The sequence below is a fragment of the Aptenodytes forsteri genome, unplaced genomic scaffold (genome assembly GCF_000699145.1).
Source record: "Aptenodytes forsteri isolate BGI_AS27 unplaced genomic scaffold, ASM69914v1 Scaffold54, whole genome shotgun sequence".
Taxonomy (NCBI): Eukaryota; Metazoa; Chordata; class Aves; order Sphenisciformes; family Spheniscidae; genus Aptenodytes; species Aptenodytes forsteri.
In genome coordinates, this window is record NW_008796044.1 from 5,260,800 (window position 1) to 5,322,257 (window position 61,458).

The 61,458-nt window shown below is 36.5% G+C and overlaps 1 protein-coding gene across 1 annotated transcript; it reads right to left on the reverse strand.

The window, feature by feature from the left end:
- Nucleotides 1–8,186: 8,186 nt before the first annotated feature.
- GABRG2 (gamma-aminobutyric acid type A receptor gamma2 subunit) lies at nt 8,187–54,128 on the reverse strand. Its single transcript, XM_009285985.1, has 10 exons — nt 54,010–54,128; nt 53,711–53,859; nt 51,991–52,058; nt 50,783–51,003; nt 46,283–46,365; nt 45,442–45,579; nt 13,416–13,568; nt 11,936–12,141; nt 9,944–9,967; nt 8,187–8,462 (listed from the first exon to the last, which is right to left on the reverse strand). The coding sequence occupies exons 1-10, from the start codon at nt 54,126–54,128 to the stop codon at nt 8,187–8,189; spliced, it is 1,437 nt and encodes a 478-aa protein (XP_009284260.1).
- Between the last annotated feature and the right edge of the window lie 7,330 nt (nt 54,129–61,458).

Here is a 61,458-nt window from a genome sequence, read left to right on the forward strand (position 1 = left end):
TAACTATTACTAGATAATAATACTGAATCATTAATAAATTCTCCTGTTTATCATTGATGCTGTACCATTCTAATCATATTACTTTTTCCACATTATGTTTTTACATGCTGCCCAGAACTTGTGTTACTGCATTGGTTTAGGAACACTGGATCAACAATCATGAATGAGAAGGCACCAGTAGCACTTGAGTAATAATTCAATCAGGCAATAGACAGGATATGCCAATGGAACACACAGCTGCTTACACAAGCTGCAGCACACTTAATGAGAATCATTTTTCCACGATCTAAATTCCTTCACGGGCAGGTGGGAAGACTCTTTAGAGGATTTTGGAAGAAAGCTATGATTTTGCTTAAAAGAATCTCACAATTTTTTTGAGAGTTCTGTTCAGTCCTACTCTCAGATATATTTGGGACTTGGGTTTGTTTCTTTGCACACAAGTGATAGGGTATGAAGTCAATAACAGCTGGAAGGAGGAACTGCCCTACCTTTTCTTTAAAATGAATACTCCAAAGGATAGAAGAGGCTTCCAATGCCTAAAAATGTTATTTTATTAAAACACAAACTAATGTACTAGAACAAGATGTCTTCAAATAGAGAAAGTTCTGATCAGCTATGGCAGATCATACAGAGCAATTTGAAACAAATCTCTCCATGCATATTAGGAGTTTGCAAGGTGGTTTCTTTGATAGAGTTTTGCTTTCTACTGTACAGATTTTAGATAGATCTGTGATTTGAGCTAATGTGTTTCCCCACATAGCATTCTCTTAGGGAAACCACATGTTTTTGGTGGTTTGGACCTGTCGTCCAAATGCTCCATCAGATGTAGAGGGGAGCAGAACAAATAGAGAGTCTCACTTCCTGTTGCTCACTCACCTTTGTAACAAAGTCTAACTTAGGATGTTTCTACAGTAAATTTAAAAGTAAACAAATTATTCTGACAAATCAAAATTAGAGGTGTACTTGATATTCTTTGTAGTTTGTTTTAATACAGATCTTTTTTCTTTTTGCTGTGGTATTTCTGCAAAATAATCTATAGAAATAAAAGGAGAAAAACACTTCTAATACAGATCTTTTCTTTTTTCTTTTTGCTGTGGTATTTCTGCAAAATAATCTATAGAAATAAAAGGAGAAAAACACTTTTATAACTAAATGACTGTTTCTTAAGCTGCTCTTGCAGTATCATTTTGTTGAGTGTTTTTATTCTTTAGACTTGATATTTCTTCTATATCCCAAGTGTTTGAGCTGAAGAACAAATGTTTTGTTTTGATTCAAACATTATAACATTTAGTAAATTACCTTCTCTCATCCCTGTATAGCCTGTACCTGTGATTCTCTGACATTGAGTCTCTCCTAAGGGCCATCCAGGCAGGGTATGCTCAGCTAGTGTATATCTTTCCAAAAGAGCTGCTGAAGACTGCTAAGAAACTGGCAAAGCTACTGGAACCAGGGAGGGCAGTCAAAAAATGCTCATGAAGTCTTACTTGGGCTTTGAAGGAATTAATGACAGCTGTTTTGGTGTGACCATTCTCTTGCTTTCCAGAAATATTCGAGGAGCTTCAGCATCTGTAGACAGCATCCTCAGATGCTTGACATCAGCAGGAGTGCTGCTATATGGGGAGGGTATGGCTTTGGTGAGATTTATGCCACACCTAGATGTTGTCAGGGTTTGCAGATTGTGCGAATACAGGTACTCTCTGGGCTCTTACAATTCAGTGTAGAGAGACTGGGCCTTAATGAGAACTGGCATCAGCTCCCCTGAAAACAAATAAAATAAAGGCAAGCTTGAAGTTAGCAATAGGTCTGTCTTATCTCTTTTTAGCTTCCTGCTATTGAGTCCATTAACTTTACAACTTCACCTGCAGTTTTTTAAAAAGTGATAGTTTTCAAATCACAGTAATTTTTCAGAGTTGAAATGGAATCACAAATTTGGGTGAAGCTGTGAGGATGGTGATTTATGGGACAGAAGCATTATACATGCAAGAAAGATCCAGCGCTGCTAGATCAGCAGGAAAGCTATCAAATTCAGGTGAATGTTCAGCAAGGGCAAAGGAGTTGGAAAGAGCAAAAGGAAAATGCCTTTTTCTACAAGAAATCTCACTGTGGCAGCAGATTAAAGAGCACTGATATAAGTAGAACAAGAATGAGAAGCAGAAAAACCTGTGAAATCTGAATAGATTTGTGAGATTATAGAATTGCTGAAATTGTCAGTCTAGTCTTTCACTTCTAGTCTTAAGGGAAACACTGAAATGAATTCTGAGAATTTATGAATATGCATTGTTTTGTCAATACAAATATGCAGACAATTTTTTTTAGTAAAAGCATGGTAAATTAACATTTTTTTTTTTCTTCTTTAATACAACAAAATATCCAGCTATGCTAAATCCTCTCTAGCAGGTCTATCTGACTTTCAAGCAGTTTATAGCCTCGTCTACTATTTTTATAGATGTCTTGTAAATATATTAGCTGGATAGATGTCTCTATGTGCTTGTTGTTCATTTTAGGAATGAAATGAGAGGTCTTGGTTTGGAGGTTTTTTTGCGGGAGGGGTTTTTTGTTTGGGGTTGGGTTTTTTTTCCCCTTTCTGTTGGTAAATTAAGGTTAGGCTTCTCACAGCAAAATGACTGAATCTATAGTTAGGCTTATAGCATATATCTGAAAATTCTAAAGAGAGTGATGGCTGATTAAACCTCATCAGATATAGATTTCAATATGCCAGTATCAAAAAGCACGTCTTGTGGAAAGATCAGTATTTGTAATGTTTTTCATACTTGTTGAATTAAAGCTATATTAATCTTTTCTCATGTCTTATTTTCCCTTTTCTTGTTTTGATAATCAATATGAATTTTATGTGAGTCCAAATGAGAAAATCTTATCCAGTCTTATCATACTGTACTTTTTTTTCCCCTACAAGAAAGGAAACCTTTTTTTATATGTTTTTCTGAACTAATTCAACGTTCCGGAATGAATTATTCAAATGGTTTTGCTCACTTGTAAGCAAAGCTTTTAGCTCATGTCTGTTATTCAAGACCTTCTAAAGGTCATGAACTTTCTTTTACATTTTCAACAAATATATTTTTCATTGTAAATCTTGACTTTAAAAAGAAAAACACAGTGATGTGTAAATAGGAAGTCTAAATCTTTTCATCTACAGGACCCTTCTAACTAAGGAGAGAAAGTGTTTTGGCTTTTAATTTTTATAAATGGAATAATAGATCTCTCATGGGTATAATAAACTGATTTACCTGTGAAGCTTTTCATAAGATTTAGATATATTTTTCATTGTAAATCTTGACTTTAAAAAGAAAAACACAGTGATGTGTAAATAGGAAGTCTAAATCTTTTCATCTACAGGACCCTTCTAACTAAGGAGAGAAAGTGTTTTGGCTTTTAATTTTTATAAATGGAATAATAGATCTCTCATGGGTATAATAAACTGATTTACCTGTGAAGCTTTTCATAAGATTTAATTAAATTTCCCTTTCTCTTTGCAAAGCAGCTGAAATTTTGTTTGAAAGACAACACTTGCATTTTAAAATGTCACTTTTTCCCCTGGGTTGTAATTAAGTTTCATTTAGATGGCTCCTTTATATTTTCACTTTTCTTCTTGTGTTCATACTTACTGTTGGATTCTGCCTTGGATCCCTTAGCTTAAAATAACAAGTTTTATTCTTCCAGCTGCAGAAGCCCATGAATGGACTTTATTTTTCACTAAGTCCTTATCTTGGACCTAGCTATTCATTTCCAGACAACATTAACTTTCTGCCACAGCATCACCAAAGTCTAGGTCTTCATTCATGTAGATAAAGCCTGAACCCTAAATGTTCTCTATTCAGTTCAGAGAACTGCAACCTTCAATATTCTGGCCTTGAGAATTGTTATATTTTCTATGGATCATATTGCCTCTGAATTCCTCTTCTTAGCTTGTTGCTTTGGGCTGCCTCTTTAGTTCATTAATGTACATAATTCTGAAATAATTCAGCAAATTCTTTTGTTTGCTTCTCCAATTCAGTTCTCAGCTGCAGGCTGGATAGAGCAGATCAGCTCAATATTGACTTCAACCTGTGTGTCATAGTCATGCCTTGGTTTCATTCCTCAACTATCAGCTTCTCCCACAAAGACTTTCTTACTTAGTCCCGCCTTTCCTCTGTAGCATGAGAAACACTTCAGCAACCTGAAAAAATCCTTGTTTATCCTCTTTCAAATCCCAATTTACAGCTCATCTCTACCATGATCCTTCAAAACCCAGATTTTATGGTAAGGCAGATAATCTAAAACTATATTTTCCCACTTTTTTTTGTTCCATGTAAAGTAATGCAATCTACTAAAATTTGTGCAGCTAACAAAGCTTTCTTGTTCCATATCTCACATTATTCATTTGCTTGAGTATTTTATAACTGTTATTTTTCCTTTTTCTACCTGTGTTTTTAGACTGAAGTGCTTTGGGGGCACAGGAGGAAGGAGGTCCAAATATTTGGACCTCCAATATATGCCAATATTTGCTGCTATAGCTATGTCATTGAAACTGATACACATAGTATATTTGACCAGTCCATTCATGTTAGATAGATTTATGTGACTGTGAGGAAAATGAGGTAGAAATGAGTGGATTAAAAAAAGACCACTTGCTTCCCCCCCCCCCCCCTGTGTGTGTGTGTATATAATCTGTGCTGGGAACTGCACCTTTAGGAGGTTTAGCATTTTGTATTGTACAGAGGCTAAAATTATTCAATACTGGCTAGTTAAAATATAGTCTTCTGTGGTTGCCTAACATTGAAAATAGGAGAACTATTGTTGAGTCACATTATCTCTCTGAATACCAGCTCTTTATTTACACACTGGGATTTGTAAATGTTATAAATGTATGAAGGTTTATAAATGCTTTGAGGGTGTTCTCTTTTGATGTGTATATATGACATAATCCTTGGGACAACAATGCCTTGTCTCAGTCAGGACATCGACATACTCTTGGAATATAAATAGCAAGTAAATAATTGTGCCACTAGTGTATGCTTGACAAAACTCTTAATGACCATCTGAACATCCTCAGACATATCCCAGAGCAGTAATAAATATCTGAAATGTGATGAGCTTGAAAACATTTTAGCAAGTCTGTTGCATCAGGAGTGAGTTTCTTCCCTAGAATGCAACTTGGAGAGTTAATATACATAATGTATATATTAATATAATATTTTATATAATATGTATGTGTGTGTATATCTATATAGATAGGTTTCTGAGCAGTTTTGTTCTGAATAATAACCCTCATTATACCCAAATGTTATTTTGCTTGCTATTTTGTTTGCTGTGGTGGCCGTCTGGCTTTACAATACAAAGGTCATCTTTTGATTCTGTGCTGAATAGCTAATATAATCTCTATTCAGAGGAACGCTATACTTTTTGTTTAGTTAGCACCAGATTGTGCTTTGGTGCCATTTTCTCACTGGGAATTACATGTTTCTCCATCAACTGTCCTTTTGAATCTCATCCATTTTCCCCAAGAGGAAATGACACATCACCTAAATAAGTGTGGCAGGAGTGAGGTGTTGGGTAATGCCTGATTAAGGTCTGATTTCCTTTACTTTGTGTAGTGACATATGGTGAGAAAAGTTCACTCAACTCCTTAACTGCAGGTGTGGTGCGCTCTTCCATTCTGTGTGGTTTGCATTATTGAGATGGGGGTATATCAGTCTTTAACTAAACTCCTCCCTTGCTGGAAGAAGGCCAACTTGCACAAGTGAGGAATCTGATCTTTTATTCCTCATTATTGCATCTGATTCTTCAGTGTCACAGGCTTTCTATAGGTACATGTAAATCTGATGGCTGAACTAGGGTAAAGTACTTAGTGTCACCAAATCCTTAATTTCACAGAGCTTGACAAAAAAAATCTAAATATTTTAACGGACATGCACTTGGACTGAGAGAATTAAAGGGCTGGTTTAGGCTGAGATTCATAATGATCTGTATAAAACCTATTTGGTAGCAGGGAAAAGATCCAGGTAAAAATTGAAACCTTAAATGTATATCATCAGCCACTCTTATTAACCGTAAGAAACTAACAGAAAGCTGTTAAATCACTGACCACTGGAAAAAAAAAAAAAAAATTAGTGATCTGTCTGGCACCAGCTGAAACACATTTCTGTGTGAAAGGTGATTGACACCCATTCAGGGAGCGGAGACACTCTCTACTTTAAGTAGATAAAGAAAGGTTATCTCTCTTCATCAGGATACTTCCAATTCAGTGATTTTTTTTTTTTTTTTAAGATAAGATAATCTTCAAAATGGTTTTAAAGATTTAGCCTCCATCCTTGAAAATTATGTGGGTGAGCCATTTGACTACAAAATGAGACAATGCAGAGGGAAATGAAGATTATAATCACTTATATTTAGGCAGCTGATGAATCAAACTAGTCAAGCAGTCTAGTCCTTGAAGCATGCTTTTAACAAACTAATCACAAGGAAACTGGAATTGAGTGCAGCAGTTTTATTGAAAAAGTCCACAGCTGTGTGCAATTCCTTTATTAAAATGTTTTCAAATACATTGGACAAGGAGCAATTGATGATCTGGAGTTATTCCTTTTTTATACATTTTTATTTCCAAAACTATACAAACATTGGAAAACTTTCCTTTTCCTCCATTTTAGCTATTAATAATTCTGTAATGATAAGTTATATATCTCCCTTTTCAATCTGCAAGCCCACTTTTCTGGAGGTGACATTTTACATCTTTGACAATTAAAAAAAAGGTCAGTCATATTTACATGTGCTTAAGGTTGCATAATTGAGCATCATACAGGTTCTGAAAACCAGCAGATAAATGGTTTTCAAGATTCACCCAGGTGGGTTGAAGGTTTTAAATACACGTAAACTGCATACATGTGATTTAGTAGCCAAGACACCCTTTGTTCCCTTTTATTTTCAAGGCTATCTATAAACTGTGTGCTAGCCAAGGTAAAGGCTTATTTTAGTAAAGGTACTCACCGAGTGACAAGCAGCACTGACAACAACTATTGCTGATCAAAGACATGAATGGGCAGAGAATTGTGTGTGTATATATAATACAAAATCTAATGTTTCAAAATGAACTTGAAGCTTTTATGTAAAAATTATGTCTAGAATAAAAGCTATTTCCTGGACTTCATTAAAGAATTAAAAAAAACCCCACAAACACTTATGTAAGGAAAAAAGTAGAGCTCAACATGGGAAAAGAACAATAGAAGCACATGGATTAAATTCGGAAGCTGATCTTGCAATGTATAATTACTGGAAATTCAGTTGAAATATAGCAACATTATGAATGGAAAATGAAGGCTACAACTGCAGCAGACACATACAGTATACTTTATGAGCTATTATATTGTCCATACAGATTTGTCTACATGTTATTTATTTGAATCCTTAAGGCTTCTCTAACGTCTTACATGAAAGTGCTGTCTGCTTGGATCTTCCATGCATGAGGGAAAGGGGTAATTTTTCAAGGAAAAAAAAATTTGTCCACATTTCAATTACAATAGCACATCCAGAGACATAAAATAAAAGACAAAACTTTATGGTACCTTTGTTTCATTTATTTTGGCCCCCAAAAGATGCATGCACTAGACTTTATGTACTACAAGGTATTGAAATATTTACAGCATTATACATGTGCTCTTAAAGGGATGGCAAAGGGAAAGGTCTATTTTTATCTTGGTGGGAGTAGAAGTTACTTTCCTAGCTTAATAATACCTTTTCAAAGTGAGAGATGACTCTTCCAAAAAGAAAAGCCCACAGAGAATAAAGCTATAGCATAATTATAGCCAATGTTAACAAACTGTACACCGCTTTACCTGGGAATTCTCCTGTCTCTCACTCTTGTTTGAAATAGCAGTAATCAACTATTAAGTGATGTTGCCATGTTCCCCTTGTCCTGTCTGCTCTGTTTCTCTCTATTCCAGCAGGTATAGCTGTATATTACCTGTTTATGTGATTTTTATTTCAAATTATTTTGGCATGTTGAACAGACATTTAATTCACAATAACCTGATGGTGATTTTTGGACAAATGATATGATTGATCTTTACCGGGTTATGGCACTAAAGAATTCAGACCACTATAAAGCGTGTCATAAATACTTCAAGTGGACTTACGAAACCATCTCTCTAAGAAATTCAGTGAGTAAGGCTCATATCACTGATTTCCTTCTGCTTTTAAAGGTAAAGATATGATACCCAATACACCAGGTTAAACAAACAGAAGGCAGTTGGGAAGAAGATGCGGGCATAGGAGTCCATTTTGGCAATGCGGATATGTATTCTTCCATGCCTCCATGCTCCCGTTCGACAATCCTCAAAGCAGCAAAAAAAACTGGCACAGTCCTTGCCATCAAGACACTCATACCCATATTCTTCATCCCTTTCTTGGAGGTGTGTAGCATTGTTCATTTGAATAGTAGCTGATCGAGGCCGGATGTCAATTGTAGGTGCCTAAGGTGGAGTGGCAAAAAAAGAAAAAGATGGCAGGAGGGAGAGACTCTGTTATTATCACCAGACCAACAGGGAGATAGAGACTAACGGTCAACATGTGAATGATGGTTCTGCATGGGGCACATGGGAAATTGCTGAGGAGTTCTAATGGTAATATAACCTTGAACTTATTAAAATCAATTGCATCATACACTTTAACTTTACAGGAAAGCAGCACAAATCAATATTAAGTTAACGGCTGTGGACAATTAGCTTTAAAGCCAAACTAAGTAAACATTAGAGGTTAAAGGAAACATTCAGGAATGTATTTGATGGTATTTTGAATTTCTTTTGTGTTTTATGTTTTACATAGCTGCTTAATATCTGAAGGTAATTTGTGTATTGCACATGGAAGGAACTGAAATAATCAATTGGAAATGCAGGATTTTAATATAGGGCTGGTTCGTGTTGAGACAGGAGCAAATATATGCAGGAAAAAAGGCAAACCCTGGGTCTTTCGAATAAGGTTAGGAGAGTCTCTATAAGACTCTCAAATTGTTTGAATATATGCAGTTCACTATCTACTAATGTTCACCAGCTAGAAGGTTCAACAGGTTCCAAATTTTAGATAGTAGCTGTACATACATATACACATATATATTTGGAATGAATTGGGCAAATTAAGTATTTAAAACGCATTTGAGCACTTGGCGAACACTAAGATGACAGGCGTTGAAATTTCCTGCTGATAGTTATTAGGGTAATTTAACAACAATTCCATTCCATAAGTATGTAAATTTCTTGGCCTTTCTTTTATGTGGTTTCTTTTTTTCTTTATGTGGTTTGGTTTTTTGATGAAATCTCTGCATTTCTGAATGAAGATAAGGTTTAGATGTAAAACACAGATATATTTGCTAATTTGCTAAGAGTGTGTTGATCCAGTGACAGGACTAAATATATATATATATATACATCTTAAACCCTTTCAAAACTCTGACTTTTTTTTGCATAAGGAACAGCATTTGAGTAATTGATGACATTGAATTTTGTTCAGGTCAACATCAGAACAGATTTGGTTTTATAATTTGGAGCGAAATCACAAAGGTTAAAAAGGGCGGGTCAGAGTTGAGTTCTGAAAGGGTGTATTGCAGGTTTCTGGTGTAGCTGGTGCTATTGGATCCCATGGCAAATTGAGACAGAGAGGAGCAGAAATGTTTTAACATTAAACTCTCTTAATTCATGCGATCCAATAATGTTGGTCGCTCTTGAACTTACATAAGTTCAGAACCATAGTGAATCATTATTTGGGCTGCTGAATCAACTCTACAAATTGTTTAGAAATATGTAACCATTCTACTTAATTAGGAAGTTACCTTGAGTAGAATGCTTAGATGTCTCATTAAAAAAACCCCAAAACCAACAAAACACCACTCTCATATAAGCTCTAATAGTTAAATTCAGCAGTCGCATGCAGTGAATTTCCATTCCAAAAAACTTTATACCTTGAAGGAAAACATCCGAAGAAGCTTTCATTTTGTAGACAGAAAAGAGAATCAGAGGGTTTTGTTTTAAATTAAAGAAAGAAAAGAAAGAAAGAGACAAAAATAATGTAAATTAAAAATATGTTTCTAAAACATAGTAAGTCAAAAAGAACTAAATTTCTAGAAAGGTTGGGATAATAGCAATTTAAACAAGTATCTGTAATATAACCCCCCCGTATTTCTCATTTGTCACTGTCTTCTAACTACACCTGGGCCAAAGACATAAGATATCAAACTCCATTTAGATCTTTTCATATTCCCAGGGGATTCCAATCTTTTATGTTGAACTGTTTTGAAAGAGAGACCATTCACAGTTTATAAAAACACTTTTTAGAAAAAAAATCTTTTTACCTGCAGACTGGGTCCTGAACACTCTACTTTTAAGTTTTTTAGACTCTGTGATTAGGATCCAGGCAATCATTTATAGTTTTGTTGGTCCCCAAATGCTCACAGACAAGTAATGGAAAGAACAAGTAATCTGCCCTTATATGGACATCTTTGAGTGAGACAACTAAATTTGAGGTGGTTAGTCTGTGCTTCTTTAATTGACTGTGAAAGACACACATGCGCATAGACAGCCTTTTATTTCGGCCTAAGACAGGCCAGGACGACGCATCACCCTCTGGAAGGGCCTCTTTCTTTCTTTTGACCAATGAGGGGCCTATGATCAAATCCCACTTTAGCATACCTAAAGTTAGGTGAGAATTCTTCCTCTATAGTCCTACAGATGTTTTTCTGGCTGTTTATCCGCTACAGAGTACATCTATTTTATTTATTTTTTTTTTTAGAGTCTACTTCTCAAAGTCCTTGAAGATTTTAACAGAGCAAATCCAAGTGACTTCATTTTTTCCTAGATGCCTGAAATGAATTTGAAGATACTCTCTATAAATGTAAAACACTTGTTCTTCACATTTTTCACAGGCATATTTGGTTTTTTTTGTAGACGACTAGGCTACTTTTTCCTCTAGGATTTTACATTAATTCTTTTCACCTCAGAGATTCTAGACAACAGACTTTTCAGTTCAGTTGCAAAAGGCAAGGAGAAATCTGTCCTGGGCAAAATAAGCAACAAACTTTTTCCCTATGTGGGCAAAACCCCAAAGCCCTACTGAGGGTATTTCCAGGATTTTTTTATTGTGGCTATTATATACCTTTTTTTTATTATTGTGTAGCATGCATCCATAAGTAATATTGTAAACTGCTAGCCAAATCACTTTCTAAGGGAGAGAAGTAGATAAAGGAGGTAAGAAATACAAGAAAAGAAGATAAGGAAACAATGAAAAGGAAACAGATGCTTAAGGGGAAATTAGAAAAAGCACACTGTAGTTTGAATATAAAAGTTTAACTGTAGTCCTGATAATACGAAAAACAGTCATATCAATAATACGGACATAAGTTAATGGCAGAGAACGTTGCTAAAACTAAGACAGAGAAACTGACAGTTCTTCCATAAAGGTCACAGCAGGAGCTCTATCTATAACATAAATAATGGTTTTGGTGATAGCTGTGATTTGCAGAACACTGTGGTTAAAAAGATTCTTATTCTAAGAAATTAGTTTCTCTGGCATCCAGACAACCATAATATATGAGCTTTTCATTCTCAAGGTGAATGTTTGCATTCCTATTAATAAAAAGAAAGAGTATATAGGTAATAGCAAAGTCTGAAAAGAAAGTACAAGCATAAAGAGGGATTTAAATGCTCTCTCAGAAAGCCTAATTGAATTTTAGACCCTGCTGGTAAAAAGATACATACTGGATTTTTCTTCTTTTAGACAACCATAATATATGAGCTTTTCATTCTCAAGGTGAATGTTTGCATTCCTATTAATAAAAAGAAAGAGTATATAGGTAATAGCAAAGTCTGAAAAGAAAGTACAAGCATAAAGAGGGATTTAAATGCTCTCTCAGAAAGCCTAATTGAATTTTAGACCCTGCTGGTAAAAAGATACATACTGGATTTTTCTTCTTTTTGTCTTTATCCTTGCTTGGCTTTCTGTTGCTGACAAAGTAGTGCAAAGTTCCGTATTCCACCAGTGCAGAGAAAACAAAAATAAAGCAGACTGAGACAAAAAGATCCATTGCTGTCACATAGGAGACTTTGGGAAGAGATTTACGGGCAATTGTACTTAAGGTGGTCATTGTCAGGACAGTTGTAATACCTGGTAGATAGATAGAAAACAACAGAAATATTATTACTTCAAGTAACAAACTGATTTTGCCAGTTCTCTTTCTATGACTGGTTTTGAAGTATGCCTGGAGTTCAAACATATAGCAAAGATATTAAACAGCACATCCCAGCAGTGAAACGTGGATTCAATGAGAGCTTCTAGGATTAACATGGGGTATGAAACATTCTTGCATGGTCACTGCAAGTGCTGCTCTGCAGAGTACTTTGGTTAGATGGATTCTGATTCTAAGAAATCTAATTTAGTTTTTTAGTTTTGTAGTTTACTTCTAGGGGACCTTTATTTACTTTTAATTGAGAAATTTAGTTTTAGTGTTTGTGTGCTCAAACCCTTAAACAGAGCTAGATAGAAGAGAACTTGTGTCAGAGTGAGAAAATCATGGTGGAGAATAAAAATCACTTTACTCCATTCTTCAAAGTAACCTCAAGGCCAATCTCAAACTTTTTGTGCTGTTGGGGTAAGTTTTGCTTATTTTTAGTTTCAGAGTAACGATACCAGTGTCACTAAGAGACACACTTGCAGCCATTATATAAGGTAGAAATTAATGAAAATTCTTAAGAAAGCACGTAATCCAGCAGGATTACTCCATCTAGTCCACCGCCCCCTACAGTGAGCAGGGACATCTTCAACTAGATCAAGTTGCTCAGAGCCCCGTCCAACCTGACCTTGAAGGTTTCCAGGGATGGGGCATCCACCAACTCTCTGGGCAACCTGTGTTTTACCACCCTCAGCGTAAAAAATTTCTTCCTTATAGCTAGGCTAAATCTTCCCTCTTTTAGTTTATAACTATTACCCCTTGTCCTGTCAGTACAGGCCCTGCTAAAAAGTTTGTCCCCATCTTCCTTCTCAGCCCCCTTTAAGTATTGAAAGGCTGCAATAAGGTCTCCCCGAAGCCTTCTCCTCTCCAGGTTGAATACCCCCAACTCTCTCAGCCTTTCTTCACAGGAGAGGTGTTCCATCCCCCTGATCATTTTCATGGCCCTCTTCTGGAGGGTCTCGCCAGAGCAGAGGGGCAGGATCACCTCCCTCGACCTGCTGGCCACGCTTCTTTTGATGCAGCCCCGGATACGGTTGGTTTATAAATGTGGTTTAGGCTGTGTTATTCCTTGGAAATGACTACATTCCTCTAAATGAGGAGAGCTCATGTGAAATTGTCTCTCCTCTTACATTTACAAACTGGTGATCCGCAGAGATGTCAATTAAACATCATAATGCTTGAATAAAAGCAGGAAGAAAAAAGAACTCACCCAGTGATGTTCTGGCTGGAACTGCATCCTTATTAATCCAGAAAGAGACCCAGGACAACACAACAATAAGTGTGCAGGGAATGTAGGTCTGAATAGTGAAATAACCCATTCTCCTGCTCAGGTTAAAGTAAACAGACATGACTACATAGTCTCCTGTAAAATAAAAGCACACTGAGATAGAATAATATGTTAAAAACCCAACATAGAATTTCTATATAATAGCTAGGGTTTTCCTATTCTGTGTCTGGGGTATATATATTAAACGGATTCACCAGATATACTGATGGCAAATACATGCATACCTCTTCAACACTGGTATAGCTCAAAAACTGGTGGATTTTCCACACTATGAAAGTAAACAGTCTTGCAGGCTCACTTAGGTAATTTGTACTTTAAGATTTCAAGGGTAACATCCCTTACGTAGCACAGCAGGCTTCTTTCTGCCCAAGTCATTCCTCATAACTTGCAAATGCCTGGTACTTACAGCAACTGAGTGTTAGTGGTCCAGCAAACCTCCAGTCACTGTGCTGTCCCTGTTAGCATGCTCTCAGCTCTGCTCTCAAATAATGCATGCTTTCAGATGTACTTTCTAAATTACTCATGTTCTCAACTATTCTTCAGGGCTAGGCTGTGTCAATAATTAATTTTTTATTTGCCTGCGTATCTTCTGTTGTATTATCTCATCTAAAAGGATTTGAACCCACATCTCCTAAGTGCCCAAAAAAGCCAGACTACATGTTACTCTGGTGTGCGTAACACATCATCCCCATTCAATAGTTTTGTGATTCTTTTTCCAGGTTTTTTCCCCTCTCAAACTATTAAGTAGATTCCATCTGGATTCAGGAACACAGCAAAGCTTCAGTTTTTGATGTATTTTTTCTAAACTAAAAGAACCCCTAGTTCTCATCTTTACTTCAGATTACAACACTCCTGGGAAATCTTGATTGCAAAAGAACTACAGAACCCCAGGCTACAAAAGACTTCATTGCAATTCAGTGAAATGCAGTCCAGAGAAGTCTCAAACTGAAACAGAATAGGATTTGCAAATTTAGAATGAGATAGTTTTCTAGCATTATCAAAGAGGCTCTGTGGCTAATGTGTATTCTGCTTAGATCAGTACCTTTAGTTAACACTGAGTTCTCTGTTTTCAGGCATAATTAAAATTTTAATCTCCCCCAGAATAATCCCTTTGAACCTGGTCACAGAAGAAACTTCAGAGATCATTTTTCGGCTGGTGCTTCTTTGTTATATTATTTTTTTCAATGTGAATGTCCATATCCCAGGGATTAACTGGTTTGAATTTAATTATATTATGTTATAATTAAACTAAAAACTTAAAAAACAATTATATATGTGTGGTTTACAAGGAGATACGGCTGAATATGAACAACCAACTTTAATAACTACAGTCTGATTATCCCCTTAATTCACAGACAAGTTTGCATTATATGTGTGTGTCCTTCATATACCAAAAAAACCCCAAACCCAAAAAACCACCACTGATCAGGAAGACTGTAAAACTGAAGCCATAAAATTACGGTATGACTCATTCTTCATCTCTCTGGTTCACGTATTAACTTCCTGAGATGTGATTATTTTGTCAATTTTGGGAATTGACTTTTTTATTCATTCACCTTCATATATGCTATTAATAGCATTGGTATTTCAAAATTGAAATATATACTATGGTAGAGACTACTTTAAGCAGTAGCTCTATTACTTCCATGCAAACAGTTTTAAAGAGAAGGCTGTTTTCATGCTCAGTGTTGTTAATTACTTTAATGAGACAAAAAATTACCAGAAGAGATGAAATATAAACCTGAACATAGATGAGAACATAAAAAGGTACAAAAGATTAACTCAGAAGTGAAATTTCAGATGTTTTTTCTTACTGTTATTGCTTCTTTTTCTGAAGCTGCAACTGCTATAGACTCTTTTGGAGTAGCTGAACAGATATATTAGATCCTAGGTAACTACTTTCTCCATATTTTTTGTCCTGTACTTGGACAGGTCTTTTTGCCCAACTGTTTTGGTAGTTCTAGCACTCTTGCCTTGTAGGATCTTTTATTCAAAAGAACAGAAAATATCAGAAACTAGTACACAAGCCAGCACTTTCTTACAGGTATTGGAGTCAAATCCAAAACTCAACACCTGTGCTGAGAAAACAAAAAGATAAATCCAGATGACCTAGACAAAGGCATACTGCAAAGACTTCATGCATTGTCCTTGTTCAATAACAGTGTATGCAAACCAAGCCAAATGGTGGTGTGGATAACATGAATATACATATATGTGTATATAGGGAGAGCAGCCTCAGTCCTTCCATTTTATAGACCGTTTCCACATATATTGTTTTATTGTGTTTTTTGTAGAAAGCTTGGTGGTGATCATCTGGTCTCCATGGAGACTTTTTTGGACTTTTCTCTTAATGCAAGGAGTGTTTTTTATGCAGAAAACTATTACAGTAATATTTTTACAATATTTTATGCATCATTTAAAAATATAAATATTTTTTGTTCAAAATGTAGTGCATAAGAGCTTTTAAAATGTTAAGTAACATAAGGGCCTCGGTCTGTTCAGCAGCAATGAAACACTACTTTGAATTCTCTGTCACCTCAAAGATACACTTCAGAGGACAACCCATTTCCATAGAGCAACAGCGACGTCCTGTCACAGAGCATTTGCTACACAAACTGGAGACATTCCATGTGGAAGTGTTTTATATCTAATTGAACACAATTCCCTCTGCCTTTTTTTTTTTTTAATACTGGGCTTCATAACCAATTATGTTTAGAAGTAGCATATCTCTGCTAACATGTTCCAAAAAGTTAAAAACTGATGTAATTGCTCTAGATTTTTTCAACCCTCACAAATGTTATTGCACCTTCCTTTATGCAAAGACTTTCTTTCCTAATGGATATATGTGTAAAAAAAATCCAAACCACTCCAGAATTATATCCATAGGAAACAGTGTATCAGCTCCTGATATTTATAGACAAAGTCCACAGAATTATTCTGGCAGACCTTATTTCTCATGCCTTGTAGAATTGGAAACATTTTACTGAAAGCTCAAGGAAATAAGAGACCATATATACTTTATATGGGCTTTAAAGTTTCTACTAATGGAGAAGTTAAACCAGAGGAAGTAAAAACTTCAGTGTCAACTATAACTTGCCAGGCAGTGTGGAGTTGACCAGTCTGAAGAATCATTCCAGGATGCATAAATTCTTTTAAATTACACGTTGCTTTCTAATTTGAAAGCCTGCTGGTGCTGCAGACACTGTTGCATTGTGGAGTAAATTCCACTATTTCAGAGAATCTTACTAAAGGAAGGAATAATGTTAATACCACAGAGAGGGGTCTTGTTTATTTCTTAGCTTGCTTGGTTGGGATTTTTGGGAAGTGGGATGTACTGATGATTTTTTTCAAGATAAGAGTGAGAATAATAACTATAAGTTAGGAAATACCAAGACAAGGCAGGCCAATAATTCCGTAATGTATTGAATATCTCTTCTAGCCTTGAAGTCATATGAACAATGTAAATAAAGCATTAAGGAAAACAGCACTAAGTGGTGGGATGATCCAGAGAAGCATCTTGCTGGTATTGCCTAGTTTACGTAAGTGATGTTGGAATGATATAATAGCAGGCCTTCTGAGATTTTGAATAAAAAAAGTACTCTGAGCATACAAATTCATGCAAGACCAAAGATGTGCAATTTAGGACCTAGTATCAGTTGTCATAACACGTACATCCAAAATGTAAAATGCATTAAGTCCTCTGTGGAACATGGGCTTGACAGTACTTTGCTTTAATCACACCTTTCATGATGGAATCTTGCCCCAGCCCTGGTTTTATCCACGTTTGTTTTTTCTGACTCTATTCATGGACTTCTCTGCTCTTCAGCTGGGACCAGCTTAAATACTCTGTTATTTTCAGATTATCTCTGTGCCTGAGGTGATTTTTCACTCCTGGTGTGATGCCTGCATGAAGCTGTTAAACTAAGACATTATTTTAGTAAAAAATGGCCAGACTCAATCCTTAGCACAGTGTCATTCATTAGCCCTCACTTGGCAAATTGATAATCTTTTCATTATTGCTTCATCCTCTTTCCCTGAGCTCTGGCTCTTGTTTATCCAATATTGTCTACTGCAGCAAGAAAGCCTCTCAGACTGCTGGATTGCTGTTTGGAGGGCTAATATACTTTTGGATTTTTCTAGAAATGAATGATAAAGCAACCTGGCAGTATCTTTGTAAGACAACATACTTAAGTACTTAACATTTGGTACCCTAATTAGAAGATTTTGGATTACTTAGCCTTTCACCAGAGACCTTACAGTCCTGCCGCCCATTCTAAGGTATATATAAGTATTACATATGTCTAGAAAATAATACCTAGAAAATTTTCAATTTTTAAAGAAATACAAAATTTCCCTGGAAAAAAATAATCTTGTTACATTGAAGAGCATAATAAGTCATCCTTAATATATTTAGACCTCATCTCTCTCTCTCTCTGTATGAATATATGTGTTTCTCCTATTCCTCTGTATTCATGTATGTTTGTATATATAGATATATAGGTAGACATAGTCTTCTTCGTCTGAAGATATGATAACCAGTTGATCAGTTTCTTCAGTGACATATATTTAAACCAGAATGCAGTCCCTCGGGAAAATGCTATCCATGTCATGTATATCCTCATGTAAAAATATCATGTTTTCTACTAAATGCATATTCCTGCCAATTATGTTTGGAAGATCATGAGACACAGGGCAGGGTTCTGACTTCAGCCAAAGCATCTTCATGTTGCTACTCTGAATGGGAAGTTGAAGATTTCTCTTTGTGGCAATAATCCCTGCTACACACAGAGAAAGTGCATGGGCCTTATGTCACTTCTAGAGTAGGAGATATTTTGAAAAGGAGATGCAGACCCAAAGGAAAGCTCCTCCTACCATACACTTGTGTGATATAGTAATTTGAATACCAGGATTCAGGCTCTGTTAGACAGTAAGGGAAGTGAATTCCTGATTTGAGGAACCATCTGTGCATATGTCCTGGCCTAAGTCCCAAAGGTTCAATAGAAGGAATTAGTCATGCCAGGGAAGCATAGCCAGGGGAAATGTACACTGCACTTAACTGATTTAATCAGCACAGTGGGTATGATCCTTCATTGCTTCCTGGTTGTGGAATCATTTATACCTGTGCGAAGTGAATACCCATTTGTACTCTCTTTATGCATGTTTAAGTGACTGTGCAAAGTGTAAGGTACTGGGGAAACAAGCCTCTAATTTGTACTCAGAAGTGATTTGGAAGCTAGTACAAATGCTAGAGAAAAGAACAGCTTTCTAACATCACAGGAAATTGGTGTCTTAATTATAGTTCACGTAGCAACATTTATAGCTGAGATTGTCTCACACTTACTATTATAAGATTCTGTTTTCTGTTGTTTAAAAAACTGCTAGATTTAAATTATTAAAAGAACTGCAGAGGAGCTTCAAAAATTATATGTTGGCCACCTGGTCAAGTTATTTGTATGTGTCATTTCAGTTCATTCTCATAGACAGTTTTGGAGTGGAGAAAATTCAGTGTTTCATTTCTGTTAAATATATGCAGTTTTGAACAGGAAAATTCAATTAGGTGGAGGGCTGGCCTTTTTACATGTTGGCATTTCTGTGAAAATCTTTCATGGCTAAGTTAAAAGTTTTGGAAAACAACCAATGTGTGCATAGACATGTGTCCATAAACATAAGAAGTTTTTTGAGAGTTGATAAGATGACTTTATTCTGACTAGCACCATGCTATCTCTTTTTCTTACAAAGCTATGCACCACTCTGAAGGACACAGCAAAAACAGATGAATGGTAGAGGTGGCTCTGTTCTTCTCAAATTTTACGTGTTCCATTATATAGTCCACTACTTAAAAATCTCCAGAATTTCTCTGTGTGCTGAACGTATACAGCATGTGAGCTCCTCACCTTATGCTGACTCCATGGTGTCAGAGCTTCATTGTAGAGCTCTTCTCCCCCAGGAACTGGAGGTGTTCTATCCCAGGGTCTGAACAGGATTTTCCTTGACTAGTTGGTTACCTTAAATATTTTTGCCAGTGTTTAGTAGTATGAAAATCAATGTGTGTTTTAGTAATTCTGATAATGTTTATAATTTAGTGCTTTTTATGCCTAAAATTGAAAAATCTGTGAAGAAAATAAATTATTTAGGAGAATATTGATGATGAATCAATAACTGGCAGAAAAGCGCTACCAAGTATCTTTATTATATCTTTTTAAAACTTGAAGTTTTCCTCTACTAGATGGATTTGTGAAATTGCTGAGGAAAAAAAAAAAAAGACAGGAGAAGAGTAACATATGAGCCAAACTCTCCCAAAATTTCAGGCTGTCATTTGTTCTTTAAGGACTGATGAAATGACTAGCAACTAGGATTAACATAGGTCACTGTTTATATGGTAACTTATAGGCACAATTTTGTTAGGGTGGCCAACAGCAGCCACATGGTTCATACAGTCCCAGACATGCACCAGCTGTCCAGATTTCCAGTGGGTTTTTCTCTCCTAATTTTACACAGAAACCATACAGAAAAGAGCAAGAACTTTTAAAAGATTTGTTTAGAAAACCATATGAAAATATAGATAGAAATGGAACTTTTCTCAAAATTAACTCATATAAAAATGTACATAAATAAATGACTTGTTTATATATGGGAAACCCTATCCAGTTCATCTTTCTGCATGGAGTATATATAGGGCAAAAGCAAATAAAAAAAATTATGCCACAGGAGGGCACTGTCACCTCAGAATAGAAATGAGAAACGATTGCAAGTCTGCCAGTGGAAAACCGAATCTTAAAAATTTCTAATTATTCTTCCTATTGAGTGTTTATACAAACACTCAGATAACATAACTGACTTCTATGGCTCTGTTAATAGAGGAGGACTTGTAAGAACTAAACTGACTTTTGTATGATAGAAATATTACCAAAGTAACATCACTTTTGTGCTACAAGTAATGAGTATAAACTGCATAAATTGTTAATGAACAACTGTGGCAGCAGAATTTATCTTCTTTTCCTCATAAATAACTAATAGAAACATTCTTGTTTTCTTTCTCTTTTACTGTTAACATGGCCAACAGTCTCATTTTCTGTTAGGCAGAGATTACAGCAAGCACTTTTGTTTTGTTTTTTAAAAGAATGAACAGGTAAATAGTAGTTGAGTGGAAAAGATGTTACCTTGGTTTTAGTCATGGTACATGGAAATACTATTAAAACAGTAACATATGATTTCTATAAATACCTCCTTTAAGGTAGGAGCTTTGTTGTAAGTTCATTGTCATCAGTGCTCTAAGTAAACTCTCACTCTGAATTAATTGTATTTAAAAAAAAAAAGACACTCATGATGAATTTAAAAAAAAGTTTTAAAAAATGTTTAAAATATTTTAACAGAACTGAAAGGCTTTAATCATTGACCAGTTTGTTTCATGATGTACCCACACATAAAACAAGATGATCCCAGGCCCAAAGGGTATATTGGCTAAGTCTGCAATATTCAGATTTCTAGAACATGTGAAAAACATGTTATTTTTCTAGAGCTGGCATTATTGCATCTTTCTGTGTATTAGTTCAGTGTCTTACATTTCTGGGCTGGAGCTACATACCCAAATCCTACCAAATCCAGATGAACTTCTAATGCTCTCTAGCTCTTAAAATGCCAACCTACTAGACCAGTACTGACTGTAAAAATAATAGCAAATGGGACCAAAAGGACCCTAAATGCATCCTTCTTCTTTAAAAAAGAGTCAGACTTGGTGCCATTTTTATACAGATATTCTGTAATAATAAATAATAACTAGTTGGTAAGCTTGTGGGGCATTGCCTGTAAAACAACCAATTTCCTTGACATTGTGTGCCCTTCTTCCACCTCTGGCACGCTGGAGGGCAGCAGGGTTACTGAAAAACTGCTGCAAGTGGAGAAATAAAATAAAAAAAAAAAAAAGGAATGGTAAAATATGGACAAAGCCTTTTCTCTTTCATGTCAAAACAGGTGATGGTACCAGAGCTTTGGTGTATGTTCTGCTCAGCAGTGGCTGGATGCAGATTACTGCCCCCAGGAAAAGCAGGAAAAGGGGAGAATGGGAGATGGAGTCAGACCTCTCTCTCCTAAATCAGGCCAGTGTCAGACATTGGACTACGTTGTACAGTGCAGTTCTAATCTAGGATGAAAAAAATCATCAAAATAGTTTGATTGGTGTATTTGTCCTGATGCATCTTCATTTGGCTTTTGTCCCCATCTCTTTTCTTGCCTTGACAGGGTCTGTATTTGGAATTCTGCTGGCATTTACTCTCTTGGTGAGGGTACTGAGTCAGCCTGAAAATGTGATTGTGTGAGATGTCTTGCACTGTTAAAGTGGTATAAGGAAAACATAATATTTTTTCTGAACATACAATTTTCTATAAGGATTCAGATTTAACCTATTCAAATTATTGTCTTATATAAAACCTAAAGTGACCTATTTTTCATGGTTTTTTTCTTCTTCCAACAGATCAGAAAGTTCCTAAGTCTGTCCAGTTCAGTACTAATGAAACAGTACTTCTAAAATTTGTCATTTATCACATGAAGAGATGATATTAGCTCCTCCAATGCAATATGTTTTTTATATATATCACAGGAAAATAATTTCGGCTGAAGTATTTGATCACTGGGCACATGAGTGAATTTTCATAAAGATAGGACAGAAATTTGATCACAGTGCTGATCATAAGCTGATATTTATGAGATTTATTGGTGTCCACAGCCAGAAATGAAAAGTCTGGGGAAAAGGCAAAATCAGAAAGAACACTGTCCCATAGATATCTGACCATGAGACCTTCTCATTATCTCATTCTTTGCCAAATGCCCTTTTCATTGTTTCTGTCCTTCACAGTTTTTTGTTCTTTCATTGACTCATTTTTAGACTGCATAAGGGCCAGACAATTTAAAAAAATAATTAAGTCTCTTCCTTTTCAAAAATGCTCAACTATTTCTTTCCCTCTGAGGTTTAGCAGCAAAATACCACTATTGTGTCATAGGGAAGTCATGATGCGAAATAAAATACAGTGAATGTTTAAACTTTAGGGCAAAGAAAGAAAGACAATCTGCCATAGCATTGTAGATATTTGCTTGCGGCAGACTTGAAGCACTTGGAAGCGGTGCCATTCTCTACCCGACTGTGGGCACTTGCTCTGTCTGGGCATTACATAAAGAATGGGGCGATTCATGGTCATTGCTGATACAGCACAGCAACTGTACTAAGTGATTTCACCCCAATTCTAAATATCCATTTTGAATCCGTGATTATAGCTTGATTATGTAATGAGGTAAAACAATATTAAGACTTTGAAAAAGCTTGCACTGTAGTCCACTTATATAAGATTATGTCTGGGATTCAGATAGCTGCAAACCTGGTTTTCAATCTACATTCCAAAGGATGAATTGTAACCACATTGCACAGCAGGGCGGAGGGCAGGGGATGGGAGGAGATTTTCTCTTTTTTTTTTTTTCTGTTTTTAAAGAGTAACGTGTATGTTTGTGTGTGAAAGTGTCTGACATCAAACGCCTTGATTTCCTGCAGGAGCAGGGAGAAGAGAACAGGAATTAGTTTATGTTTGTGTGAAATGACAACCCCAGCTGATGAAACTCCTGCAAAATGAGATGAATCATTACAACCATCCAAGCAAATGAAATTTCTTTATGTATGACATGACTTTCTGCTTGACAGTTCTGGATTTTATTTGGTCCTTGGCCACTCATTTCACTTGAAGTGCTGTTTTCTCAGTTCATTTGACAGAATGTGTTCCACTTCTCATTAGTTTCTAATTATAGGAGGAAAAATGTAATGACACTACACAGTAATTAAAATCTATTACTGTTGTTCCCACCTTCCCTTTGAATTCACAGAGACAAGATTCACCCTAAGAAATTTTGTTGCTGAAAAATGTCAGTATGTGGAAATGCATTGAGGGATTGAAGGTAAACTTAGGTGTGTGTGTGTTTCTAAGGTTCCATCTGTGAATACTAGAAGTTCAAAGGGAAAATGAAGGTTACTGACCCTAAATATTTACATATGTTTTTTTTCTAGTTTGGGGCATAATTACAAAAAACTGATCTTTTTTGTTTGTTTTTGAAGGCTGCTAAGCTACTACACTGGCATTTGGCAAACACAGGAGGATTTTTAGTGTGCAGGATTAGTGTTCAGATGTGGCAGCAGCACGATGTAACGGTTGCAACTGCTGTGAGTGAACCATTATGCTCCAGTGTGTAAATAATCTGCAAATTATAGAACCTTCTGCTCCCTTTCCCATTCCCCTCCCACCTAGAAAGCATCAACCCAGGATGAAAGCTCAGCATCTCATCTCTGAATGGTTAGGCGTGGTTAGGTTTCTAAATAACCTGTTTGACTTACTGTGATAGAAAATTGGAACAGATAGATGAGAAAATGTGAAGATGACAGAAATCTCAAGTAACGTGAGAAAGTAGAGAGCCACAATTTCCAGGCAACACAACCAGCTGGGGGGCTGTTCTGTCAGAAATCTTGCTGTGCCTGACACAGTCAGGCATCCTGTGTCCTTGGCTCTTTTGGATGTCTGGTTGTTTTCTGAATACCTAAGGAAAAACTGTCTGCTTCAAAAAAAATTACACATCTATAGTTAAGGGCTCCGTGCATGTTTAAAGTAATGACTTGATTAATTTTGAATATTTGACCTATTAAAATTATAATAATAAAGGTTTTGAGATACGGTGAAATCACCAATGTGAGCAAATAAGAAATATGTTTCATTATATTTCATTCATTTCAATGTGTCCAGATGGTATACCCACTTCCTGGCTACATCTAACCCTGCCTGCTCTTACATACAGGAGGAATTGGAAATAACTGGTTTGTTTCCATACTTCAAAGCATGAAGTACACCGCATCCCTGGTACTTTAGATCAAACACACTATCAGGATTATGAAACAGCATGAAATAAGAATTGTCAAAGCTATGTAAATTTTATCCTGCTGAAATTTTCAGCAGTTTGCATCAAGGAAAAAAGCACAAAATGATGGCTGTTTTTGTTTTACAGGGGTGGTAAAGCACAACATTTATACTTTATCATGGGTCTACATATTTAGACTTCCTAGACAACTGTGCAAAGGATTTGAGTGTAAAGGGAGTGTGGGCAACTCCAGGGGTAATAAGATAAATGTAAGATGTAAAAATGTGAATGAAGTTAAAGGTGGCACTTTGAGGCCTAGGTTAAAAACTGCTAACATTAAGTAACCAAAAAAACAAAGTTAAAAGCAAATAGTCAATCAAAAGGGACAGACAGCTCCCAAAGGGAGTCAGATCTTAGGTGGACCAATTCGCTTTATGGTGTCATCTCAGCTAATCTGATATTAGACATCAAGGCTCTGTTTGTCGTCAATGGATGAGTTTGTGGACAGAACTGCTCCCATACTGTCTGAACAACACACATGCCATCTATTGTGAATGAATTAAAGGTGGCACTTTGAGGCCTAGGTTAAAAACTGCTAACATTAAGTAACCAAAAAAAACAAAGTTAAAAGCAAATAGTCAATCAAAAGGGACAGACAGCTCCCAAAGGGAGTCAGATCTTAGGTGGACCAATTCGCTTTATGGTGTCATCTCAGCTAATCTGATATTAGACATCAAGGCTCTGTTTGTCGTCAATGGATGAGTTTGTGGACAGAACTGCTCCCATACTGTCTGAACAACACACATGCCATCTATATATTCTACTGTAGGCTTCCGAAAATTTCAGAAGTGGTTGAAAATTAGATACAGGCCTGTTTGGTGAATGCCACAATAGAAGAAAAGAAAGTATTTAATATTTTTGCTCTAAATAACAACAGACCTACAGACATGTTAGAAAACTCCCTTGAAATTAGTACTGTTTAACGAGCTTTGTGCATGTCCTGGATGCTGAAATGACTGCACAGGACTAATGCAGTTCATAAAACTCCACTTCTCAGATTTGCTTTTACATCTTTATAAATTGTCTTGCATGGCAAAGGTCATTCTGGAATTCCTCTGAAAGCTTTTCATTCTGAGAGAAGAGGAATTTGAGGATACAGTACATTTAATCTTTGATCTTGATGTTTCCAGTTATTTTCAGAGCCAGGAGCCAGTATTACATAACCTGGGGCTGCAATAAAACTTGATGTTTTCTTCTACTTCCTCTCCAGAGGAGAGAAGGCATGACTGCATGGAGGCAATGTTCTGCAGGGGAGCTACAGATTTCACAGATTCATTCTGTCTGAACCCCCCAGCAGAAGAAATATTTAGACAAGAAAGTATCCCTTGAACACCAGCATCTTGCTTCCACTGAATGCACAGGGAGATTGCTGGAAAGACAGTACCATAAACAAAGAGCCTGAGGGATGCTGGGAGGAGTACAACATGCTTTATTGCTCAACTCCCAGCACTATTTTTTTTTTTTCCTTAGGAGTTCAATTCCAATTATTTTTGGCTTCCTTTAAATATTTGAGAAGATTTCATCAGCAAATATTTAGTTTTAAACCCCCAGGAAACCAATCTAAGTAACTAAGAAAAGACTAAAACTCACCCGGGTATGAGATCCTGGAAGGCAAAACATCAAGGAGCAAAAGTAGTACAGATCAAACCCAACTTTCTTCAGAGCTCAGTGTGATCAGCTACCAAATGTCATCAGCTTCAGAGAGCTAGGGCAGCTCAGTAATAAAAGAAGATGACTTTGAGCACAAGAACCCAACAAAGATACATAGTAAAGGGTAAATTGGCTTGTTGGTAAACAACATAGCCCAAAAATGTCTCAAAGAAGCAGCGTGGATTATTGATTAGGACACTGAAGCAGCAGGCAAGATATCTCTGGTCTAGTCCCAGCTCTCTCACTGAACAGCTGTAGAACTGTAGGACAGCTATTTCTCTTCTCTCAACCCATCTTTCCTCCCATGGAGGTTCTTTGGAACATGTGCACACTATGTGCTTCAACAACATCTGGCAGATTCTGCTCTAAACTTACATGGAAGTATTTAATGGGTGTGGTTGAAAAATAAAAAAAATAATATTTTATGTAATTACATTATGTTTATGATTTATATTTATACTTATATAATAATTTTTCTTTGGCTTCTTACACAAAAGAAAACTCAAAAATATTTTATTATTATTGTTCTGTTTCTGTTGATACAAAAAAGTACCAATGTAAGCGTGGTCATGCAAAGAAGCAAAATAAAATAAACTCACAAATATTCATATTTAAAATCAGAGCCCGTAATCAGTGCTATAAGGATTGGTCTGAAACTTTCTGCATTTTTCCAAACATTTTTTCCTTAAAATACAAAGAAAAAAACAAACTTCATTTATTTTTGTCATGTTCATGTCTTGCCATGTTTCTGGGTTGCCAGAAAAAAGCAGGCTGTATGCTTTGAAAAAGTTCTTTATACAACATGGAAACAAGGTGACACCTATAGATGATAAGAAGATTCAGAAAATGGAATTTTGGAAAAGAATAAAAACCCTCATGCACTGGGGCCTAAAAAAAAAAAAGGATATTAAAGGTGACACATGCATGAGTGTTAGATTATTTCATTGTCGTCTAGGATTGGACCCCTGCACCTTCCACTGCAAAACTTGTCTGTATTGAGAATCTGGCTAACCACTAAATGATATGGGTTCTTGAATGATTATGGTAATTCTGAACTTCCTGATACTCCTGATTCTTACAGGATACCCCTATGTAGTTGAAGTTCATTTAGTAGTTAATTAAAATGTAAGTAAGTGCATAAACCAGGTAGTGATTATGCTATTGAGAGAGACAGTCCACAATTTTCTCTTTCTTTTATCAATGACAGACACAGCTGGCAGCAATACATAAGTGCATTTTAAACTTCTGTTATTTGCCTCTGTTGAATATTGACTTAAAATGAAATTACATAGCAAAAGATAATTCTGTTTCTTAAAAATTCATGGTTTTATCATAAAGGCTTTCAATGTTGAAAAGCTTGCAGAATTCTGCAGGGAATCTTCCCAATCAGCATTCCACTTCTACTTGTTGATGTATTAAGTTCTTCAGAAACCTGTTGTTTACCCAGATACACAGGTGGGAAGAGAGGATGTTCACACACCTTGTTAAACTGAGTTCTAATGCTAACTTCTTGTTTAAGATTTACTAGTACTTGTGTAGGAATTCCAGTGCATATCTTAGTATCCATCTGCATTAGCAGATGAACATGTAAATTGGTTGCACCAGGAGGATTTGCTGTTTGAATGAGTCTTGAACATGTTTGTGTATCATACGTAAGGGGAAAGGAAGAAGGGTGAAGAATGATACACTTTTTGTAACTATTTGTGAAGTTTTAGTATTCATTGATTTTTTTAATTCTTTTTTTTAAATAATAATAGTGAATACCATGGTAAACTCACTATCTGTATGTAGCAATGTATGGTCCGTTTGTATACTAGGAAAGTGAGCCCTGTGCTCCTTCTGCTAATGTTGTGTGACACCTTTCTGAACCTGCAGCCAAATGTAGCTGCTGTCAGGGTTCCCAGCATCAGTACTTCTCATTTATGGTCTAGGTAATTTTTCTTTTCTACTTACATCTAATGCCATGTTACTGTTTACGAATGGAATGATCACTTTTTTTGAGACGTGGGCATTGGTAAAATGACCCTTAGAAACAGTTGCCTGACAGAAGTACTGGTTTCTTAGACCATCAAGTACAAGGAAGCTTCCCACCTATGCCTGTAACCTATAAAGCTACTTCAGTTTTGAGTCCCTCCGCCAGATATTTTACAGTGACAATAGTGATAGGTCTATGTAGATTGTGTTAGGGTCTTTTTAAAGGTGGATGAAAATGTACTTGTGGTTTTCCTCTAATTGTTAATATGTGGCTGCCTAGAATTGAAGGTGAGATAGCTGCATTTAACTTCTACAAATAAGTTGAGTTCAGCTGCATTTAACTCTCACAAATAAAATCAGGAATTAAAATAACCCATGGTTAGTCCATGCTCAGAGTTTGGTCATTCTGGAGAGCATATATTTTATTTTGCCAATTTATGCATGTCTGCATATATGTATTTAAGGTTGTTTCATAGGTCCTAACCAGAATTTTGGCTTGTAAAATTCCTCCATAGCAGAGTAAACCCAGTTTGGACTGGTTGGAAGAGCTCCTTTTGACCTAAGAGAATGAGTGCAACTCAAAAGAAATCAGTTTTCTAATCTGAAATATAGGAATCCTGAAAAATGTGCTGTGTTTGGCTATTACAGAGGTCGACATTGCTCAAAAGAACAAAACATTTTTCTTTATCTTGCATGGTCTGTTCAAGGCATGGGAAGAACAGCCTTCTCTGTCTCAGTGAATGTATGTCTGTTGCCTGCCTACTTTCTGAGCAGTACGTGCTGTTTAACACAAGTAGATTCTCTCCCACATGAGCTGTACTTTTCTCCTGCTGTACAAGCAAATGGCTGTATTGGAGCAGGTTACTCCTGTTAATGTACCTGTTTCAGGAAGGTATGCATCTGCCTCAATATAGTTGGTGACTACTAGGATCCAGAGCTCTAGAGTTACAGTTTGCCATGAAATGAGCTTAATAAAGGATCATTTATTTATGTAATATACATGACTTCATGTCATGTATAAGTAAGTATTACATATCAAACTAAGTAATATTTTACATACATGACATATACAGTCATACATACATGACTATTAAAAAGCTTTTAAAATATCATAAATCCTACACACAAAAGCTTAGAATTATTTTCATGAGAAGAACCTGGATCTGTATTTAGCCTCACTTGTTTGAGAGTAACTTTTTTATTGTCAACATTTTGTAAACATCTAAAATTTATTAGAACCCTACTTTAAAACTATAGCATCTAGGCAAGCCATTTACCTCTAAAAAATGTATTTTTACAATGAGAACTGTGAAATAATTTCAGAGACATTTTGTTCCATATTCTTAAGCAGATAAATCTATTATATTGTTGTAAGAGATTGCCAAATTACCTGGAAAAAAGTGCTCCAGAATTCACATCTATGACTATTAAAAATAAGATATTCTGAATCATAGTTGTGGGTTTTTATAACTACTTAGAACAATTTTAAATAAAAATATCACAAATGTATTTGTTTTCCAATTTAAGACATTCCTCTAGAAAAGGCTACTGTGGACTAACGTTTGAGAGGTAAACAGTACCTCATTCTCCTGCTATCCATTTGCCTGAGGATAACGCCTGCTCTGTGTGCAGATTCCAAATTGTTTCTGGTTTCTTAATCATTTTGTCTTGCAGAAGCCAGGTGCAAACCTTCAGCAATGTGCAAATTAATCTTGTTCACAATCACAGCTAACATGTAACAGCAGAAACATCCGCTGGCAAAAGTAGGTGTTGCAAAATAGTCTGAGGTGTGATTGGTGAGGAAATGAAATGGAAAAAACTAGCTCTAATAGAACAGTTATTTATATGCTAAGAAAGGAGATGGCAAATGTTTGGGTGTATTTTTAACCTCTTGAGCTTTCTAGGAGGATATTATTGACATCAGGTAGAAAGTAAAATCATTGGAGGAAAGAAAAAGATTATGTCAAACCCAGAATCTCTTTAGCTATTAGAAGGGGGAAAAATGATTTTTAAAATCAGAGAACAAGAAGAAATAAAGGCACTGAAGCAGAAGGAACTAGGTTATAGTTAAAATAGTAAATAAATGTAGAGTTAAAAAAGTAGATGTCGGAGATAGCGAGAGAGAGAGAAACTATGAAAAATGGCAAACAATGAGATGATGTTCTAAAATTGTACTTAATACCAAGAACAAGAGTAAGACAGGCCACAGGCCTGCATGCAACAGGCCTGAAGGGAAGAACAGAGATGAAGAGGATGCTTAGTTTGAAGATCATGTCTCAGAAGAGACAGCTATGAATCATGAATAATTTATAACCAGTATTGCCATTTGAAGTCAAGCATATCAAGCTTAGGATGTAAAAAAAATTCTTTAAAGACTACAGATACCATCTTGAAGTTTCAGTTACCGGCTTCACAGGAATAAAGGTAGACCTTCTAGATGTATGTATGCATCCTAGTCCAAATCCTACAAGGTATTTAAATGGCTTGCCCTTTTCAAGAGGAGACCTTTGAAGAACTATTTATTTCTCAAATAGACATATTCAGGATAACGTTCACAGCTACTACAAAACAGGTTCCCCTGGGAGTCTCCATTCCACGTCACAGTGTGAATACCATCACATTGTATGTTTTCAGGCCAGGAAGTGCAACCTCTTAATCTTTTCTTGAAAGTGAGGTTATAACACTGTGAATCCCATGGGTTATGTCTTTTTAAGACTTTCCTCTTTTAACATTTGAAAATGTTATGTCCTGGAAAGCTTTTAAAAATGAACTGGCAATTCTGGATCTGAAACACTGTGTGGCATACAGAGAAGGATGCATTTGGAGTCCCACAGGACTGTGGTGAGGGAACTGTGGATTGAGCTTTACCACGTAGGCTGGAGTGTACCCTACGCATTGGTGATGTAATATGAAGTCACTGGAAGCTAGATCTGTGTAAGGTCTCCTACACCGTTTTTTAGAAGTTCAGCTGCTGTGTTTGTAACTCCACAGAGAGATAAGGCTGCAACTGGTGCTAGGCACCAGAAAAGGTTAATATGCTCAAAGGAGTCATGCAATGCTTTTTGCATTTATCTTTCTGTGGAGGTTGCTATCATAAAAGACTTAAGGATTGAGATGATAGGTTGGATGTAGAAATGATGCAATGGTCATTCATATCTTGCAAGTGTAGCTTGTTATAGAGATTCTCTATGAGACAGTCAGTCATGATGTTACCTCAGATGCCATAAGAGAGAAGGATACTCAAAACCCAAGAGGCAAAGAAATAAAATTGCAAGTAATAACTACTTACACCCAACAAATCAATATTTGCTTTGAAGGGGCTCATGAGTTTCCTGAAAGGGATGTGGATATGGAAATGCCATCCAGCTTCCTTCAAGAAACCAACATTCCCACCAGGCAAATGCAGCACTCCTCCTCCACAGCGCTATGCCCAGCAGCAGGCCTCCCTTCTGGTTCAGCTCTGCTGGCCCCATTCCCTAGCAAGCACTTTGCCATTCATATGTACATATGGCAGGTGGGAGAGAAAGAGTAGCCAGAGCCAAGAGAGCATTTAAAATACTTCAGTAGAGTGAAAAAGAGAAGTCAGAGGTTTGTTTTTTTTTTTGTCATGACTTTCAGTTTTCAGCATGGAAATGACAGCAGTGTTCTCAAATTGCATCCCAGCAGTTCCCAGCCAGATGAATTTTAAACATTTTATTATTTCAAGAAGTAGACTAAGTTAAAAAAAGATGACTGATGGTAGGTTTTGAAAAATACATGTTTTACTGATGTAGTTTCCTCCCTGTTTCTTGATCTTAACAACTCTATGTGAACATCTTTTTAAGCAAAGTGAATGTTTGAAAATGTGAACACAGGTGTAAACAAAGTTCTCCAAGCAACTTTCATTATGGAACAATTTATTTGTTTTTTAGTTGTACTACCGCGAGCTAGCAACCTTGATCTTGGATTAAAATTCCACTATGATAGAAATTATATTTAAAAGAAAAAAAGAGTTTGTAACCCCCAAGTTTGTGTTCCCCAAGTAAATGAATTATAGAATTACAGCTTTGCCATATCAAAAATAATGGTCCTCATTGCCCCTATCTGAAAGGCTACTTTTTCCTTTAAATTTATTTTTATATTGTATTTTAAGTTTTGTGCATGGGTAGTACCTGTGGCACTGCATTCAGATAGTCATATTAACAATTATCATACATTTATCTTTGATTTTAGCTAGTACAGGTGGAATAAAGCTCCCTCATTTAACTAACCTAGTCTGAAGTGTAGGCTCTATATATGAAGAACTTTAGCTTGGGCTGAATTTCCTCATTTTCAGAGGTGCTAGAGTCAAATATTACTTTAAGAACATTTCTATGTAAAATTTTTGTTCTCAAGTCAGCTAGAGAATCTTCATACAAAAGTTCAGTATTTATTAGAAAATTATTCTCTCTTTAATTCCACACATCAAATCCAAACTGTTTACCTGAACTGTGCATAAAATAATTGCCATTTTTCAACCTACAAGTATTAGGCTGAACGCTTCTCAGATTATTTCAGTTCTTTCCTGATTTCAGTTTAATTCCCAATATTGTCATTGGGATATTTTGGCTCATAGAGCTTGAGTCCCACCTGGAGGTTGGAATTACAATGGCTTGTGAAATGTAATTAAAAATGAAAGAAATAATGAATAGCCCTTTTTTATAAGCCACAAAACTGGTACTGTTTAAGCTTTTGTTAAAACTTAGAGAAGCGTATTGCTTTTTATCCTGTTCCTCTAAGAGAAATCAAGGTTATATTATCTTAGGCCCTCCTTGTTTATAATTCTGAAAATATTGATCAATTATAACTATTAAGATAGAAGTTGCAAAGTGTCAAAAAGACAGGTAGAGGGATTTGAAGGACTGTCATGTAACATTACCCTATTGCTTTCCACAACATCAGCCACTCCAAACACTCTTCCTCCCAAGAAAGGTTAAGGCATGAATTTAGTTCTTGTTAGACTCCAGAGAAATGACTTGGAGAACACCTGTGAGAAATGCTTCAGCTGCTGAAAAAGCTTAAATTGGCATTTACATGTTCATTAGATAGTAGGGAATTCTGCCATGAGATGCAAATCTATAAGAAATCAGCCCTTCTGCTCACAGAACTATTTGTTTTTCTTACTTAATTCTCCCTGGCGAAAATCTGTTATCACACCAGGAAACAAAAATCCATTTTAAACTTTTAAGGACGTGGCACTAGGAATGAGGTGGGCCAGAGAGAAAGAGATAAGAGGTAGAGACTTTCTTCCTCCCAACTCATCAACCTCATCAGCACAGCATTATGTTTAGGGGTATGGTTAATTGTAAAGCTACCTAACGAAGAAGAGGTGGGCACCAAACCTGGCAAACTCAGCAGGCGAATGTCTGCTTGTGGTTACTTTTATATTGACTTGTTTCAGAACATAACTTGAGCTGTGGTAACTATTGCAAGTATAAAATGATTCATCCTCCTGCACAGAATAGGCATTACCACATCTAATAGCATGCCAGCTGGGTTATCCTAGATCAGCTGGCTGGGAGGAAAGGAAGTTCAACATCAAGTCTTAGTTATTACAAAGCCCTGAAATAATGCTACCACAACCAATGGGACTATGTTCTAACACAAATTGCTATACCCTCTGTGGGAGGATACTGTGGTACCTTTCCTCTCTGGGACACTGGTGGGATTTGCTCTTGGCACATAAAATGAACCAGTTTATGAGTTCAGAAAAATGTCATGTTTCCATATTCCAGTATTCAGAGGGTTGATCTTTTCTTCTTTCACTTTTCTTCTCTGACTTATAGAGCCATAATGGGCTTTTAATATTTGCACTGTTTGCTAGTAATAAATTGTCCCAGTGAAATTCTTTGCTTTTCTTGTCGACGGAGATACAGTGTCTCTCAGAACTAAAGGATATCATAGATTTCCTATACCTATACTTGAAAGTCTACTTCTTTTTTTCTGCAGTACCGCTAAATCTAGTCATACAGTTTTTAACAATTATTATTTTATAAAATAATAATAGGAAAAAGAAAAGTAATTTCTTTTCTTCCTATTCAATAATATTCTTGTTTTCCCAGGATGACAACAAATGGTGAGAGTTATTCAAGGACTCTTATTTCATAGCTCAAATCCTTAGCACTAGAGCAAACATAGCTGGAGTAACAGTATGCTGTCATGAATTGCCCTGGTTATTGCCACTGCACTTGCACAACCAAAGTTAAGATATGCAGTTCCAAGACATTGCTGTTTCACTTTATGATTTTGCAAGTGGAGAAATCTAATAGCTCTGTTCCAGACCAGTAGTTTGCTACAGTGATGTAGGAAAGGAAATTTTGGTGAACTACAAGGGTGGTTGGAAGTAATCAAACTTGTTTTATTTTGTTTTTAAAAAAATGTTACTGGATAACAGCAGAAAATAATCTAAGAAATCACTACCAGTTCTTTATTGACTGTATATTTTTGTATTTTTCATAACTAGAGAAGGGATGTTAAGTACGGTCAAAGAGTTACTGCTTTCTGTAATTTGAATGGACAGGGTGTGAACACATTTTAGGGCTTTTGGAGGGGGGCAAGGGAAGAGTTGGTTGTGGTTTTTTTTTTTTGTTTTTTTTTTTTTTTAACCTATACACTCACAGAACAAAAGCAACTTTGCATGACTGATTGTTACCTACACATTGTGACTCCTTCTTCAAACTCATATTCTCAAGATTAAAAGAGAAGAAATTGAGCTACGATCAACAAGAACACATTATTTGTGATAGTCTAGTTTTTTGATCATTTTCTTTATTCTTAGAAATATATGCAAGAAAGAACAGATAGCAATTTCCTGACTAGTTTAATGATTGTTTCTAGTCACTAGCATTAAGATACACAAAGGGTGTTGTGGTACTTTACGCATTAAATCTTGAAAAATATTTTAAAATACTCTTAGGTAGGGCATGATAAAAGAAAGTATTATTACATAAATTTAATCCTGCAGCTCTTTAGCCTTAATTATGCAGTCTTCTTGAGAGTAGCAAGGAACTCACTTAATAGACTGTATCACTTTTTGAGATAAGTGGCATATTTATAGCTTCTATAATGTACATCAAAATGAGGACGATTATGCCTTGTTTAAAAAGGGCATGCTAAACCACACACAATTTACATTTCAGAATTTGTTTTAACAATAAAAATGAGGGAGTTAATGTTTGTGAAACATAAAATGGTAATGACAAATATTTGAACATTATTACCATGCTTAACATTATGCTACTGTATTCCTCTGTGAGAATGTGTTGTCAACATTATAGGATGGTTTTATGGAATTGTAGATAACGTATCTAAAAATGTAAGTAGAACATTTTATAATCACAAGGTACTGCAGAGAGTTTGTGCATACTGTACACATTTTCATTTAACACCCTAGTCTATTTTCTTTTTGTTTCTCCTATTTTATTTGGTACAAAAAATTAAAAATCAAAGCTCACTGGGAAGGTCTCTTTAAATGTAGTGGCGTTAAATTAGTTTCATTTGCTTTTTACACGGGATATTTGCCTGGATTTGAGTATTATTAGCTCCCATCAATGCCACCTGACTCGGATACTCTTGTTATGCAGACTTGTATGTCTTACTTCCACTCAGCCTTTCAATTATATCTATTCAAATACAGTGACAACCTCCCCCAACAAAACAGCATCGTAGATAAGTAGGTTACTAAAAATGCTATGTAATGACATGAGATTGAGAAGCTAGAAATTGCACTTGCAAACTGAAGGGATTTAACTGTGTAAGAACAGCCTTAGAGGCATATGTTTATTATTTAGGACGTATATGTGCCCCAGGCAAATCCAAACTTATTTCAAAAGAACTGTCTCTACACTATACACATCATGAACATTAAGCTGTCATCACCTTCAAACAACCTTAACGAATTTCTTTTTCTCCACTGAAAGAACAGGAAGGTGATGACTAAGGTAAAAAATTTGAAAGAAATTATCTTAAAATCATTGTACTACAAACATATTTTTTGAACACAAAAAGGGTCTAGAAGTGAAACATCAGTGAGGAAATCGACCATCAGTGCTATGCTGATCAATTTACAGGTTACAGAGATTACCTTGTGACTCTACAGCTGAAAGGCTGAAGTGCTCACGAACCCTCCAATTTATCACAGGATTGCTTGAAGTTTAATTATTTAAACAGCACAATTAAAAAAAAAAAAATTCTTTAAATCAATAATTTAAACATACTTATTCACTATGAAGAAAACATCTAAAAAATGCTTAATATTCAGATTTTTTTAATGCTAAAATAATTGTGAATATACATTGTTCTTTAACTACTAAGCCATTGTGTCTAATCCTTTTGAACCAAAGATTTCTCGCCACAATTCATTATAATTAGATCTATCTCCAGTTGCAAAGAGTGGAATTACAGTGATTTTTCTCGTGATATTGCACCAGGTTCTGTGAAAATCAGTCAGTGGATGGGGTATGATGATTTCATTACCAAACAGGAATTAAAAAAGGGAGCTGGGATGTTAATATACTTTGTGTCTCAAAGAGTCATCAGTAGTTATGAAAATATATTCATAGGGGCTTTGGAAGCATCACAAAAATTTGTATGCTTAGTTATTTGCAGGAAAGCCTTTAAGACATAGAATCACTCTGTTAACTTGCTGATTTTATCATAAAATTAAAAACATTCAAAATTCTCGTTTTTCTTTATTTTTAAATAATTTAAATTTCCTAAAAGTTCTAATTATTTTCTTGCTATTAAATGAACAAATATTATTTCTTAAAGCCACTGTTCTGTAACATCCACAAAACTATATTTATTACAAAACCAAGCTTGCCTTTAACATCTGTGCTTTTGCAATTACCCTGCATTAGGTTCAGTGGAAATGCTTGTAAGATTCCACATTATTCCTTATTCTCTGGTTACTTGTATATTAATCATTTTTATCCTTGCCTGACCTTTCTAAAGCTCAGTTTAAACTGTAGCAAGCCATGCTTTCAGATATGGCAAACATTCAGAAAGACAAACTCAGAAAAATAAACTTGACCCTCAAGAGTCTTTGTTCAATTGGGAAGTCATACTGAAAGATGCTTTAGGCCACAACAACCCTTTTCTTCAGGGACAGTCATGACTTCACTTTGCTGGGGTGCCTCAGCTGACAGTCTAGGAAAAACTGAGAGTAAAAAAGGGCTGAATTACTGTCACTGGAATTTTAAGAACGGCTTTAACCCCTCTCAAAAGATAACTTTATATGATTAGTTAGAAGCAGGTGAACTCGAATGACTAAACCTGAAGCTATACAGACACAAACCTGAACAGAAAAGTCAGATTCTTTCAATCTGTAAGAATTTTAAACATTTCGATTCCACAGGAATAGTGGGGCTTTTTCCTGCCCATTAAACCACAAAGATCTAGCCTGTCACTGTGAAAAAGAGAGCAGTTATGGAGTCTTTGTGCTCTGGATGCTTTTTTGCATTAACACCAAAGCGGCGATGGCCCTTCAATCCTCAGTGACAGCTCTGTCGGTACTGCCGTGGCTTGGCGGGGGTCACTGCTTACCATCAAGCTCTTCCCAAGGAGTCTTCACAGCAGCTAACAACATTATGGAAATGTACTTCACATGGGTGCAACTACATTTGCCACATAAACTGGAAAGATCCTTTTTATTGTGGTCATAACTGAGCATGGAGCAGAAAAACAGGCCAAAACTAGCTGTTAATTATATGTATTACTTGGATCCACGGGCTTTCTTGTTGGATATGTCATTTGTGTTAAATTCCCTGCTCTTCAGCCTATACTGTTAAGGTGGCATGGATTTTCCTGTTGCTCTGCTGTCACACGAATGGGTCCATAGTGATTTCAAAAACAACTACAGACCAGATGATGAACAGAGAGGTGTTTGGATGAATAAAGAAATTGGGAAGGCAACTGTACAGATTTTCTTAAGTCTTTTGGAATGCTGCCAAGGGCTGAAGCAGCCAGTACAGAAGAGACCCAAATGAAGTTGACTTGGGTCCTTCCCAGCCATTCCAGGAGAAGCCTCTGTCCCTTTTGTCTGCGACTGATTGTCCAGTTTCTCAGGAAGCCTTCAGCTTGTCCCTGTCATCTTGTCTGCCTCACAGGGATTCTATAAGGATAAATGGTTCTAAAGTGTTCTGATTTTGCAGTTCTGAAAACATGCATGTACGTAGATCTTGGATGTCTGCATGACAGGGAAGAACCAAAAAGCCTGCTTATTGAATAAGTTCATTATGCAATCATGTGAATTTATCTATAAATACTCATTTGCCACACAACCAACTTGGATGAGAAAATGTGTAATATACAACAGGTATGGGAGGGAAGGAATTGTACTATATCTTTACTCTTTGAAGACATGATCCTGAAACCTAGACTAATTATTTTCAATGAACAAACTTTTCAACAGTTATAACTTTAGTAAACATTCATTAATTGCTATGGTTTGATGAAAGACTGAGCAAATATGAGTATCTGGATTATTTGAGTAAAGTTTGTTATTCATATTTGATAAATGTTTGTTATTCATTATCCTTCAAAAAATATGCAGGAGTAGTTACCTTAGACTGGTTTTATTCCCTGACAGCAATATCAAACTGTTGTAAGCTACCACCGTAACAAAAATCCTCCTCCTGCTCACAGAATTGTCTGTAACCCTCCATAATGGTGGTATACGAAAGTTAAATAACTCAGCTTCTCCTGTATTTTCTTTCAAATAGTGATATGTTGGGTACAGTAATGTTAAACAGTGGTTCATGTGAGTTAAAATAAGCGAGAGTTTAAATGAAAAAAAAAAAGAATACTTTATATGCAAAAATATTCCCTGGTGCTCTCTTTCTGGAGAGGTGACAAGAATATTTATATTAGGAGTAAAATCTTAAGGTATAACCACTAAGATATTTTAGGGTTATCTTAAGGATATTGGCTTAAAGCTGAGGATTTCCTTTGAAGCAGCAAACATAAAAATATGCCTTTCAGTCCATTGTGTCTGTCTACTGCTTTAAATGTTTCACTGTCCAACAGACAGTATTCTTTTAGCAAGTATGTTTAAGGTAATAATTTAATATAGCTTTTCAAAAAAACCAAGGATATTGAGATAAATACCCTCCTAAACCATAAAGAGAACAATAAAGATACACAGACCAATTTAATAGTAGGCTGGATTTTCTGACTTAAACCTCATGTCATCATTTGCTCCTCTGCAAAGTAGGTACAAAGTATGTTTAAATTCTGCCAAAAGCAAAATGCAGGTACTAGTGTCTTGTACCTATTCACTAGATCAAAATCTTCAGGCAGGGAATGTTTTCAGTTCTCAGAATGATCTCCCTGACAATGCCATATGCTATAATCAACCCATACTAGAACCTAGAGCTGTGTATGGGGCTGTCAGGGATTTCTAGGCACAGTGGCAATCCACCTATGGCCATTTTTTAATGTCAGGCCTATTTCCCAACACAGATCTTCAAATGTGATATGCACCTGTCATACCATATTTTGACTTAATAAAGAAGCGTAGGGAGACGACTCCTGGGGGTTTTTTTGAGCATTGTGAAACCTCTGGGGACTGCATGTCTGTCAACAGTTCAATTCATTATGATACAGCATTAAAATAAAGTATAAAAGTCTGCAAATGTGTCCTCTTCCACAAAATAATAGCCTTGACCACATTCACCTGAAAAAACAGAAACCAGACCCAGATCTATTTATGTGGCTTAATAGATGCATAGCAAGATTAATATTTAATTACCAGTTTGACAGTGTTTATCAATTATGAGCAATACACTGTCTGAACTGCACAGCTCCGATTAGCTCTATAAAACACAGAACAGGAAGAAAATAAAAAGGAATTTACAGACATTGGCTCACCAGTCTCGTGGATCCTGTGCAGCTTGTTGAATTGCTATTTATTGATTAGTCTTATAATGCTTTTGTATCTAATTAAAAATTCAGGATGGGCTCTGTGAATAGCAATAGGCAATGTCTGGTCTAAAAAAGGAACTACCCAGTCACAGAAATGAACTGGGAATACCAGAAGCTCCATCTGTCCTGAATAATTACACATTCACAAACTGTTTTGCATAGTACAGTATTTTGTATGTTCAAAAACACTGGAACAGTGAGTAGAAATGCAATTTGTCTAGTAATTTTATGAAATTCATAGAAACTTATTGATGGAAAGAATTTCAAGATATAAGCTAGTCCTTTTCTCCTGGTCTGAGGTATGATTTCATAAAACCTCTGATTTTAGGGTTTCTACAATCTTCCTAAATAATATGCCAGTGATGATTATTGTTATGGTTTAAAAACAGTATGTTTGTTTTACTTCTTTGATCACCAATTATATTTTCTTCCAGACTAGTTCTATACTTCCAAATATTTCTATAGGTCATGTTTTCTAAACCCTTTACTTAATACACACTCCTGCACTCCCCTGTCTTTCTTAAAATGTTGCACGTAACTGATTTTTTTTTTAATCAAGCAGAATGCAGCAACCATTTGACATCAGTTTTTCACAGAGTAGAACAGTGAATATTCCTCCCAAGTTTACACGCAACACTCTGAGTAATGCATCCCAAAAAAGGTGGTCTTTTGCAACAGTATCACATTCTCTATCCTTGTGTGTTTGTAGACTACTACAGCCCCCAGAATTTTTTTACACAGCTACTGATCTTTTTATATTTGTGCATTTGATTATTTCCTTTCTATAATCTTTCACTCTTTATTTAAAGTAACTAATTACAAATTTTGGAATTTTCCTATTTTCCTGTTCCCAAAGTGCAACATGTCCCTGATCGTTGTCATCCACTTGTGCATTATATTTTGCAAATCTTACACTTCTGTATCACTTGTTGCATTGCAGTAACAATCAGAAAAAATAAAGCTTATCTTTCTTGCTAGTCAAATCTGAGTTGAGAGAGTTCTCTAGAAAAACTTCCTTGAAGTGCCTCCTAAGCAATAGACACCTTTTGTTCTATAATGTGATTCTAGCTAAGCTCTATAATATTTTCATTTTGACATCCAAAAAGTGAAGAACAGCAGCATCTGCTGATATGATTCACAAGTGGTGGACTTGCTGAACTGTTTTCTTACCTAATTTGTTTCTTATTTTTAATCCACAGTGAATATAAAAGGTCAGAAATCAGATATAGAATAGTTTTTAAAGCAAAAAAGAACTGACATTCATTTGAATTAAATGTATTGTGTAATACTAAATGAGAATACGGAGGATGGAAAGGTACATCCTGTGCTAGAGCAGTCATTTTTGGTTTTCTTCTCGTTATTATTGCTGCTTATTGTGTGATACAACTCTTTATGCTACGTGTCCACTTTCTGCCACATTTGCCAGCTAGTTTTACATTTGTCCCATGTAGAGACCAAATGTCTAATAAATCACACACCCTTAAATAACTAAAGATATTGTAAGTATAACATGAACTCTGAACATGTCAGTAAAGCAACTGGCTTTACCATGCAACCACAGCATTAGGTTTGAAGTAGGATTTTGTAAATCTGAAGCTTCCTGTGTAAGGACTACTCATGGCAGCGTTCATCCAAATTTCAGAAGTTGGCGAATTTTTATTGTCTAAACTTTTCCATTAGTTCATCCCTTTTTTACTGGGGAATTTCACTACCGTTCAGTGGATGGGGCCTTACACTGCGAGCAAAAAGCTCACACAAGAGAAATGGTAGTTTTTTGATAAATGACCAAAATATGCACTGTTTGAGCAGTGATTATGGACATACTTCAATAATACAATAAATCTTAAACCCATCTCAGTTTATAAGTGTGTGAGGTTAACTGTAGTAGTTTATATAACTCGGATGATATTATGTCTTAACATGCACTTTATTGCAAATAATCTGAACTAAACCACTGCTGTTTACACAATGCAGGTTGTAGGGAAAAAGCAAAAAATAAATACAGGTAATATATTATTAAATGTACAGACTATTTAGTAATTTTAATGAAATGTTCATAGGGAAGAAGGTTGAGAGTTAACTTTCTTAACAGTCCCCGCTACTAATGGATAGTGGATTCTATTGGCTAAGTCATTTCTTTTTTTTTGGGCTGTGACTTTCGAAGAAAATCAGTCACATGTGAATGTTCAGTTTGGAGAGAAACAAGCTGACAATTCAGGATGACTCACTTCAGATAAGAGAAACAGACAGGATGGTTTGTAATATTCTAGTTGTTCTTTTCTGCTGTTATTGGGATTTGCTAACTGATCAGGGACAGAATTCCGACATCTGGCCCTTGCAGTTAATCTTATATTTCTGCAGCGCGTGCAAAGGAAGAACAGCAGATAAATGTAGTCACTTCAGCAAGTCCGTCAGATCTTATGAAGCTTGCACTCAAACAATCTTTGTCCTTCTCTGCCCATAACTCAGCCCAGATCTCAAATGTTCAGCTATGGCATGACAGAAAGAGAGGTAACAGAGATTGTAATGACCAAGTCTCAGCCATCCTTTCTGATTCTCTTCTCTGCTCCAGTCACCAAGCAAGCATAGCCCTCAAGGACTAGGATGTGTTAGTCACTGGGAGGCATGAAACTGGAAACGAGTTTGTTCTGAAATGGAGTAAATGCAGATATGGAAAGTTTACTCCAGCTTCAAATGCCTTAACACTACTCCCAGGCTCCTTCTGTTCTGTAACTGTTCAATCTCATATTCTCTAATTCCCCTTTCTTGTGTTCAGGTTTCTCTGGTTTCTGTTGTCATCTAAATTTAGTTTTGGGGAAGAGTTCTTGGAAGTATGGTATAGTCCTCTTTCCAACATCTCATTAATCTTTCCATTGTCTCCACTGTACCTCAGCTCATATCCCCACCGAAGTATTGGCAATGGTACTGTCACTAGTTTGTACCTAATTCTGTTATACACAGCACTGCAATTAGTTGCATAAAGTCTCAAGGCTTATTTTGGCTATATGGGCATTCAAACATTTAACTTGTGTACTCAGGCTGCACACAGATTGCTAATAAATCTATAAGCTTGGAATATTTTTCTTGTCTTTTCTTTTGGGGAAACTCTATTGAAAATGTGTGCACGTAAGAGAGAAATTATAGGTAGAATATGGGTCTGGCAGAGAGATATTGGACTTAATGTAGTTCCCAGCATGCTAATAAGGCACTTAGGTAAGCAATGAACACTCTTTAGGCTCTGCTAGCTTTAGCAAGATATTTGTAGGAGATAGACCAGATTTATGACAATCCCTGTTTTGCTGAGTTTTTTTTTTTCCACCTTCTAATTATTTAGATACTGCACCTAGATCAAAATCAAGTCTAAATTTCTTGCATATCTGTGGTCATAAAAACAAGAGGAGCAAGGAAAATCAAACATAAGAGAACTGCAGCAGAACAAATATATACACAGGATATTTTTCCAAGTTTTTACACTCAGCAGGTCTTTGAAAGTAGCTCAGCAGGCTGAGTAGCTTTCACGAGCATTTCTTCTTGGGAATCGAGTGATGACTAGAGTGACTCTTTGCTGCTTTAAAGTGCAAGCTAACTGCTAATTACTTTTTTTTTAAAGCATATTAAAAGGGCTGGTGTGTGTCGTCATATTAAAAACTACTGATGCAACATTATGGTAGTACTCCAGGTGAGTACTACAAGCTTGAATGACTATCTCCTGAAAAAAGAAAAGGTTTTCTTTGCATGAGAAAGTATCTTTTTTGCTTTCTGTGTTTTACTGTTTGTTTCCCAGCATGCACTTTCTTCACATTAGCAGAACATTAGAACATGCTTTTGATTCACAGGTGCAAGATGCGTTGAATCAGTGGATCTGAAGCTTGTAGCATGTTATGATTTTATTACTTTCTATCTCTGGCCAAAAAAAAGTTTATTAGAGAATGGCTCAAGCAGAAAAGGAAAGAAAAAGAGCAAATAAAAGAAACTCAAATTAAGGCTGGAAAAAAGCTAGTTTTCAACCTGAGCAGGATGAGACTTTAGACCACACTTGGGCACACTGCTGCCTTTTGTGCTTTGCCTGTTGCGGGGGCAGTCTGAGGTGAGATGTATTGCTGTTTATATTTTTGCTTTGAGAGCAATTACACCATGTCATGTGTAATGGTGGTTATTAGCAGCTATGGCTCACACACACACGGCTCTCTTGTCCTCTTTTGCACCTTTATTTTTATTTTCTGGGAAAATGAGAAAGGTCAAATGCTGTCTTGAATAGCTGACTAAATATCTTCCTCAGCTAAAATGGCAGAAGATGCCATAAGGCAAATGTGGCTACAGCTGGGAGGCTTCATTCCATTTTGCCCTGCTCATAAGACTAAACGTGTCATTGGTGCTTAACGTCCAGTGATTCAGGAGTTGGAACTTGAATTAATTCTCAACCTCTTTGTTTGCACTCCAGTGTAATGCACGGCAGGCTCCTCTCAACTCTAGCATATCTCACTCTCCTTTTGAATGTAAGAGCAATGCTGATCTTTTAGAAAGAAAATGGATGGGGATATTTCTGAAGTCAGAATTAACACAGATGTCTGAATTTAAATTGATATATTTACCAGAACAATAAAATAAGGTAAAAATCAAAAGTAACCTGAAGAGAAAAACTACTTTCATTTTATTGTTCTTTTTGCAAGTAAAAAATCAAAGACAAGGGGTATCATGCACGTGCAAGAATATTGCTATGCAATTCCTCTTTACATCCTTTCTCATATTCAATTATTTTCTTTCCACTGAGGAATAAAACAATATATATGCCTAGAAGAATGTATTTTCCTGCTTAGTTAGTAGGGTTAAAATTGCTTTTTTTATTAAAGGCTGAGTACTTCCTCATTTATCATTTTAAATTCCATTAGTTGTTTCCAAGGAGATAGAAATATGCAGGAAAATCATCTGAGACTCTGATTTGTAAGGCTGTTCTCTTTAGTGAGAGTTGAATGTGCCCTGTTTTAAGGAACAAAATAAACTTGGAGCTGCTGTAGTAAAGAGGTTGGGACTTTGAGTTTCATTTCTGTTCAGGCCTACTTTCTGCTTCTGGAAGTTGGAAGGGGATTGTAAAATATTCAAATCAGTATCAGATTATCATTTAGTGGCTTGGCTGTGCTGTTTTCTACACTGAAGCAGGATAGGAAGTTCCCTCACCCACCCACCCCTTGTGGTAGTGGCTTTCTCCTGACAGTTCTAGGTATTTCTTGGAGGACAAGAATGGACAGTAGACAACTTATTTTTCTTCCTCTGAGTTCTTCTTCAGAAATAATAAAGCCTGGATGGTTCCACAGGTATTTAAAAGCCTGTAATTGTTCAGTGAAGTGCCAGTGTTAAGTTCTAAACAGAGATATCTTTCTTTTTTTTCTTTCTATTAATAAAATCCTAATGAATCTGAAGGTAAACAGATCAGTTGTCTTACCTGAAGTAGTCTTCACCACCTCAGTTGTATTTCTTAATCCTGTAAAGGAGAACTGGTAAAGCCTCCAGGACCTGGTGTCTCCCACCTCCACTGAGCTGCGCTTCCATTGGTAAATGATCTCTTCTCTTGGGTAGCCATCTTATTGCAACGGAAAATACAGAATGCTTTGTTTCATAGTCATTGCTAGGATTTTAGTGTACTTTGGGGAGTAAAAATACTATTTTCTATTTCTGGAAAAAACTGGAGAAGCCTATTGCAAGTAAATTATAGATATGTTTTTCTCAAGTTACTTAGTAGTACCTTTTACTTAATGTCACATTTTATTTTATTTATTATAAATTAAATAGCACTTGAGATAAATTTTTCAAAAATGAGTTTTCCACTTTTGTGGACCCAATAGGATGGAATTTTGCCCATGTTTCAATTATGGCCAAAAAGTTTGCAGCTGGACTAGGAATTCACACATTGACCTGGCTGCAAAATGTCAAACTCTTGACTCCAGCTATTGCAATAGTAAAACACCCATGCACAGAGGGGAAGTATCAGGCCATGAGACTTTGATGCTGAAAGTAAAAATTTTTACTGTTATGATAAGATATAAGCATAAACTAATCACATAGGTCCCAGAAATTGTATCATTTTTTATATAGCCTTCCTTGATTATATTTGTGAACATATATGATTCATGTACTTGAAAATAAGGTCACAATTAAACTGAAAACCATTGGACTATGTCTAGTTAAGAACATAAACTTCGCTGACTCTAAGTATGTATATATAAATTTATAATAAGTGGTTCAATGTGGGTCAGGAAAGGGATATTTCTAAGCATGTTACTTACAGCTTGAAAATTCCAGGGGGCAGGAATGGGCATCCATTGGAAAGTTGTGTAACTGTAGCTGACACTCAGCATCAATTGTCAGCCTGAGGAGAAAGAGATTGAGATATACAGGATGCACTTAAGAAGTTTGTCCTGAAAGCTAACTCACGGCAGGCAGAATGAGATTCTTGCTAATATGGAACCTGACTCTGACATATGCAAATACATAATATATATATATAGAAAGCAAAAGTAAACTATTGATATGTATGTATTAATTTGGATATTCCAAGCATAGGAAGACATCATGGTTACTGATAAGCAGTATTTCTTTTTTGGTTACACAGGCCCTGATCATCTACTTTCTGGACTGTGTAATAGAATATGTTATTAAAGTTCTGTTCCTATGTATCTGAAATGGCAGCATTACTCATGACTGGCAAATCCATAAGTAGATATACAGGTCATCTCATGAGCAGTGACAAATCTCTGTGTCACAACATGCCATAATGCACTAGGGAAATGTATTTTACGTGACAAAAATTCTATTTCAGAAATGATGGATGGGAGTCCAAATTTAGACATCTGCATCCAAGACAGCCATCTAGACTACCTTCATAGCTAGTGGACAGGCGCTCTGAGGATATACTTCATTTCATTCCAAAATAAAACATTTAAATTTAATCAGAAGAAGAATGTACTGAAAGGTGTTTTTCTCCACTGAATATCAGGAGAGTCTCCATGATAACTCAGGTGGTGTAGGTGGTATAGACCAGGTAGAGACATGTACTTTTAGAAATCCAAAATTAGATGAGATGTATCCCCTGAGGTGCCTGCTAAAAACTCTACCATTTTTCATTCAGTTCCTTAATTGTTGCTAGCCTATACATAGGCCCAGCCCTGCCATGAACTGCATGATACTTTGAAGTTGGAAAGGAGGGAGGAGGTGGGGTGAGAGAGGGAAAAGGGAAAAGGAGGGGAAAAAAAAAGAGCAGAGTGATGTTTACTTCTTCCATGAGTCTCTAGGAAAACCGTAGGTTTCTGGTCTTTGCTGATTCCTGGGTGTATAAATGAGCAACCCTGTGAGGTGGGTTTGTCTCCTGGCTCCTGCATGTAGGTGCTGCATGCATATGACTCCCCAGGTCTCATACTGTGGGATGCAGAGGGATGCTGTGACCACTAGCCACCAAGTTAATGAAGTCAAAAGGAAACTTTTCTGCATTAGGGACTTAGGAACATACCTAATTTCCTTTGAAATTAAGGGAAGTTCTGTTTGTGACACAGAAGGAGACCTGATTCTGTGTGCTAACATTATTGCTCGCTCTTTCTCTTCTTATTTCCATCATCTTCAGTTTCATTTCAAGATAATCATAATATGGATGCAAAAAATGATTAAGATCTTTCTTCGATATTGCCTTTCCTCTGGTGAATATATTTAACACTGTTTGAATTTGGGATAGGCTCAGATTTACTGATGGTTTTTATTTTTCTCTTGTGGAATTGAGTAGATTTCATTCCCCAACACAAAACATAATCCAGGCTTTAAACATCTCCAAGCATGAAGTTTTCTGGGCAACCCGTTCCACTGTTTGACCATTCTCACAGTAAAAAAGTTTCTTCTTATGTTTAAACATAATGTCCTGTACTTCAGCTTGTGCCCATTGCCTCCTGTCCTATCACTGGATACCACTGAGATTATGTCTCTGTCTTCTTTACCCCTTCCATCCCCTACCTTCTTTACCCCCACCCACATTACACACATTGATAAGATCCCCCGAGCCTTCTCTTCTCTAGGCTGAACAGTCCCAGCTCCCTCAGCCTCTCCCTGTACATTGGATGCTCCCAGCCCTTCAGCATCTTAGTGAGCCTTCACTGCATTTGCTCCAGTAAGTTCATATCCCTCTTGTACTGGGGAGCCTAACACTGGACCCAGCACTCCAGATGTGTCTCGCTAGTGCTGGGCAGAGGAGAAGGATCGTTTCCATTGACCTGCTGGCAATGGTCTTCCTAATGTAGTCCAGGATGCTGTTTGCCTTTGCTTCAAGGGCACTTTGCTGGCTCATGGTGAATGTCCACCAGGATCCCCAGGTCTTTTTCTGCAAGGTGCTTTTCAGCTGGTCAGCCCCTACCCGGTACTGCTGCATGGGGTTATTCCTCCCCTGGTTCAGGATGACATTTTCCTTTGTTGAACTCCATGAGATTCCTGTTGGCCCAGTTCTCCAGCATGTTGCAGTCCCTCTGGGTGGTAGCACAACCTTATGATATACCAGTCACTCTTTCCAGTTTTGTATTATCTGCAGACATGCTGAGGGTGCACTCTGTCCCATTGTCCAGGTCATTAATGAAGATGTGAAGATGTGAAACTGTATTGGCCTAAACCAAAACTGGGGAGTACACCACTAGTGACTGCTTTCCAGTTGGCCTTCATGCCACTGATCCCAACCCTTTGAGCCTGGCTGTTCAGGCATATTCAATCCACCTCAGTGTCCACTTATTTAGCCCATACCTCATCCTCTTCCACCAAAGGTAAGTCTTCCTTGCTCCACTTTCGTACTGGTCTCAGGCACCTGGAATTTCTGAAGGCAGGGTTTTACCAGTAAAAACTGAGGCAAAGAAGTCATTGTGAACCTTGGCCTTGTTAGTGTCCTTTGTGACAAGGTCCTCTTTCCCGTTCAGTGGTGTGCCCACATTTTCCCTAGTCTTCCTTTTGCTGAGTATGTATGTGTAGAAACCCTTCTTGCTTTCATGTCCCTAGTCAGATTTGACTTGAGATGAACTTTGGCTTTTCTAATCCTGTCCCTGAGTGCTCGGACAGCATCTCTGTATTCCTCCTGGGTCACCTGTCCCTGCTTCAAACTCTAGTACATTTTCTTTTCACATTTGAGTTTTGTCAGGAGTGTGTTGATCCATGCAGACTGCCTTCTATCTTTGCTTGATTTCCTGCTGGTCAGGATGGACTGTCCTTGAGCTTAGAGGGAGGGGACTGAGAAAATCAACCAGCTCTTCCGGAGCCCTCTTCTCTTCAGGACAGAATCCCAGATCTGTGATGATACTATCACATTTCACTTCTGGATTAATCCAGCTTGAATCCTTACTGGTGCTTGCTGTGACTCACTACAACATCTAAGTATACATTAATAACAGATAACTGTTTCTAAGTTCTATCAGATATCTCTCTTTCTAATGAGGGGAACTGAGGGGTTTGAAGAGAAATGTAAGGAAATCCAAAGAGACAGTAGTGTAGCTAAGTCCAAATTTAACATTTCAAAAGTGGACCTAGGATCTTCCTTATCAGACTGCCTTTGATTTGCACGAGATTTCAATTCCGATCATTCTCTTATCTCTTCTGGCAATGGAATGTGTAATGAACGTAAAATAACTATGAAATAAAACTCCTTTTTGTAAATCAGACAGTTGCAACATTAAAAGGTTGTCTTAACCAAAGCTTCAGATCTAGTAATTAAAATTATTAGTGTACTTTTCTTTAAAACATTATTTTTGACACCAAATAAAACAAAAGCAGAAAAAATACTTTGAAAAAAAATGCAGTCTAAAACTCAGATGGTCTTATGTCTAACATGTTTGATTCTTTACTCTCATTTTAAATTATAAATTCTCTTGAACAAATGCCATCTTTATCTACATTTTACATAGGACCAAATATTATATCACATGTAAGAAAAAGAAAAAATAGGCACTTAGAATTTTCACATTTAGGAAGTATCTTATGGTTATTGGGAATATGATATTTGAATTGTTACATATTGCATACGTTACACTTAAATGTAGGCATACACATAACAATTATTGAAAAGATAGTTTTTAAAGGTAATCTGTCTCAAAAGAAAAGCTATATACGTGCCTGAGAAATCTGGAGATGAGCATATCAAGTTCAGATTCATGAAAATTTCAGTGGAACAGGGCATATCTGTAGGTTTTGGATTAAACTTTAAATGACCAATGCTGAAATGATAATCCTTATTTTCATAAGATATTTGAGGAATTAAATGCTTTTGAAGGGTGGAGCTTCATTTAGCTAAATTGTAATTAATTGATTCAGAATAAGATGCCTTGGATGTACATAATACTTCCTTTTATACCATCTACTTAATTCAAGGATATTTTTAATTCATCGTTATAACCCAATAAAAAGGTAAAAGGCAATATGGACCAAACCAGTGGCAAACAATAAACACATACCTGGAAATCATAGAATAATATATGAAATGAAGATTAATTACTATAACAATGCTTATATTCATTTTAGTATAGGAATGTGACTATTGTAGAGCAAGACAGTACAACCTATGGGAAGAAATAAAACTCTTTACTGTGCCAATATAAAATAAATTCCATGCAAGTAATATCTTCTAAATATTTCCCTTTTTCAAGGTTGGATGCATAAGTCAATGGGAAACTCAATGTTTTTTCCTTCAGGTTAGTGTCAAAAGACCTGAATTCACAGGACCTTTCTCTTTGGCTTTCCCCAGAGAAACTGAAATTAAAGTCAGGTATAAATACCTCAATGTGTACAACACTCTGCCGTCATTCCAGATCCTGAGCATCCTATTAGGAGTTGTTATCCAGTGAGCATCAGCTTTCTTGGAATTTCGGAAAAATGTGTCTGGTATCCAGATCTTCCCAACCATGTTGCTGTTTAATCTGAGCACTTTTATAGTGCTGTTGAACTTCAGACGTCTGTCATACCACGTTTGGGCGAAAAATATATCAATTGTATATTCCTGTTGTGTTAACCAGAAATACTGATGAAAACATAGCACTCAGCATTTCACATAACTCCTGATATGCTTTCCTTAATTTCATATGAAAAATGTGAACTACAGAATATGATACTAGAACTGATAAAAACAATTTTTTGTCAATTTTTGAAGGCATGGTTTACCAAAGATTATTGTTTAAAAGCAATTTATTCTGTTATTTTCCCACTGGCAGGTGAAACTAAAATGCAATTGAGTGGGATATGCACCTTCCTAACTCTGTGTCCCCACACCTCAACCCACACCTGATCAGGTCAGAGAACAATTTCTTATTCCCTTGGTTCTAGGACAGGAAAAATTGGAACTGACTTGGCTGCCTTAATTGCCTGTGCCCCACAGTTAATATCAGAAGTGGTGAAGTCTCACTTTCCCTGGTACTGCTGGGCAGCCAGAAGATGCAAAGGGAATTATAGAATGGAAAAGAGCAACCTGAGGTTTCTTTCTACACATGAAAACTACAAGAATGAGGTAGACATTGTGCTAAGGCTAGACCATTTTCCCTCACCTGTACGAAGATATAATTAAATTTTTCTGTAAGAACTTTGGAAAGAGGAGAGGAGAGAGGATGTAGGTTTTTTTCTTTTTATCTCTTGGTGGCAAGAGTGGTAATATCACTGGTGAATGGTTTTCCTTATTTTGTAGCAATCTGGAAGCTCAGTTTTACAGGAGTTAAACTGTCACAAAACACTTGAAAGTAGAGCACATAAAAGCGTGAGGATATGTTAAAACTATTATTATTACATTTTTTTCAGCATAGAGCTCAGTTTCCCTGTCTTGAAGAGATTCATAGCTCATATAGTCCTCACATCCATAATAATAATAATAATGAGATTTAAAAAATAATATAGTGTAGCACAACATTAAAATTAATGGAAGCTTTGTAATGTCAAAAATGATGGAGGCTTTGTAACAAAGTGAACATTGTAGAAAAATTGGCAATCATTTACCTACCATATTGATAGCATTCACAGGCCCAATGCTATTTACGTACATGTCAGTGTGAATTACTGTTGGTTTAACTGTAAGAGAAACGGCAAGAATCAGTAACATGAGTGAAGGTCAAAATCAACTACTTGAAAGTTAAACACAAGCAAAAGATTATTATAGTACCTCTCTTGTATGGCTATGGTTGCCTCACATTTAAATGTGCATATACAATACATATAAATTTGCAGCGATTTCTCCAGTTTGAAATTAGTTGAAGACACTTTAAGACAAATTCTTATATCATTTATTCTATCAGAACAAATTCACTTATGCTATGAGAACAAATACTGAAACCAGTGTTGTTACCTTAGAGTGAGTCATATCAGACTGAGAGTATGTATATTTTGTGTCAGGTCATAGCAACACATCTGACAAAACACTATCAATGAAAGCAAACTTATGCTTCTTATGATGTCTTACATCACTCGTTTTACATTATAATGCTAAAACCACGACTGCTGTTGCCTGCAGAGATGGCTGTAGGTAAGTAAAAATTTCATGAGCCCAAAGCAAAAATAATACTCAAGGCTCTAAAACAGGAATGACAAACAGTTGTTAGATTAATTTATTTTGAAATTACTTTATTGTAGCTTTATTATTCTTATAAACCTTGACTAAAATATGATTGTTTTTTCCCAGATGCTTTTATGAATGCTTAATTCCTTTCTGTTCTTGAAAGTCTCGGATTGGGAGAATAATACAAATTCCTCTGTTAATTTACACTATATACATACATTGAAGGTTAAATACTCATGTTATCCCTCACTGTGAAAAATTCCTTAGTTTATAAGCCTCTATAAACTTGTTAGGAGCAGCTTCCTTCACTAACCTTTTTGTTCTCTGCTTTCCTCTGCCTGCCTCATCCAAGAATTCTCTTTGCGTTTTTCTATAATCTTATTACTGCTGTATCCTCTTCTGCAGAGGTATTGTCTGCCTGTTCTGTGCACACATGGGGCCTTCTCAAACTGACTTGCAGCAGCTCAGAGAGATTTATCTCTTCAAACTCCCTCAGTAATCAGTGGAGAGGAAGATTCCTGCAAAAGGTGATTCAGTCAAATAAGACTTCCATTATGAGTCCAAGCTTGGGTCTATATACTTATATTGGCTGTGGGGGAAATCTAGGGAGGTTGGCCTTACTTGACTACAGTTATCTTTTGTGAACCTCTTTCTCTGTGCCCTATTCCCCAGTCACTTCTTGCCCTGCTGTGCAAGTGAGGGCCCATGCCGCACCAGTCAATGTAGACCTGCTGTTGTTAGAGGCTCTGTGTCCATTGCATCATGCAAGGATCAGGCTGCGTTATCCTTATTTTGGTCTTCCTTTCCAATACGTTATTTGTGATTCTCTAACACCCTCACTTAGATATACAAAGAAGATAAAAACTTGCTTTTTCATTCCCCAAAAGTTAAATTCTGAACTTCCTGTGCAGGTGCATCATTACAAGCAGCCTGATTCAGCAAATCACAGCAGTCTTATTACATGTCTCAGAATAGATTTAGCAACCTTAATTTATGTCAGCTTCCAAAAATCATGACTACTTTTCATGCCACTGATGTTTTACTACATTGTATTTTGTTTTTGTAAGTACTTTGAATGGTTTCTGCTTCCTGTGTAGCATAATATAGTATGAAAAGTCTTTCTCTTCACCACTTAATCAAAAGTGGCCTAAAAAGAAAAACAACATACCTCCTATGTCAGGTCTCAACTTGTTGTCATATCCTTCCAGCAAGCCATTTAAAATAAGAGTGACATCACTCTCATGGACTTTGGGAGTCAAAACCCAAGTCTTATTTGAAGTGTAATCTTCATAATCATCATCCCCCTTTTGGGTGGAACTGTTAAAGAAATAAAAATGAAGAAATGGAAAGCCTTGAAAAATATGAATTTCTAGGCAACCTCCTCAGAGACAATACATACATAATTCAGGTTTTAATAGTACTGTACAAAACATTGAAAAATTGCCTGCTTTATAGAAAGAGACTCACAGTAAAGATGTCACATAACAGTTGAGGTTACAGTTCACTTTAGCAACATTTCCTTTTACTACAGTTGAGATCATATTCTGTCTATTTGAAGGAACATCAGTGCTTATCACCTTTGGCATGCCTATTTTTTCTCTCACTGACTCAGGTGGGACCTGTTATGAAACAAATCTAATTGTCACTTAGCTTATGCAACTCTCCACCAAAATATCACTTAGTATGTACACAGTGTTGTTGCCTTACTTCTCTTTGAGAGAACGATTTGATGTAACACATTACTGACAAGACCAATAATTAGATTCATTCAAACAAACTGTCATGCAGCTTTTCTCCACTCTGATGAACTTGAGCTTATTGTGTGTTTGGAAAGTTCAGCATAAATTTTTGCCAGTGGTTTTCATTTTCACTTTTGCTAACCAGAACTGAGAGAGGATAAAAAGTCTGCCTACCGTTTTTTTTCTGCTACTGGGCAGTATGACAGCAGATCTAGTATAATTCAACCTGCTTAGCACAGTAAAAAGAGCAAGTTAGGAATCGGAAATATGTAGAGACTAGCCTTAGTGGATGTTTTGTTTTCTTAAAATCTGTGCCTCCAGTTCTAGAGGATAACATAGAAACTACTTTAGAATATGACATCATCAGATATTTTCATTTCAGAATGTCAGTAGTAATCAGCTGAATGGTGCTAGGCGACTGTAAGTTTTTTGCATAATATGCCAGTGCCTTTCTTTCCTGACCTGCTTCTGTGACAAAGTTTGAACACTGCTGGATATGAAAAATCTTAATGATACTACAAATGTCTTAAGCTAGCGAATGGGTCAAAAGCAGAAAATTTAATTATTTTCCTGTTTCAACCAGGAGCTGTACAGAAGTAGGAAAGGGCATAGAGAAGTAGATTCTCATGGAGGCTAGAACTCACACGTGGCACACAAGATTGAAAGTGGACACAACTGACCATGGTCATGGGTGCAATAGTGAAGGGATGACTAGTCCCAGAGTCTCAGAGAGCCATTCTGTTAACACAGATCTTCGCTCAGCTGAGGTCTTGCCCACTCCTCCCTACAGTGCTACCCTGCTGCATCCTGTTTATACCTACCCAGAGTGGATGGCCTGAAGGCTCGCCTGTATTGGGCATTTGGGAGCTGCAAACCAACTACACAAATACAACTTCACTACGAAAGAGGCTTTAGCTTCTTTCTTCCCCGTGGGCACAGCCTAATAGGAAAGAGCCACAGCACATCTATGTCTCCCTGTATAAGACTGCTTCCCAGGAGGTGCTGGAATTTGAAGCAGCCTGAGACTGCGCATAGGGCTGTAACAACTGGGAATGCATAGCATGCACGAAAGAGCCAGTCTTGCATTGCATTGAATTGAGCTTGGAAGCTGCTAGTGAAGCTAGGTTAATCTATGCTTTTATTACATGTACTAAGTACCACTGACTGCAGCCTCCAGGCACCACCTAACCCACCCTGCACCAGCAATATGCATCTGGGAGCTTCAGCTTCCCAGATCGAGAATAGGCAACCCAAACTCCTCCCTCTGGCTACAAAGGCCTGAACCTGTAGTGTTTTACTGGCAATGAAAAGCAGAGTTTTAACTGGCAATGTGCTACATAGTATTCTGCTGGTACTGACAAACAGGCCAGGATAATTAAATTGGTGGGGAAATTTTGTTTATTCAGCTGTCTGGAGTTCAAAGATCTAATTGTAATTCAAAGGAACATAACTGAGGCAAGGTTCTCCCTCCTGGAGGAAAGGAAATCCTTCTAAAAAAAGTCTTTGCAAACAGAAGACACTATATGTTTTCAGTCAGTGCAAAGTGAATGAAAAAACCTAACTTCATGTATAAAAAGCCATACTCCTGTTTTATAACCAATTAAACATCTATTCTCCAAAAATAATAGTTTTTCTGAATGGAAAAAGAAAAGTAAATCAAATACATTCTTTCACAAAGGCAACGCGTTCCTAAATATTAATGTGATGAGAAAGCTTCAAAAGTCAAACAGCTAGTGAGTGGAGTCTGGTGTACTGGACAGTGCAAGATTAGGTGATGAAAAAGATTTTGTCTAGGGCTTGTCTCAAATCTACAACAACCTTATTGAACAGTGGCCCACAGTCACTAAAACTTCCGTTTCCTCTTGGTAATTATTTGTAGGAAAGAAATAGCTCACTCTTTGCTCATCTGCCATTTCAAGCCATTTTGGCACTTCAAATCTCAAAAACCAGCAAATGCCTTATGAGATTAGTGTGAGAGAGCAGAGAGGGAACACAGCCAGTGTAACTAGGGAAAAAGGCCACTGAATTCCAGCTTTTATCTGAATTCCAAATGGATCATAAGTTAGCATGGGTATCCAATTGTCTAAATGTCTGTCTGTGTAAGACTGCATACCAGCCAGAACGATCAGAGGTGCGTCTGTATCGAGATGAGCAGGGCTTTAGTTGTGTAATGCCATTAATACTAATGAAAGTGACAATGACAAAGCCCTTTTCATCTCCTTAAGACTTTCAGATCAGTCCTTCTGATTATATGGCCTAAATTTTGCCAGTGCTTTTAATGTCCAGAACAAATTCAATAAAGCCCAGATTATACCCAAATGCATATTGAAAACTGTTTTTATTTTCATGACTGCTAGAGGTTTTCAAATCTAGTAATATAGATATGCAAAGAAACACATATATACCTATTTGCAGATTACAGTATAATTTTTTAAAAGTTAATGTTTCAGATACTGATACAAAATGTCACTGTTTGAGATATGCCCACTTCTGACATTAATGCCATTGCAAGATGTGTGCAAGACTGCTCTACATAAAGCTAGTTTCCCTGTTTGGAAAAGAGATGGCTTAAGAGGGTCAGAACTCAAACTTGAAACTTAAAGTCTTAGGGTAATTAAAGTTAGAAGGTGCTTTTGGAGGTCGTCTGGTCCAATCCCCACTCAGTTTGCCAGCTAAGCCTGCTTGAGGTAGCTATGATCGTAATTACTTACACATATATATAACCATGAATGTGCCTAACATTCAGGGGGGCTCTTTGTATGTGTCAAATTATTTGAAATACATCTTCACAAAGCAAATAGAGGGCAGAAATCACTACAGGCTAATACGCATTTATTAATTTAGATCAGAAAGTACATTAATTTGGACTACAGGAATATTTGGGGGGGATGACAGCACAAGATTGAGTCATATTTTTTATTTTTTTTTTATAAAATGTGCAAAGATCTATGAACTGGTATCTTACTCTACAATTACATACAAACCTCATTCTGCCAGTGAGGTTTTTACCATGGCAGGGGCTAAAAAGACTTTTAACTCATGTTTCTTATCTCCCTCACTATAAAATACACATACTAATCCTAATTCTGTACTAAAGAAGTTGTTACTTGATTTATAACTTTTATAAAGCTCTTTCGAGTGCTCACTGGTGAGGTGTAACTTTAGCACAAACTGGGATTACACAAACTAAATGTTCAGGACCGGATTCTCCAGATCTTTGCTAGTGCACACCATCCATAAGTTTTTTGCAATGCCATCTGGGCAACATTTAATTATTCATGGAACAAGTTTAACCTCTGTGGGCAGAGGTACCTACTGCAGGTAGAACTGGGTTCACCAACCAAAGGATAAAGAACCAATGAAAAGATGCTCTATTTCATTGGCATAGCCTCTTTTACAGACCCCTTAGCGCTAAAGGCATTATTTCTATGCTGGAAATATGTTGAAATACTAGAAGATTAGTTCAATCAGTCCCAGAGGATATCTCTGCTGAGAAATCACTGATGTGTTAGGAAAATATTTTTTTTCCATCTTCTTTTCTGAACCTTGTCCAGAAGACACAGCAAAGCCCATTAGTCAAAGATTTCGTTAATGTGCTGATACACTATTCTCTAGCAGTTCAAACCCATGAAGTCCACGTTACAGTTTGAGAATCCATTCTTCTTTTTAATAGATTTATTATTTTTTTTTTTTTTTTTTTCTTTTTTTTCCCCTGGTAAAATTTGTATTTGTGTGGATTACATTGAAAGAGAAGTCTTGTCATGGTGAGCGTGCCAGGGGAAAGCAAATGCTTCCACATGCAACTGCAGCACTGCCAAAACAAGGGAATATCTATTTGTATGATAACCTGTTGTCTGTAACTCTTTTTTGTTTGCTTGACAAACAAAATGGGAAAAGCTAAAGGAAAAGAAAACACCTGTTTTATTCTGTGATGATAAATCACTTTAGTAAAATTTAACAAATAATTATATTAATGGTATTTAGCTGTCTTACATTATTATCCTTTCAACCCCTTTGGCTTAAATTCTTTAGTTCAAAATTCAAAATAAATGGTGGATTATCTGTTTCAAAACTACTGTGTTTTAGTTAATTGCTAACATGAAGTCGGCATTATAATTTTTGATGATCTCTGCTGTTCCATGACATCTCCATATCAGAGACACTCTAATGTAACTTCCAGAAGAATCATATGTAGCATTTCTTAGAAAGACACTACGATATGTTGGTAAAGATACACTATACATTATTTAAAATCACATGCAACAGCAATAATTTTTTGGTCTAAACTGAGGGACAGATTGGGTACATCTTATTTCATCAGTGAGCAATAACTCACAAAGGATGTCCCTTTGAAATAAGGTAAATATTTCCCAATCCACAGGAACATGATTTTCATAACTTGTTACAAGTAGTAGAAGGGAAATTATACTCTTCAATGATGCAAAAACCTACCATGACTGCTCAGTCTTTCAACATTCAGATGTGAGGTCACATATTTAGCTGGTCAAAATCTCTAGAATTCCAGTGACTTTAAATAAGATATGCCAATTTCTGCCTGCTGTGGCTCTGTCCTTTAACTTTTCTAAATATAGAAAATGATTTTTAACTAGTTCCAAGTGTTCTATTAAGAAACTTCACACAAGAGTCAATTATCCCTGCTGGAATCTGCTTGCTATTGCATTGCTGTTTACAAGCAGAATCAGAGTAGCCCCAAAGTGCCTAAAGAAGATGACCTGTAGCAGTACTGAATAGCCAACAACTAATTAGTTTAACTCTAATTAAAACCTTAAGTTTATTTGTCAAAAAAGTCTGACTAATTTCATCTTTTATACCAAGTAGGCTATAGAAGCTACAGAGCCTACAGCAAAGATTTAATAAACTACTCACGCATACAGTGAGTCTTCCACTTAAAGCACCAATGTTTTCTATGTCTCAGTGAAGGACTGAAACAAGGCTTGCTCTTTTACCTAACAGCACTGTTTAACTTAATGAATAGTCAAGCTAAATTCATTCTTTGATGTGCACAAAAAATTACCCTAATCTATAGGTCATACTTTATTCACGATGATAATACAATCAGTGTGAGGGAAGGACATATTCCAAGTTCCCACTGTGGATACAGAGATGCTGTATGCAGATGTGACATATGAGTATGTAGAGAATAGCATATTTGCAGGAGATTACGGTGTCTGTGGCAATCTAACTATATATATTCTCTCTTGTTGACTGCCAATCATATTTTAAGTAAAGCTATCTCAATTGAAATATAAAATGTTTTCACAAAGCTGTATGCTGAATTCTCTCTCCCTGTTCCTGTTTCTATTCTGTCCATTTGTATTGTTTAAATCTTAAGGCTGTGCCCATACTCCTATCTTTACCATAAAAATGGTACCTATTTTCTCTTTTACTACTAAATGTTCATCACAATACCCAACCTTCACTTTTCTCAGGATTGCAAATCATGTAATATGAAGATTAATCTCATCCCGAGTCGATTCCCACACCAGTTGGAAACTTAGAATAATGCTTTGCTTAGAGGAAAAGAGGAGATGCAGTCAGTTATCAGAAGTTCCACAAAAGGAAATGGAGACTGCGTTGAGACATTTGGGCTAAGAAATCACAGAGAAAGTGTCTTGTTTTCCTGCTCCCTCCACTTAGAGCTCTGGTGCTGGTGAGACTGCAATTCTGGTACCTAGATGGAGCTTTGTCTCAGAAGAGCCTGAAATAGTAGATTCACAGTGTTTCCAGAAAAGCTTGTTTCAGATTTGGCCACTAGGGAGTATTAGCTGTACTTTGGCCACTTGACATAGTCATGTAGCAAGGGAGGCTGAGGAAGTTCACAAGGAGAAAGAAAATAGTTTTTACCTCTACTTAGCGGTTTAGGTAGGTCGGATTTTAGGTAGGTCACCTGTAGGAGATAGTTTATTTCCTGGGCAACTGCTACAGCTACAGCTATCATTCCAGAAACTATTAAAATCATGTAAAGTATTTAAAAACTTGGCATGAAATAATCACTGCTTAAAACCAAAACAAAGCTGAGTTTTTATGTCATTCCTAAGCCACAGAGGTATTGAAATGTACAAGAAAAAAATATTAAAATAATACTACAATTCTAATAAATAAATTGTTACAGATGAAACACTAAGATTAAGTAGGGACTGAGCACACAAGTCTCAAAATGGATATTCAAGACCCAGAAATCACTAGAGTAGCACAGATGAGTACTCCCAGCAGGTGACTTTTCAGCTGTCTTTACAGTACATGAAGGCTCTAGATTGCCAGCAGTCAGTCATTTCTGAAAACTATGCCTACATTGAGATTTAAAGGCCAGCCAGATTCCTGTGAACATTTACGTTGTTTTCCACTGAATGAGATGATACCTGGCAACATGGCACCTAAGTATCATGCTGTGGATTTTGCAGGACTTCTTCTAGTCACTCAGCAACTCACAGTATCCTCAGTGGTACTTGTCAGCTGTTTTGAGTAAAGCAGTCCAATTCTTAAACCTCTTCAGAGACTTCTAAAATATTACATGGCAATGATGTTTTGTATTAGTTGCTATAAAACTGTCAGTCATAGCAGACTAATTTATCTTACAGTCATTCTACATCTTCCCCAAGACGTGCACTCACATTAGCTATTGCACCTTATCACATCATAAAATTTAGCCCTTTGTAGTTACACAGCATCTATTTTCCGTATTTGCAGATTCACCTGAATGTGGCTACAAGTGTTTACACAGAAAGGTTGAAAATGAAAAATTTAACTTGGTTTAAGTTTTGTTTCCTTCCTGTAAGTTTGTGAAAAAGCTTTTTAAAAAAGCCCTTTGGAGTGCATTTATTGAGAGTGTGTCCTGGTTTCGGCAGGGATAGAGTTAATTTCTTCCCTAGTAGCTGGTACAGTGCTGTGTTTTGGATTTAGGATGAGAACAATGTTGATAACGCACCCATGTTTTAGTTGTGGCTAAGTAGTGCTTACACTAGCCAAGGACTTTTTAGTTTCCCATGCTCTACCGACTGAGAAGGCTGGAGGTGCACAACAAACTCAAACACAAAAAGGAAGCCTAGAGAGGTGGTGTCCTGGTGGCAGGGATAGAGTTAATTTCTTCCCTAGTAGTGGTACAGTGCTGTGTTTTGGATTTAGGATGAGAACAAAGTTGATAACACACCCATGTTTT

Coding starts and splice junctions, on each gene's coding strand:
- GABRG2 (XM_009285985.1), bottom strand. CDS start 54,128: ATGCCAAAGGTGATAAGCACTGATGTTCCTTCAAATAGACAGAATATG. Junction 46,366..50,782: donor AGAGTGTTGTACACATTGAG/GTATTTATACCT, acceptor CTTTCTCCTCAG/GCTGACAATTGATGCTGAGT. Junction 13,569..45,441: donor GGTGGTGAAGACTACTTCAG/GTAAGACAACTG, acceptor TTTATTTTACAG/GAGACTATGTAGTCATGTCT.